A 72,089-nucleotide genomic window follows, 5' to 3' on the forward strand; every position below is an offset into this window, starting at 1 on the left:
TTGCTTTTGCAGTAGAAGCAGGCATCAGAAGCAGGAACATTTTCCAGAACCCATAATCCTCAGAATCCAGTTTTGAAACAGAACCTCATCTGGAAGCAATTGGCATTGCTGTTGATTTTAACTTCAAATGAATTTTGGGAAAGTGATTTAATTTAAAATCAGATGACACTTGACCCAACTCTGGATATAATCTGTAGAACAGGAAAATCATTCAAAATGGCTTAAATAGCCAAGGAAAAAAAATTGCAAGTTAATTTACTTAGACTCTTATAATTCACTAATTGTTCAGCCTTTCCAATGATCTTGCTAAAACATTTTCATTATTAAATGGAAAAACAATATGCAAATCACCTACTGATACATTTTGTAGAAGCAAGTAAAATGAAGCTAAATTTCACACTGTTGATATGGTTGCTTCTAGCCATTAAGTGTAATATAGCCACCATGAATATTTAGTCAGTCACTGTGAGATAACCATTTGGAAGTGCCTCTTTAAGTTTGTAAACTCTGATACAAAAATACAGTTTTAATTATATAGATTCAAAATCATCACCATAAAGTTAAGCATAAGTCAAAAACATAGACTTATGAAAAACACATTCTCAGGGAAAATATTTCTATGGTTCCAACAGTTCTGATCTGCTAAAACTTAAATGTAATACCCAGAATATTCACATTGCATTTCTAACTCAGAATGACACAAACTACATTTTTAGATTATTAATTCTAAAGGTCACCTGACAGTTCATCAACAAAATACTTGTTTCTGTTAAAGAAAACAGCTTTTTAATTATTTAAATAATTCCCATCCAATGGCAACAAATTAGTTGTGGAATGTTTCTCACCTGATGAAGACACTTAAATTGTACTAACAAAACTAGGGGTTACTTAGAAATTCATCTGGGTTTTAAATAATATGTTATTTGGTACAACTGATAATGCCTTCTCACATCTAAATTTCACAGTTATCCAGCTCATATGAAAAGCTCCTGTCAAATTTGCCCTGCAGTCATTTTGATTTCAACTTAACTTTTCGTTTGTTTGTTTGCAATGTTCATGTTCTTACTAAGAAGGAAACAAGGTGTAGAAACACAAGGCTGCCATCAAACTTTTGCACAGCAAGCTTTTTTACACTGATTGCTGATTGTTCCTGGCCTCCTGTATGCAAATCAGGCAATTACAGAATTATAATCTAAATGTAAATATGAACAATATGAGAACCTCTTTGACAACAATCAAAGGGGTCCTCTTCAATGTTAGAAATCATAAGATAATGAACTAACAAAACTCTCTTTCAATCTTCTACCTTTGTAAGTGAATTGAGGGTTTTTTCTGTGAAAAGAAGCACGTGTAAAACAAAAATCTAGGGAAATACTTGAGAGATCTTTCCTGAACATTGTGGGTGAAAAGACTTAGACTCACAGAGAGCTTTTCAGAACACTGCACGCTCTCATGAAGGAGGTCTCTGTGAGTAATATATTTCTTGGCCAAGTCTGTGTTCTTTTCTTTCCTGCCACATTCTCCCGAGATGAGAATATTACTTCAAAAAAAATCCCCAACTGCCAAGACACAGGGGGAATTCATATTATTTAAACAATTGGAGGGGCTGGAGAAGATTTGTAGTGAAACTCAAGCCTCAAGGAAGAATATCCCACAAATTTACCAAATGGCTAGACAGACTTCACAAGAATTTCAGCCCTCTTTCTCAAATGTGTCCTATTACCTTTTCCAGTAAGTAAACTGAATGTGGAAAGACACAGAAGAAACTTGTCCATATTGCATCTGCATCCATTGCTGCATCCAATCTTACCAGATTTGTGTCTGTATGTTTGGTAGTTAGATTATGACACTTGATCAAAGTGATTTCAGCTGTGTATTTGCTGTTTCTTATGAAACCCACCTCAGCAGCCCTTACAGCTTTTGAAATTAATACAGTGAAAGACTTCTGCTTTAAAATATATCCGGTTAATTTCTGACTTTACTCTTTGCAGGTGCTATCCTCTGCCACTAGAAGTAAACAAAAGTGGTGTAATCATAACTTACAATGATAGCTTGTGAATTGCCATACAGCATTCAAGCAGAATCCAAAATCATTAAGCTAATAGAGCAACAATACAAATTTATGCTATCCTGACATTTCTTTAGTTGCCCAGCTCTTGATCATTGATTAAATTTTTGTTTCACTAGGCTAAAAATAATAATGCAGAGATTTGACTTAGGAAACAAGAAGAAAAGGATAAGATTTATTATAGTTTTGGTCTGAAGGTTCTGTATTGGCCAAGCACTTTTCATACTGCCATTTTCAATGGATTGCTTTGACAGAAAAGGTCACAAAGTTTTATGCTGGAAAATAAAGAATAAAATAGAAAAGGAGAAATATAATTGTTTTGGTTGAAAAGTTCAGCAAGGTCTAGACACGTTGGACAGTTGGACACTGATTTTATTTTACTACAGGGTCAGACATTGCAGTGACAGCAAAGTCAATTTGGTATTGCAGCTGATTCAATTTCCTGTGTCTTGCATGGGGACCAAAGTATCTTTTTAAAAAGACAGTATATTTTCAATATTCTTTCAAATCATTTGTCTGTAACAACTGCTTAGAAGGCTGACATTGAAATCCATTTGCTTATCAAAATCTTTTCTTCTCCACAGTATGTAAAGCTTCATGCTGGTTATTGTAAACTTGCCATTGATTTTCCAAACAGTTGCAGAGAGCTGGGGTAAAAGGAAGGTCACATTTTGAAGAAAAATGGATAGCCGAAAGGTCAAATAAGTAAAATAGATGACAGAGAGTATTTTTGTAGATTGCAAACTACAAGGCATTTTCAAGGCATGTTGAACAGTGTTCATTGCACTTCATCACAGTCCACAATGATACCAAAAAAAAGTCTTTAATTCAAAATAAAGGAGAACTACAAGATTTGTCAGTCTTGGAAAGCTGGCCATTTATTTCAACAATTGCAGCACAAGATTTTCTTCCCCCCTTGAACGTAAGTGCTTTCACTGCTATTTTGGAAAAATAAAAAAAAAATAAACGATGGTGATGCTTATTTCAGAGTACGAAGGAGAATACTTTTTCCTTATATACTTATATTTTCATTCCAAATAGATGAAAGAAATATCCACCTATGGAAATTCAGCATGAGTTGACCTTGGAGATGAGAGCTAGATAACTATGTCCTCCAAAAGTCTTCAGCACATTAAAAAAGTTAACATTCTTGAAATGATCATGCAATAGAAGCCTTCAGAGTTGAACCAAAGAGGTAAAGCTTAAGTTCTAGAATAAATGATTTATTCTAGAGGAGCTAAGTTACCTGTAACTTTAAGTGAAAACATCAGTTGTCTTAACACATTTTATCTGTGAGCAGTGCAACATTCCCCACTGAAGCTTTATGCCTTTGGTGTCTGAATTGCATTTTAGTATGTTTTCCTTTCTTTGATTAATTTACATAGAAGAATGCTTGCTGTTCCTGCAGAAAAACAGGCACTTTGGAACTGCTAATGCATGCAGTTGAAATGACAGTTAATTCATCAAAGACCTTTTGCACTTATTTCCGTGGGATTCAGTTATGTCTGATACTATCGAAAAAAAGAAATTCATAATGTAAAAGGGCAACATTACCTATTCTTAGATCAATTAAATCAATTTATTTATCTAAATAAATCCAGGTATTCCTTACATTTACTGCATGTAATACACAATTTTCTCATCATTACAATATTTAGATTGAGTTTCAGTGGTTCTTGCATATAGAATAACAAACCTAAATTGTATTTTAGGACATAGTTTTAAAACATAGTAAATAAGAGGGAGTGCCTATATAAGCAATAAAGGCATGCGACTAATAACCCTAATTCACCAAGGAAACTAGGATAATTTGTCTACTTAATGAAATTACTACTACTTCATACTCATTTTAAAGAGTAAATTCTAACAAAGATGAAAAAACCCAAATTTATCAATACCTGAGTAGAACGCAAAATATATTAAAACATTTTCTTTTCCCATAAATAAAACCAAGACCATTTAACGAACACTGAAAATTGGTCTGATGAGGAAATGTCTCTATAGAAGTATCTATATCAGTTTACAGTTTGAAGTTAACCTCCAAAAATAAAAAATGCAAAAATAACAAAGCAAATTACTTGCTATGGATAGGCTGCATGTCAGATAAGACATCACTGAAGGGACTAAGAACTTTATTTTCCTAAAGAGCTTGCCAGAGTTTATGTTTGGGCATGCCAAAACTGAAGAGAGAATTTGTGAGGCAATTCACTAATCCACCTGAAAAAGAATGGAAAAATCAGGGCTTTCAAACTTCAAAGAAAATGCTTGAAAAGTGACCTCAGGTTGTTTTGTCAACGATATATAGATGTGACTAGACATCTCACCAGGGAATACATTTTGTGCCAGAGTCGGAAAACCAGAGAATAAATACTGGTGTTCTTGGGACGGCACAGCCACATGGCCTTCCTGACTGCACTCCTCATTGGGCTCTGCAATCTATTGCATTGATGCCCCTTCCAAGTATTGAAAAAACATATCCCTCCCTACCAAATGTTTCTACTGAGGGTCTGGGAAAACAGTGAAGACTAGTCAGCTTCAAAACACTTTCCCAATCACTATAACCCCTTTCCCAGCACTTGTGCAGTTTACTGCCTGTATTGCCTCTCTTAGCAGAAGGGGTCCAAGAGCAGAAGCAGATACCAGGCAGAAGTGGATGCCAGCATCAGAGCCACAGTTTTCCTCCTGACAGAAAGGAGTTTGCCTGGCCTCATCGCCCTAAGACTAGTGACTGGAAAAGATTTTCTGCCACTTAAGTAAACAAGCACAAGCTGTGCACAGAGCAGGGGCTGCTGCTGTGAAACCTAGAGGATTCTTCTTTTCCACTCACAGTAAGCCATGATTTCACCACTTTCATCAATGTGACACCCTAGGAGCTACTTTGCTTATGCCTGAAGTCAGCTTTGCTATTTGGACACAAATGTGTAAGGAATATCTAACATTGCTAATGCAGGAATAACCACACTGTTCTTTACCTTTAAATTCTAGAGGTTGTAACAGATGTTTAAAGTGGCGCACTTTATTAAAAATACAATAAATATACAGGAGTGTGGAGAAAGATCAATAACATAGTGGTTTAGTGAACTGGATTAATCTAGGGGTTCAAATCCAGGTGCCAATCACTTTGATTAACAGTGCAGGGAAGGCTACTCAGCATGAAGTTACTCGGCGGCAGCCCATTTTCTAGTGCTTTTGCCATAAAGTAAAAAGATTCCTTAACTTCCAGTCTGGAGACTGGAAACTGGCTGGTTAAAACACTGGGAATTGATTAGGCTATAAAACTGAAGTCATGCTTACTAGGTGATTTGAATCACTGACTAAGAAAGTCCCTTCCAGTCATCCGGTACAAGGGCTTGCCCACATTCTTTTCATTTCAGGGATTCCCATTTCTCTGAGGGAACTTTGTACTGAGGATAGTATAATTCTAGCAGTTATGCGATTCCCCAAAATGATAGAACTGTCTTGATGATACCACGCAGCTGTAAAACTTTCCTGTGAGTGTTTCTCACCGTGACATTTTCTCCATAGCTGCACAGAGCAAATTAATTGGTGATGAAAAATAGTTAAAGACTGAAGTGAAGTTCTTTGAGTAAAACAACCAGTTTGGTCATGAAACAAGGTACCAGATAAATCTGCAAACTCAATTACACGGAGAATATGAGCTTCTCCATACTCAGTAACAGCTATACTGTATTCAAGCAGACTATGTATATCATGAAACCCTGCAGAAATTAATACACAAATCCAAAAAGCAAAATTCCTATATGAGGTGGCATCATCATCATGCAACTGAACTGAAGGGATGTTCTTTTTTCCCCTCTTCCTTTACCTGTAAGAAATTTTTAATTGTCATCACCAACTACTGTAAAATTTTTGGGATTTTTTTTTTAAATTATTTTAAAAGTAATTCAAATGTTAAAAATACGCATTAAAATATTAATGTTGTTAATGCACCAATATATATAATTTTACCCATAGCATATTTTCGAGATAATTATTAAGTTTATACATACACACATACAGAGGACTTTTAAGCTCTTGTTGAAACTCAAAAAGAAATCACGATATTCAGTACTAAAGTTTCAAGAACATCCTTATATCACTTTAAGATGTTTTTTTAATGTTGTGATTGAGAGATTTCAGAATGCAGCGTAATTTGACAGATTTTATATGTTGCTACACTAGCTTTAACAGGCAAACTATTTCATTTCAAGACATACCAAAAAAATCCTTGCTGCAGTTGTCTTAAATTAGTGTTGATCTAGGGGACTTATTCCCATCCTTCCATTCAATCTTGCTTTTTCAACATAAGAGCACTGTATGTAGAAATGGAAAGAGGGAACAGATAGAAACAACTCTGTTCAATCAACTTTAAAAATCTGATTTATATTGACAATAGGAAGGCAATATCTTTTTTTGGTGATTCTATACATACTTATCTAGAGGACTAGGTGGCTTGCTGGATTAATACACCACTTTCCTGTTTCTCATTTGCTTTCTACCATATCTCCGGAGATTGGAGACAGAAGTTTCTCAAATAAAGAATGGTTTCTAAAGAAAATTACCTTGATATTGTCATCTAAGTTTCCCCTGAATGTTTTTTGGTATTTCTAGTCACACTGAATACACAGTTTTACAAAACTACAATTACAAAGCAATATATATATGTGTGTGTGTGTGTGCATATACATGTATAGTCCTTATATAATTATACACACACACACATATACATACAGATATCTATACAGTCCATATATATATATGTTTGCCTAGCAATTTTAATTACACATGCAGGTTGAAATAAACTATTAAAATTTACATTTTCCCTTCAACAGCAAACACTGGTGAAATAAATACCAGAGCCATTCTACATTTGGACCTAGCATATGCAGTATCTATTTCACTGATATCTAATCTCTTTCAGTTTTCATCTATAGTATTCTGATTTTTTTATAGTCTTTATATGCTTCCTACTTGAAAAATTCATTACTAGTACCATGAATTATTTTATTTCTAATTTCCTAATTCAATCTACAATGAAAGCGTTTAATTTATACACATTTACATATGAAAGTTCAGAAACTGTGCATAAATTTTTAATATAAGTTAAACAAAGAAAATACAAGATATGTTCACAGAATACTTTCAGTTTTCAAACTGGCATACATATGGAACACAGATCTGAAAAGCCAACTAAAGTTAATGAGAATCTGTATGTTGACTCAAAGACTTTGGCTCAGACTAAACATGACTGAGTTTATTGCTTATTTCCAGCTGCTTAACTACAGTGGCCAACAGCTAACTTTAGCTAGATACTTTGAATATATTTCTGTTATTATTTTTCCATGTAAGCAATCCTAACTTTTGCTACAGGGATACTAGGCTGTCATAAACTAAAGGGACAGATGGTCACTACAATGAAAAATAGCAGAATTAATAGTCTGTGCAAAGAAGGAAGAGGTTTGTCAAGCAGCTTTGTGATCTGAATGAAGAAATTATGGTAAGATGTATTTGATACACTGAAATATGTCATAAAGTAAGCAAACAAGCTGATTACAATGAAATTATATAGAACCATTTTGTGTTTTGCTCCTTTAAAAACTCATGATTAATTTTGCTTGGTGAAACTGAATAGTCATTTCAAAGACTGCTCATAAGGTTTCTAATTTTTGCAGGGCTCTGAAGCACAAATACATAGTAATTCATTAGACAGTCTAGTGTATCTATCCATGTATATGCTCTAAGCCTGAGCAAAATGGAGTCTAACTTAATGTATTTAAAGCCCCTTTCATGCTGATGTTACCTCACATTTGCTGTCTGGCAATTGACTTATGTTTCCTACACAGTACACGTGTGCCAGGAAAGAGCATGTATCTTTGTGAACAACAATTATTGCTAAACCTTTCTTCTTCCATTTGTTTTTATTAAAAACCTTGATATACCTGGTGTTTGCAGTAGCTGAGGAGCTCATCTTCATTTCTTCAAGAAGTAAGAGCGTATCTCTATGGTGAAGTCAAAGAATAACTACTGCAGGGTAACTAGGGTGGGGATTTTAAACACAGAAATTATTCTATGTTGCATAACAGTGTTACAGTATTGTTGGTGCTGTCATGGCTGAGGAAGCTTGAGTTGCCAAGAAAGGTGGTATCTGTTAACTAAGACCAGTTTTTGTTAAACAAATGACTGCTTCTAGAACACCCTAAAAGGGACCTGTATGAGGGGATGGGGGCCAAAGGTTGCTTTTCCTGCATGGGTTTTTTTTTTTTCCCTAATTGTATCACTTATTCTGATCAATTATTACCTCTCTCTGCAATCCTTGCACTTCTGAATTTATGTTGACCACACATGGGCATCCTTATTCCCCAATGGTAATGCCTCTGTGCACATCGGGTTAATCAAAGCGGATTAACCCAACAGTACAAAAGCACTGTTATACAGGTGGCATGGGAGATGCAACAAGGCCAGTCATTGTAAAAAAGCAACTGTTATAGACAGTTCAGCAATATCTATACTGCTCATTTTCTGTTAAGTAAGCAAGTCATAGCATCTACCTATTCTGGTCACAGAGGAATGACTGAAAGCATAGGCTCAACTTAACTGATGGATTCAAAATTCAGAAGGACTTGCTTAGTTTCTTGGTTTGTAAGCCACCCTGGTATTTTGCAGAATAAGCTAGTAAAATGTTACACTGCTGGTCTCATAATACAGTCTTAATTTCAATAGAGAAGACTGGAATAATGAATTTTTAAATAGAAACTTATAAACTGGTGTTCATAAATACAGATTTTACTCTACATAATGTGATGATTGTCATGTTACAAACAGAACTGCTTGCATTTAATACTGAACGAAGGAAAAACATGTTCTCTCAAATACCAAAATAAACCTTCGCTCTCATACTGCTCATTTAAAGCTTCTATCAAAATCTTCTCTTCTGACTAGCTTTCTACTATAAAATTAAAGAAATTAAAGCATGTGCATCTTCACAGTTAGGGAATATTACTTTGCTAAACTCTGCCAAGAGACACAGGTGTGACTGAAGAGTCTTTGCCTCCAAGATAGAAAAACTGCAGTAAAGTTATTTTAAAAATGCTACTGCTGGAACACTGAATGAAAGAAAAACTCATTTGTTAGATGTTTGATCATCACAAGTCTTTAAGCATGGTATCAAGATGGTGCAGCTTATATGTCAGCTTTCCTCTTGGACAAAATAACTTCACCTTTTGAGCCAAACTGAACTCTTATCACCTCTGGAACTGTATTATAGAAAGGAAAGAGGGAGATATTTTTCTTTAAAATCTAATTAATGTGATCTGGACCACAGGCATTTACTTGTTTTTCTTCTAACTGGACGAATATTGTTATTGTATATCACTGGGGTCTAATGATGCAATTGTTTGGGTGCTCCAATTCCACAATTTAAGATATATGGGATCATTACAAGTGTAATACCAGCTCCAGGTGTCGTGAGATTGTACATAAATGCCATTACCAGTATTCTTACCTTAAATCATTGCACTTCTCTTGTTGTAGATTTTTGTCTGCAAAATGTACTAAAACAAAGAATATTTCTTTTCTTCATTGCTTACATGATAGTGTTTTGTTAATTTTTGTTACTTAGAGGTAAGTCATAGTAATTTTGTTACTCAGAGATTTTATATCAAATCAGACTGAGTAGATGATCCAGTCAATTGGGCTGTTTTATTAGTTTCAGTATGTAAGTAAAGTCAAACATGTGGACAATGGCCTTTATCAAAGGCATTTTCATGCATATTAATTCCTTGACACTTATGTCACTTCATCCAAGTGGGGCTCAGAGAAGGAAACTTGGTTGTTTTTTGGGTGTCATCCCTTCCCCCCCTCTTCCAAAAAAATGGAATAACTATTAATCTTGTACAGTAAAGAATTTCCATTAAAAGAAAATACCTTCTATTCCAAAGGAGACATGTGCATATATGGTAATTTTACATCCATATGGAGTTTGAAATTCATATCTTGGCAGCTACCTGCATGGAATTTCTACTGATGATTTTCTTCTGTTGGAAATACTTCTTTCTTTTAAAATTTGTTTTACTCCTTTTGGAAAGAATTATATTACTGAAAAAAGAAATTATTTGGAAGCAATGAGGCAATGAAAAAAAAAGAAGAAGAGTTAGAAATATACAAATGGTGAGAATGAGAAACATTTAAAAGGAAAGTTAAAGAGAAAATGTGACAGTACAATTAAAACCAAAAATTCATTTTGATTATAAATTTCAAAGAGAAAGAATATTTCCTCATTTCAACCTTGTTAGTGTTGATGCACTGAAAGGTCTTTCGGGAAAAAGAAAATATCTTGCTAAAGTTTTTTGAGTTACACTTGCAAAAGGCTAAATATATAATAATTTTTTCAAATGTCTATTTTAAATATTTTAATCAATTCTGAAAATGCAAGTGTAATTTATTAATATTTATGCAATCTACTAGTTTGCATTGAAAAGCATGGGCAAAAGCTTATTTTTGTTTACTGGAGCCATAGCTAAACACCGTCTGTAAGAGAAAACCTCAGACTAGAAGACGTATTTATCTGAGACAGACAGTGCAATACAGAATGAATTATTTTTTATAGTTCCATCTCTGCAAAGTGGGAAATCAAGCCGTATTCTTCTTCCTTTTTTTTTTTTTTTTTAAAGTGTGTGTGTGTGTCTCTGTGTTTATTTTCCCCTATAATTCACAGTGCTTTTCAAGGATGGCCACTTCTTTCATACATTTATAGTACACTGCCAAGAATACTAAAGCTATACTGAAAAAGCTGCCAGATCCCTTTTCTTTGATCTGCCTCAGTCACCTCTTAATTGCAGTAATGTGAGGAAGGTCAGGCTCTTATCCCTTCTAGAGAGTATTTCCAATGAAGCAAGCTGGAATGCAGGGAAGAAAGCAGACACTGCCTGCTTTAAAATGTCCCCTTTTATAGCCTTTGAGGACTGAGACCTCAGAGTACTCTGCATGGCACTGTCATACAAAAGTTTAAAGACAGCTGTCTGAGTTTCTCCTGCTGCTGTTGCTAACAGTTATATTGAAGCAGAAAATGTGAAGGTACATAGAGGGAGTTTCAGCTGTTATGATTTAAATACACTGGGTTTTTCACTGATAAGAATGTTGAAAGCGTGCATTGGACACACATCAAATTTGCTTGGGCTTTTCCTTTGAATGCTATGTTAATGCTAAAATGAACATTGGTGAGTTATGTTTCTTTTTTCTCTTCCTTTAGCAGGTTCAAGAAGGAACTTTAATACCTGCTGCTGGATGGGCAATACAGTGGGATGCAAGCAATCCCATGGATTTCTGGAATGCAGTGGCCACGATTTTTTTGGCACAGATACTGGACAGAACAACTAGGAGAGGCACTCTGCTGCACACATAAATAAGGAAGACCTAATCACGGATGTGACAGTCATTGCCAACCCTGACTGGACTGAGCATGAAGCAGTACAGTTTACAATCCTGAGAAGAGTGAGGAAAAACAATAGCACAATGGAGTCCCTATGCTCCAGAAAAATGCACTTTGGCTTGTTCAGGGAAATGGTAAGCAGTGCGAAAGAAGTGAGGCAAAGATTGAGGAACTTTATGCCTCCTACCCCTTGGTCTGGCAAGGTCTGCTCTCAGGCATCCCAGAAGAAGCAAGAGTTTGGCTAGGTAGCTTCAAGAGGTCCCCTCCAGCCTAATTTATTCTACGTGTCTATGGCTGGTTAGCATGGGATGGCAGCCAACCTCATCTTCTTGTGTGACGTCAGAGAACTAGAATTTGTAGAGGGAAAAATGTGATTAAGATGTAACACTTTTTCTTTTTTTTTTTCTTTTTTTTTTCTTTTTTTTTGGTTAAAATCAGAATGATGCTTTGCTCTCTGTACAATTCTTTCAATTATTTTTTTTTGCCTACAGAAAGATAAAGTTAAAAGGACCATTTCAAATAGACAGACAAAAAGCCAAAGCTTTCATTTCCTTTCTGTCGAAAGAAACGGATCCTTAGGAAGGTTTAAAAAGTGATTTAGCTAAGAATACTTTTTTCTCTGGACGTTGGGATAAAAACAAAAGTCAAATGAGCTTTCTCCTCCCTCCTCCCCCTGATGAATTTGTATTTTTCATTCAGCTTCAATAATAATTAAATTTAAAAATGGGGAATTAAACCCTAAAAATAGTCCAAAAAAACCCCAAGACAATAACTAAAGAAAGAATTGGGCAAAAGACTTGGGCGAAATGTCGGTAGTTTAATCAACAGAGAAGTTTTACATCAGTGATTGCTTTTTGAGCATAACAGAGCTAAGCGCATAAGGCTTAAGCTTAAGTTTAAAGGACAAAACGCCATGCTATAGGTAGTATCACTACAAGTCAACTTAAATTCTTAGTAGGAAGAATGAGCTTAATTTACTGCTGTTTCTGTATGTTTGTATTGCATGAGTAGAAATTGACTGAAAGTCATCCATTTTGTGGATGCTGGGAAAGATGGAATAAAGCTAGGGATAGTATTATTGATAAATATCTACTGATGAAAAATTACACTGATAGTGACTCTTTAAAAAAATCCCAAACCCAATTTTGAAGATGCTCATAACATCAGACATTGAAATGGTGAGAAAACTTCCCCTGTATTTTGCATTATCTCATACAAGAGAAATTGGTTTATTAATTGCTTTGTCTTTAAAACAGAAAACAATTTTCAAAAAGGTGAATAGGTGATCTTGAGTCAAACACAATCCTATTGGAACAAAAGGCAGGTTTTTTTATTCATGTGTAACAGCTAATAATCTGATTGATAAAATAGTATCTAATCAAATAATAAAAATAAAAATGTTGTTTTACAATGAGCTGTTACATATTTTCCCAGGACAATGTCTGAAAGGCTCTTAGCTTTGCCTTTATAAACTGGACTGTGTGAAGGAGTAGAAAACACATCCTAAAGGAAGATGTGCACTGGGTATAAGCTGGATTGAATGGACAGACAGAACTTTCTCATCTCTTGCTCCAGCTCAGAGGTTTTACGTCCTGCAACTTTGGGAATGGGTTGGCATAGTGCCCCCACTACCGAGCTCCTGAACATGCAGAGACCATATGGGATCTTGACAAAAGCAGCATGACATCAGTTCAATTTCCTTTTTCTTCTAAAGCTTGGAGTATTCATATATACAGAACAATGTTTACCTATCCAACTGAAAGTTAATTCTTTTAATATAAGGGAAGAAGGTGAAATGATTTGTGGCATATGAGTCTGTATAAAATATGGCTTGATGTGAAGTTTGTACATTGAAGAAATTATAAAGAATTACTTAGAATGTTACAGAGTCGTGGATAACTGTCTGTGATTACTCTGGCTAACCTTATAGTTACAAATTAGGAAACAAGGAAACATTTTCAACAAGAGTGTGGGAGAATTTCCTTTTTAATATACATTTTGGAAACAAACACCTTAGTTTTAAAACAAGCTTAATAGCATGTAATTTCTGTTTTGTATTTTTAGAATGCTTTGAAGGTTTGACACACCTTATGAATTATCATGTGGGCCTGTAACAGCTGTAATTTTATCAGTTATCCTTTTCATCAAAAGGCTTTTCACTTAAAAAATACTCCTACAATGAAGGAACAGATAGACTGTGATGTACAAAGCAAACACCTTTATGTTGTCCCTTGCTAGGTTTTTTAAAACAAATTTTGCCAGTCCTTCTGATAAAATAAAGCCATTTTTTCAATGCAATTGAACTTTTCTGTCTTCTCACAATATGGTCTTTTAATGATCTTATTATTGCATATTATGCCTCTAGTTTAAAAATATAAAGTAAAAAAAAAAATTAACTACAATGTTGGTCATAATGTCTTTCATTTATTTTATTTGCCCTAACATAAAACAATTTAAACTTCAGGACAGAGGACATCATATTTTTTAAACACACTTTAACTCCTTATTATAGAGGCAATTTCCCAGTGACCAGTGTAAGAAAATGGAATGAACTCCCATAGGAAGTAAGGATCATCACAGACATCTGGTTCCAAGGGCAAGGCACAACCTCTGTAATTTTCTCTAATATAAAGATTTACCAAATTACTACAAAATATGAGTAAGTAATTAAATATTACCAAACAAATGACAAATTTCACTCTTTCGTGGTGTGGAAAATGAATCAAATACATTTGACATATGCTGTCTATGTTGCTTCTGGAAATTGTTCAGCTATTTTAAAGGTAAAGTCAGTATAGAAATCTATGTATTATTGATCTTTACCAACTTCTTCAAAGATAATATGAATTGTCTTTGTAAATGATGCAGTTTTAACACTTACACTTGAAATCTTCTACCCAGTGATTTTAACAGAATTTTGTACAACCTATGCTCCAACTCCGTTTGAACTTTAATCATAAGCCAGATACTGTATATTATATCTGTATATTCATCCAGAAGAGCTCTTTTTTTGGGTGAAGTAGTTAACTACACAATTTTTTTTCAAATGAATTATAAAAAAAGTATTTAAAGACTGTCACAAAGTATATTTACAAAAGACTTTCCTAGCTTCCAGATGCGTAAGCACAGAATGATAGTTTTGTATCACCTCTAGTGACACAAAGCTCCTAACAGCTTTGCATGGAGCCCTGTAGATTTTAAAGTATTGTCATATTTTGTTGTTCTTTTCTGTGATGATAATGGAGGACTTGTTAACTGGAGCTGAATGTAACCTTAAAATTTGCAATCATAATAACAATTCATTTTTCCTGCAGCGTACAAGATTGGTACTGTCTATCTGATACCCCTCACACCATCAAACGAGATTCAATATCTTGTTAAAACTATTTGATAAAAGTGTTTCCCACACAAAATTTTTAATTCATAATTAGAGAGTATTTTTAATCCTGAAAAAAAATTTCTCTATCAATTTCAGATACAGATGAAGACAACTGCTGAAAAGAACATGGAGGTAATATACTTCAGGCAAAAATAATCACTTTAAAAACATTCAGATAATTTTAAGTGGATTTTGTAATTTTTACATTACAAATTCAGGAAGTTCCTGAATGTTATCTTATGAGACTGTAAACCCATATATAGTATATATATATAAATATATAAATAATATATAAATATATATATATATAATATATATATATATAAAAATAATATATAAATATATATATATAAAAAAATATATAAATAATATATAAAATTAAAAGCATAAAAAGACTAAAAAGTGAATTTAATAAATCTCATTTTACTGATTCCATTCATTTAAATATAAACACAAAACTTGCTAGTATATATATGTACAAAATTTCCATTTTTCTTTAATAACTTTTTACTGAAAAATTATATTTTGTTTTCTTAGAAGCTTTAACCAATTAGTTTTTACAAGGCATAACTCTAGACATTTTTCCTTATGTGTTGAAATATTCTGGTGTTTCTTAGAAGTGTATAAAAGGTAACAAAAGGACCAGAAAACAAGGTGAACTTTTCATGTATGCATACATTTTAGAGTACGCATCTGCCAGTTAATCCAGTGACAGTCATCAGTATGAGAGAGAGAGAGAAAAAAAAAAGAAGACGTTTTGGTGGACTCGATAAAATAATCAATCATTACCTCTTACAGGACAAAAATATTAGTAGGCTAGTTAAAATTCACTATATACTTTGATAATAAGTATTTTTTCCATTAAAAGACATAAGCATTAATATTTCCATCCATAGAGACCGTAAATAAAAGCATTTGGTTATGTGACAGCTGTGCCTGCTAGATAAGAGAAGTATTGTGAAACAGTGAAGAAGTAATTTTCCTGAGACTTATTTATATTCATCACTGCTATAAAAATGGAGGGGGAGAGAAATATCAATCCCAGCATTTTGGGGAAAAAGCTCAATAATTATTTTGTGAACATTGTGAATTGGTACGGTGATACCTTTATTCTGGTTCATTTCCCACACTTTTAAGATACTAATCAACCCAGTGAAGAACTTTCAAGTAGCTCTGAAATGTATTTCTTTCTTAGATTTCAAATGTTGTAGGGCAGCTGTAGAGTTGCTAAAAGCTGTTCTGTGTCTGTTATGTCTGATGACATACAGAGGCCAAAAAGTTTTTATGACATAGAACTTGATTGAACTTCACAAAGATCTAATAACACCCTGGTCCCTCGAGAGGGGATCATTAGTTCCCTTTAAGAAATAAAAAAGACTTATTTCTAGTGATATAGCATGACGCACTGTCTCCCACTTCTGAAGCTTCCCCTGGGTTGTACATCAGGAGATAGCTCTGCAAAAAAATACTGCATATTTCAGGTATGGAAATATCAAATTGTGGATTCATTGGAAGTTAGAGTTTCACAAAAACTCTTCCCCTTCCCAAATCCTACAGAGAACAGTTACAAAAGAGAAAGAAGGTCTTCATTTCAATAGCAATGCAGTGATGAAATCTAAAATAAAATGATCTTCTGAAAGAGCATAGGCTTAATCTCTTAGGAATACCTTTTGCTGAATTCCTTATGTCTGAAGAGACAATATACAATTTGCTTTTAATGGTACGAAATGACTTCTCTCAGAATTAAACTTTGCAAATAGGTTGGCTATAAGTTATCATTATCTCCATGTGTACACTCCAGTGATCTTTACAAGTGTTTTATATCCTGATAAATCCATGGACACGTTCTGGCTTTGGAAGAATGATTGTGTGTTCTAAAAACAGCAGATGGTCAAAAATTCACTATGGAGAAAAGTAAATTCTAGTGCTATCGGTGGAAATGAGCTTTACTAACCGACCAGCTAATGTGGTCTAAAGTCTTCTTTTTACCTGTGCAATACCCAACTTAAAAATTACTTTAAAGTCCAAGACCTGGGTCAAGGAACAGGAGGAACATGCCTCAAATTGCACTTTTCCTGAGGGAGCCTAATGTCCTGGTTTCAGCTGGGATAGGGTTAAATTTCTTCCTAGTGCTTTGGATTTAGTATGAGGAGAATGTTGATAACACACTGATGTTTTCAGTTGTTGCTAAGTACCCTGCTAGTCAAGGACATTCAGCTCAAGAAAACAAAACAAGCACTGGGAGGGAGCGCAGCCAGGACAGCTAGCCCAGCTGGCCAACGGGGTATTCCATACCATGTGACGTCATGCTCAGTATATGAATGGTAGGCATGATCCAGGAAGTAGCGATCGCTACTTGGTTATTGGTCAGCGCGGATGGTGAGCAATTGCATTGTGCATCACTCATTTTTGTATATTCTATCATTATTATTATTATTTTCCCTTTACTGTTTTATTAAACTGTCTTTATCTCAGCCCACGAGTTTTTCTCACTCTTACCCTACCTATTCTCTCCCTGTCCCACTGCAGTGGGGGGGGGAGTGAGCGAGGGAGTGGCTGCACGGTTTTTGGCTGCTTGTCAGATTAAACTGCGACACCTAACAACTTTGATTTTCCTGAAAATCCAAATCATCATAGAACATTGGTTTCTGACTCCCAGGGAAGCAGTTCATTGCTCTTTCAACTGGGAAGAGGCAAGGGACTATCTGAGGCTCTCAATATAAAAGCAGGAAATTAAAAGAAAAGAAAAAGAGTAATAGAAAGCAAAAAAGAAGTGGATGGAGCAGAAAATGTTTTTATGGGACTTCAAATAACACTGTAGAAAGACGCTACTCAAATATATTTTCCTCTGCATGCCCAAATAGAGCTGATCATTTCAGAATAATTTCCTTGAGGGCAAAACCTCTCTTTAAATCACTATATGCCCTGACACAATTATTTGCAAAGATTTATATGCAATATAATTAATTATATAACCACATATTTTGAATCACACCCCAAGTGTGTGTTTTGTGATTGCCACATGGTCTATACCATAATCCAGATATTTCCTTCCCTGCACCCTCTTCTCTCTTTTTTCCTACTTCTTTCCCACTGGCTGGTATTCAGGAGATCTTCCTGTTGCCTGGTCATAGCAGGGCACTCTGTCATGAAGTCCCTGTGCTCAGCTCCCATCCATAATCCTGCACCTGGCACTCTTCATTTGATAATGCCCAAATGAACACTTTTATCAGACTACCGTTCTTAGAGTGACAGTCCAGTCTCTCAACTGTGTTTATGGTGCAGCAAGTCCTATGGCTTATCTAATCTGCTACCCATATGCTAGCCTATAGTCTGGGAGGGCAGGCTCTGAAGAGTTCTGCTCCCCAGTCTTGCAAATACACATATATCTATGTGGGTCTGCATACACGTGTGCGTGTGCGTACACACATACAGAAAGAGGAAACAGAAGATCTGTATTAGCACTTTCTTCTGAGATAAACAATTCTCCAAAACAACAAATACTGAATTCTTTCCACCCCCACAAGTTTCCACTACTGATAAGTCTAAGAGTAGCATTGAACAAACAAGTAAGGGTTGCGTACATAATTTCCTGTTATTGATGGCAGGCTTTGGATGTGGCATAAGTTGACAGATGTGTGCATAGAACAAAACAAGATGTGCCACATAGCTTTAGTCCACCAAAGTTCAGTGTTTTTTCTTTTTTTCTCCGTTGCTGAGAAATGCTATTTTGAGACGCAAAAGAGAGAGCATATGTTTATGGGTGTTTTGTTTAGAAAATCTGACATGCCATAAGAATATGTTTGTCAATTCTGTCATGGTTTTCTCCCACATGCTGTAGCTGAAGCAAAGTTCCAATCATGGTTTCTAAAATTGATACTCTGAGGACATATGGAGACAGTGGAAAAGTCAGTATGTCCATTTTGGTAAGCATTTCTCCAACAGTAGGTTTATCAACATTTTCACCAGTGTATTTAAAGGCTGGGTTTGTTTCCACCCCTCACCTTTCTCCAACTGAAGGTCGTTTGCTCTTAAATGTGTATGTAAACCCACCTTTTGAACAAAATGTATCTGCAAGCAGACAGCCTGCAGCAAGAGAAGTAAACAAATAAACATGGTCTCAGATGTCTTCACCATATAACACTTAGAGTATAATAATCTTAGAGAGAATTGTTTAGATGAGATTAGAGTCATTCCACATTTCCATAAACCTGAAATCATTTCGCAGACCAGCGCTGTACGGTGTGCCTCTGATAAGCCCAATAAGAACAAGGCAGCAAATTGATAGGTCAATAGATGGATTCTGAAACTCTTTTACTGCTATATGGATGCTTCCTAGTTTCTCCAGAAGGCAGAGCTTTCAGACATGACATAACAGTACTGACTAATCAGTGTTTCCATATGGTGCAGAATTTTAAGAGAGAAAATAACGTAGATAGGAAAAGTAATTTGAACTGTATATATATACATATATATGAATACATATGAAATGGAAAAAAGAATCTGGAAATTCTGGAAAGGATCTACATGTAGCATCTCATCAGATAGAAGTTTGCCACATGAATTGGCAGCAAAATGAACGTCATCACAAGTTAGAATAAAGAAGCAATACTTTCTCAAACTTTCTCTTTCAGCTGCATCTGGAACATATTATTCAGGTTAGGATGCATGGACAACAAGAAGAATAGTCAAATTGCTTGGAATTCAGGAAGAGTAAGAGTAAAAATAAGTTGGTAAGTAAATAAAAAAATAGCTGAACCTTTTACATGACAGCTCTGGGGTGACGTGTAATATAAAACTGTGCTTTTAACCCCTTGTGTGAAGGTGAGTCCTCCTTGAGAAAAGTTCTATTAACAAAAATGCTCAATTTTACCTTCCTAATGATCATCTTGTTATAATAGATGTTTTTCACTGCCTATATCAAGCTGAAGAATATTATTTCATAAATATTTGAGAAATAACTAGCAGAAGAAATCAAAATCAATATTAAATCCTTCTACAAATACAATAGGAGCAAGAAGCTTTTCCGACAGTCTTTAGACAAACTGATGATCATAGTTCCTTTGAAAAACATATTTGCAAACAAGCAGAAAAGACCAAAAAAAATCCATTCAAATCTCTTTTGGAGAAGAGAAATCCATTGTGGATTACTAAATACATACAAATCACATATGGTTCAGGCCATGCCTCAGCTGAAAGGTCTGGGGGCTGTGAGACAGATAATGTGAGGAATAAATGTGGAGTAAGACATGTGTTTTTCCAGTTTTTTACTTGTATCTTACTGATTCTTTTAGAGACGCAAGAGGGTGTTTAACTCAAATTACAACAAAGTGGTTCCTGCATAAAATTTTTCTAAATGCTTTCAGATTCACATCGTGTCAAAAGTAATATCATTATTTCAGTTTTCTTTGTTATTGCAGTTTCCGGAAGGACACTGAGAACACTTCATCTGTGAGGAAGTAAATGTCAGATAAACCCAAAAACACATCACCTTATTTTTAATGCTAGCACTAAACTGAAGATATATCAAGACATACAACAAGAAAAATCTGTTCAGAACAAGTGCCTTTGTATTATTCTTGGTCCCATTAAACTAAAACAAATCATACAATCTAATTCAATATAAATGTTTGGTTAATGATTTAACAATATTAAAAAAAGTAGTAGAAAATTATTAGGCAGTCATCAAAGCCTTTTTTTCAAATTACAAGGATAAACGTGAGACAATGCATAAGTAAAAATTACTGATAGGTAAAAATTACTGATAGGTAAAAATTTTAAATTCCAGTTATCTTGTCTGAGCATCAAGCTAATTCAAATTAAGCTAGCAGTTAATGACAGCTAACTTTCCAGAAATTAAAGTCTTCTCATGCTGTTGCCACTAATTAAAAGTTGACAAGATAAAACTACATGAAGGTATAGTAGGGACTCTTTAAGTGTAATGAACTGGGATTGTTGCACTGCATAAATAGCTTTGAAAATAAGTTGGTATTATGACTACCTTGTCTGCTCATCAGAGTTTAATTAAATCATATGATTTGAAGAAACTGGAGAACTAATTGGCTGACATTTAACGTACTATATGCTGGACAGAACAGACTGAGAGGTAAATCCTGTTAAAAATTGTAGTGGATACCAGTCACCATATTACGTGACACTATACCATAGTTTGGAGAATACTTTGTTAAATGAGGAATGTCGATATATCTATAGATTCATTATAGCTGAAATCAGCATGCAGGCACACTATTGTGTCAAGTCATTCTTACCCAAAACACCACCAAAAGCAAGTTTTGATTGTCCTGTCTCACAGTTGAGCAATTCAGCCACAACAGTTATAAAAGGCATGGCTGCCACAGCCATAGATACATCTAGTAAGAGCTGTACACCTAAGTTAATTACAAACTGCCGGCCAGAAACAAGGAATTATTGTAGCAGGCTATAAGGCTACTATATGCTAGGGCAATTCTTTATTTTGGTATTTATGTGCATTTGTGTACATTTATGTATTCATATTTATGTACATTACTTTGATTCACCTCTGCGAAGGGACCAAATGTGACTTTCTTTTTGCACATAGTGCAAAAGGATGGGCAATAACCTGTGTTTATTTTCCCTGAGATTACACTAAAGAAAACAAAAGAGAAAACAAACAATGGAAGGAATTTTCTTCTGTGCTTGCAAGTGTGAAGCTTTGTGTATCTGAATGCTGATGGCCACATGTGTAAAATTGAGTGGTGGTAAGTAAAACAGAGCATTTGACCTTCAGCTCCTACACTTCACTATGATGTATGTTTGATTTTTATTAGGAGAGAAGGTGAACTTTGTGGGGAAAATAACTCTTTGTATCTTACCAGCAAAAAACATGCAAAACTCTGTTGGCAATGCATACATTTAAAGAAAAGTGAAATCTGTAACTTTTGTTTCATGTTAAGAACTCTCTCTAAGCTGTAGCTGAATTCAGATTGCTCATTATCTTGCCACATTACAAAGCTAAGTAATAATACGTTCTTTTGTGTAGCCATCTGATGAGCTTACTTTGATGACTTTTTCCAATAAACCAGCATAATCTCCATGAAGAAAGAGAAGTCACATGTAAATCTCATTGTACTCTTAAAAAAGGCATACACGTCCCTACCTCCACCCACTGCGTAGTTGGTAAGATTCAGCTCTCATTGAAGCACAGAATTATCTTTCTGTTGACTTCTGTTGAATTCCTTATGTGCATGAGGCACATAAAACCTCTGGCCTGGCTTACAATTGTATTTCAACTGTTATTCTGATTTTCAGTCTTGCTTTGAATTATTTTTCCTATCTTGGCAGAGATTCGTCTAACTTCCTGTCTGCTCCTCAATCTTGGTTTTGGAATTATATTAAAAGTATAACCTTTGAAAAATGGATTGAGATTAACTAGTGCTGCAGGTATTTAACAAATGTTCTTTCAGTGTCATAAAGCATTGGGTTTTTTCAAGCTGTCAGCCAGAGAGACAGTTATTACAATGAATAATAGATAGAGTTTTGAGATAATTTATATTAAAAAAAAATCCTGTATCTGTAAGACATTGTTCTTGCAGAGAAGAATGTCAAAGACAAATTAACTTGGTAGCATTCTGGACTTGACAATTAGAGCTGTTTGAAGAATATTTGTTAGATGATTTACTCGACACATTCTCTAATTTTTTTCCCTGGTAAAAAGCTTGAAAAAAACAGTATTTATATCTCTGGCTAAGTTCTAAAAACACTAAAGTTTCCTCAGTGTTAGAGACGCCTAGGTGTATTTAAATGTTTGGAGCAATCAACATAGATATGGTTTTTGTGCTACAGAGCAAGTTTAAAGCTGTTTACAGATACTCAAATATGTAAATAAAATCTTAAGGTTTAGTTAATGAACATTTCATTTGACACAAAAAGAAACCATAATAGGTAATGGGGTGACAATAAGAAGTTTTGAGTTACGTTCACATTGCATGCATTATCTGCCTGCTTAAAAAGAAGGGATCACAACCTTAGCATCTTTTGACTTCAGTGAGGCTATTACCATTTATCCCATCTGAGGTCTCATCCTTCAAATTTCTTTTTGTTATATGGTTCTTTTGGACATGGAAGTTAGTATTAATCACTTTTGAGGAGAAAGTAGATTTGATGGAGAGTCTTAAGGATCTTTCCTTAAGGAAAGACTTTCCTTCAAGAAATCTGTTTCTTAAGAAAAATCTTCCCAGACAAAGGGAATAATGAGAAATAGTTGAAAAGCTTTTTGTGGAAAATGGATGCAAGATCTTCGTAAACAATCTACATGAGGAATGCAAAATCATGTGAATATGTTATACCACTTATGACAAGCTACGAGTTGTTACAGAGCATTTAATGACTGAAGAGATAGAATGTGAAAGAATAAGAGAGTCCAAATGTGCAAAGGAAAGACGTGGCAAATAAAGGTAATTGTTGAAGAGATGGAATATAACCTGCAAAGAAACAAACACAAGATAACATTGAGAAGACATGAAAACCAGGAAATAGTACAGGAAACTGAAGGCTGCGGACAACACAAAATACTTCACAGGAGATAATTCTGCTTTATATACTCAGAACCGAGTATATCCATGTAATCAATTTTCAGTACCTCAGTATGGAAGGTTTCAAAAAACTGGCAGTCATTCATAAGAATGACCAACTAAGGCTCCTTTCTAACATATATTTTGATATATTCTTAAGTCAAAACCAGTTAATCTGTCTTCTGGCTTTTTGTAGTAAGTAGAAACAAGCTACATGTTATATAAAGTCCAAGAACTGCAGAAGACTTTATGGAACGGAGATCTACCTGAGTATATGAAAATAAGCTTGAAAAACTATATACAATCTCCAGAAGACTGTGCTAGAGGTCTCATCAACTGATTTCTCAAAATAATACTGAGCAGTAAGAAACAAGATTTTATCAGGAAGCCAAAAAATAAAGTAATGAAATAAGATGTAATAACTTGTGAATATCTTTACACTGTAATTTTGAAATGAGTAGCATATGTAGAATTAATAGCAAAAAATGTATATATATATGTATTTATGTATAAGTATATGTAAGTATATATATACATGCATGCATACTCCTGAGTTTCTTGTATTTAGGTTCTATCTGAAGATTCAAAATAAATACAATGACTTGAATCAAATGTTTATCCCTCTAGGTAACGTCAACAAAACAGTTTCAATACAATTGTATGTATGACTAATTTCTACTTCTAAATGGAAAGATGACAATAAAATACTATTCTAGAAATGTAGGTCTGTTGTGATTGTACATTTGATGTCTCATGAAAGGTGAAAAATGCCATAAGCATATATATTTTAAACAAATATTATACTATCTTGGGGGCAACATTATGTCTTTTGATACACTGTAACCTTCTTCTCAAAGGATCCCCTCCAGAACACAAAGATTAACAAATAATAAAAGGTATTTGGTTGCTAAGAATCCACTTACTGACACACAAAAGTAATTACTAAAAGCATTGCATAACATGCTCTTATATTTTGGGATTTCATATTAGGTCAGAACAGCAAGTTTAGATGGAATTTTTTTTTCAATACATACAATGGATGGTTTATACTCACATCACTAGACAGAAGCAAGAGACCTCTCAAGATATTAAAGTGAGATTTTAAAACAAAATTATTTGAATGAGTTGTTTTTCTGTTTTTTCATTAAGTAGTGTCGCTTCTGGCATTTCTAGTAGCAAAGACTTTGGTTTTTGGTTGCACATCCTTTTCTTCTTTTTATAAAATTAATGCAGTTAGTAAATTTTTGAATAGTTAAAATAATAGTCATCCCATCTCAAAAACATTTTTACATTTTGCAAGCTTGTTTGGATTCCATTGTTGAAAACAAAACTTGTATTTTTGCTGAAGCACAAGTTGCATTAACAAACAATTAAAGAGAACCCCTCAGTTCAAAGGCCTTCAAGAACCCTTAATTTAAATATGATTTCCCATCTTCCTCATTGTGTCTCAGAATCTTATCTCTCATGATATATAGCACTGTAGTTTTGCAAAGCCCTTGTGTAGCTGTTAGTCACGGTGCTTGGAAGACACTGACTAAAGAAATAAAGTAAAAAAAAGTGCATGAGGGAAAATGAGATGAAATCTGTAACACAGTTTTATTACTATCAATAAACTCTCCTATCTCCAGTACACACACTTGTTAAAACTACATGGAACAAATTACCATCAGGACAGACAATTAAGCTGGAAAAACAGTAGAGTGGTGTCATAAAATGAAAAAAAAAAACCTGAGAAATACAAATTCACATTTAACACTTCTTCATTCCATTCCTACACAAAGCATCTTTACTTAAATGGCAGTTAGATCTGTGCACCTTTTGACTTCTCTGTTGACAAACTGTCCCCAAATGATAGCACCTGCAATTAATCTAAATTCTTCAACAGAGCTGTAGTAGTCTGTATTTATGTTTGGCATAACTGCTTGCTACAGAAAGTTGCTTTTTAAGCATACTATTTACCAGAGAATAAAAAATGTCTGTTTCAAAACCACTCACAACTCCTGCATAATCACACAAGGAAAACTGAACAGAACAATAGGGATGTAACCAAGTCAAAGCTGGCAACAGAACAGATCTTATAAATACTGTAAGATTGTTTAGATAAATCCTTATTCAAGCATACAAGGGGTTCTTTTGGAAAAATATATTTATAAATAAAAATACTGATTACACTAGCAAAAATCCCATCCAAAACCAGATGTTCAGAGTCATTCCTAAAGAAAAAGGTATCTTCTTTTGAAAGAACATTGGAGGATTAAGTTTGGTGCAAGCAAGAGGAATTACAAACTTTTGGATTAGACTCCTAACATATTTTCTCCTTTGAATCTGCAGAGAGTTGAGGAAAAAAAGGAAAAGGGAGACTTGGATTCACACTCATATCTGTATTCCAGCAGTGTAAAAAATTAGGATTCCAAGGTGCAGCATGTTGTTCCATCGGTGGAAACAACACATATCTCACTGAAATGTCAGTATGGTGTCTGGAACCAGACTTTATATCTCTTTCTTGAGATTTAACCAAAACAAACCGCCTCCTTCAGGGCATGCCTGAAGTAGTTAGGTAATTCCATCACTGACCACTGAACTCCCCTGTGCTGGCAGTACAGCAAACTGCCCAAGCACATTTCTGCATGCCCAGAATAGTCTCAACCAAGTGCAAGAGAGATTAGAAAAATAGGCACATATGTCCCCTTTGAGGTCTAATGCAGTAGGCATGCTCCGAAGATGTTTAATGCATACGGACAAGATAAGAAATGTAGAAAAAATAATTCAAAGTTACTTTCTAGATACAGAATCCAGGATGCCTCACTCCCTACTGAGAACACCCACCTGGATGGATGTAGCCAATCGCTTGTTCAATAAACATATGTTAACCAAATGACTCTTATTTGTTTAACCACATTTGTGCAATACTATTTACATGCTAATAAAATGAGGAGGACCTTCTTCCTTTCTATATAGTAGTTTAGTTGTCAGAACAGTGATTCTCAGCTTTTGTAACTAATGAGTTAGATTTTTGGGAGGGAAAAAAATTCCCAAGATAATTTTGTATTGCTACAACATTTTTCATTTTGTGACCAAAGTAGGATGAAATTTTAAGTGGTCTCTTACTGCTTACCCCAATTTTGTTTGCTTGCTTGTTTTGGAATGCCTGCATTTTTATTTCTCTTTTTAAGACTTTATTTATATGTTTACAGTGGTTTTGCATTCCAGTCTCTGATATCTTATATCTTTTACCAGAATTAAAAAAAACATGTGTTAGAATACTTGGGAGTAACAAACCTGGGTTCCTTGTCTTTTTCTTTTTGAACAGATTCAAGCTCATCTCCTAAAGAACACAGTTAATAGCACTACGTCATATGGGATGGACAACTCCATTAGGTTGCTTATATATTTTACATTGAAGAATCATTTGTTAAAAGAATTCAAAGATCATGATTCAAGGCTGCTCACTCCCTGCTAAGCAGCTTAAGCCCCTGCCCTGCATTAACCTGGATATATGTACAATGATGAGTATAGACGAATATCTGTCCAGTACAGTCTTGCCAGATGGTTGTGAACCTGCTCTTCTCTGCATAGCATGCTGGCATACCTAATGAGACAAATATTATTCAAAGGATGAGCTTTTGCTCAAGTTTTTTGTTTGTTTGTTTGTTTCAGAGAATACTTCTTGTCACAGTCCTAAGAAGATTCCATGTAGGTGGACATACCTACTTTCAATCCTGTGTCAGGTTGACTAAGTTTTCAGTGAAACATCGGTGCTTACTGTGTCGTACTATTTTCCCTGTGCAACTTATTTCTCATATATTTTTTCTTTTATTTATCTGTCTAGGCCACTTTTCTCTTGATATGCATGGATTGCATGGTATACAATCCCATATCTCACTTCCTGTTTTGAAACATTCATTTCTACAACCCTTTTCGGATTCAGCCGATGAACTAAACAGCAAACAGCAGGATCACAGAAATCCATGGTAAAAAAAAAAAAAAGAAGAGGTTGATTAATTGATTAAGACTTTGCAACCACATTGTTGAATTGCTTGTCAAATGCCAAAGATTATACCTCAAATAACGCAACTAACATCAAACCACATACTCAAATGAGCTGTTAAATGAAATTATTAAGATTCTGTAAGAAAGAGCACATCTTGTTCAAATGAATGCTGTTTTCCATTTTGAAGGGAGATGGAAAAAGAGGCATTAATTAAGACAAATTTATATTATTTTCAGCAGGTTGAATCTTAAGGGAAAATTCCTAATACCATTGCTCCTCACTGTTCAACCAACAGGTTATCATGGATTGTCATCAGTGAATGAAATTTCAGAGTAGACTAAATAGACATATCATTCTTCAGTACTTATCTGAGAAAGGCACCTATATCCTGGGACAAGAAGATACCGGACAGCTCTGTTTCCCATAGTGTATCAGCCTCTACAAAACTTCAGAACTGGTCAGGGCCCCATATTTATTACTCTCCTAAAGACACTATAAGAATTTCTGAAGTGCTGCAGGAGCCAGCAGTAAACATCAGTGGAGGTTAACACTGCCAGGACTATCATACAAAACCAGCCAGCCAGACTCTGATCTCAGTTTCTTTGGAAGAAATCCAGTAGAAGACAATAGAGTTATGTTGGATGCATAGTGCTATAACTGAGATCTGAATCTCTCCTACAGAATTTAAGGGTGTCTGTTTAAATGACATTTGGGACCATTCTATAGGACTGACTATACATCTGCAAACACAAAATGGTATTTACTACTCCAAGTGTTCATATTTACTTCAGAATCTGATAGATACTTGAAACTTTGGCACACAACTGCATTTATTCGATGACAGCCTGTATTTTTCAGGGTACCTTAATTAGTTATGGACATGTATAATCTGTACTTGAGCCTCTGATGTAATGATGCTATTAAAAAAAACATTGTTGGAATGTTCTTTAATGTGAGTCTGCCAGAACAAATTTCTGTCCTGGAAATTTTTCTATAAATAAATTAAAGGGTAAAATGAATTAAAAGTCATATTTTGTAAATTAAAATAATTAAATGTGCACGGAAATGGAAAAATTGAATCTGATATTCAAATTCATTTTTCAACCATGCTTATTTTTTCTTTGATAATATCCAGTAGGACTAATTCCAATTATGCACTTTCTGTTCTACAAAACCTCTACTCCTTTTAAACAAAGCCATACATGGGTTGGAGGCAGATCTATTTGTCACATATATAAAACAGAAAATGTTCATACTCTTTGCTGAAATGTGTCATTATATAGAGTTACCGAAACATAATAGTGAACAGCTTGAAGGTCATGTACTTCTGTCTTTTAAAAGCAAGCTGAAAATTAAGTCGGCATGGTTTGTCAACAATGTTATCTATGCATTTGAAATTAATTAGATAACAGTGAACAAATTCTAGCAGTTTAAATCAGCGGAATATACAAATGGGTAAAATAAGCTTATTAATTCAATGTATTATGGCAAGCCTGTTGTTTTCATTCTTGCTCCAGATGAAATTCGAAGTTGCAATTAGCAGTCATCACAGGAGTTTTTGCACTTCAGGACCACAAAAATCCTCAGCAATTTGAGATCAAAATAATACTTGGGCAAGGCAATAGTTACAATTAGGATTATGTAGTTCACGATATAAGAAGGGAGCAAAATTATCTTTGGAAAACATTTGGCATAATTTGGCTGGTACTTCTGAGCACTAACAAAAGCTACAATAAAACTTAATTTGAACTGAATTGAGAGACAAAACATGAAAAGATAATAATGTAGAATGTACTTTGATTTATGCTTGTGGGTTCTTTCAAAACTATGCCAGCTTTCATGGATACCCAAGTTTAAGAAAAGCCTATTGCAAATGTGCTCTAAAAGCAAAGGCTGTAGGGTCTCAAGAGTGAATAATGTGGCCCATCCAGTCATGTGAATGCCTAATGTTTCTGTTTCTAATTTTTTGTATTTTTGTTCTCAACAAAATTTGTTTGAAGCTCTTCTCTGTATAAATGTTTGTTTGGATTCCCCTTTCTATGCAGTGGTTGTAGCATGTGACTCTGAATTATATTTCTGCCTTTTCAGCTTTATGTATTCTTAGATACAAAGATCCCTTTCTATGTCCATTGTTCTTCTGTGAAGTGGGAAGGAAAGCTTTAACCTATATTCTGGTGTCAGGATATGAGAGAATAACTGATGTTGAAATAAAAGAAATATTTCTCATTTAGACTGTTTCCTTCTTTTCCTGCCTCATTGCTTTAGTCTAGTTTTTAGCTTTAAATTTTGTTCTGTGTGAGGTGAATACAAATTCAATATTTTCAGCAAGTCCATTTTCACAACTTAGCTGTAGTTCTAAATATCACATTTTAAGATGTAGTCAATATAGTTCCAGCAACTAGAAATAATACCATCCCCATTTTCACTTTCCAGTTGAAATGTTGGAGTGAGTTAAAGAACTAAAGCATCTGCTTGTAAAAGATGTTTCTGCTAAATGATAACAAGGTAAAGTTTGGCCTGTCCATTATGGATACTTCTTCCCTCCTGTAAGAAATTGTCAGACAGACCACAGGTCCTAATTAGGAGTAAGAAACTTGGGTAGCAATAGTAAGTTTGAAACAGAGTATTGTTATTTGTGATGGGAAAAAGTAGGCAAGCCTATTTTCCTCCAAAATCCTGACAAGGCTCCAAAGTTTATTGATTTTTCTTGCCTGGAGACTAGAATCACAAAGGAAATAGATCTTAACTATTAGCACAGTTAAACTATCCTTAAGCTCTGCTGTAAACCATCTGCAAAATAAATCTCCCTCTCAATTACATATATATCTAAGAAAAGTCTTAAAAGGTTCACTACCCAAGCGTATGTACACTGAACAAACAGATGGAGAACACTGCTAGGCCACAAAATACATGATACACTGTAAAAAGATTATCCCCTGAGAGCCTGCCAACCTTATTAATTTCCTATATACATTTCCCTGTCCCTTACTTCCCATCCAACAGCTCAGGGGACATGCTAGACTTTTCTGCATTCGTACCCTTCAGGTTGGGAAAGCTATTATAAACACAGTTGAAACCTTGGTCTCGCTCAGCACTAATGAAGTGGCATATTAGCCTTACGCTAACTTAGTTAAAAAGTGCAATAATTAGACCTATTTTTAATCACTCCGTAAGTAACACTACTAAAATTATTCAGAATGAATAATTGTGAGGGGTTTTATAGCCTTTTCCTTGACCTACGTATTCCCTTTTTTTTCCTTTCATGTAAAACACTTAGGAAACAGGAAACCTACACTGACAATCATTTAATCTGGAAAATTTGTTTCATGCCCCTAGTCTCTCCAATAATAAATTAAATTAAGATATTTTACTCTGGCCTTCTTAGAGTGACATTTGCCTCTTTAGATTTCACTTAGATCTTCCATTTCCCATATATTGTCCTACTTGGTCCGAACCCTTCAAACTCTGCCAATCTTAAATGCTTTTGGTCAACAGAAACAGTGTTTTTATTTTGGTCTGTATTCAATTTCTGCTTAACTCAAAATCATGTACTGTTTAATCATAATATTTCCATATCAGTCATGTAACTGAATTTTAAGTGTGGCAAAAATATTTTTCAAACATTTAAGAAGCAACTAGCATATTTTTGTTCTTGCTGTATTTATAAATTTTTAGCTTTTAATAATTCTGCCCAGAATATTCTGTCTCAACCCCAATTCCCATTTCAGAAAGTTGTAATACTAACAACATAATTTTGCTGCTGTTTATTGATCCAGGTTTCAGCTCTTTGAGCCCAGCTGATTTTTCTGTTTGGCTTAAATTGATTAACACAGAAATGACATTCCAGCTGAGCATTTGATGGTCAATAGGATCCTGCATTTTATTATGTTAGTATTTGAACCGTCTGAAATATTAACTTCACTTTCGACAAAGTCAGGCAATGAGTCAGTCATGGATCCTGAGTTAAAACCAAGAATACTTCTGGCAACTACCTCCCTCATAGGTTCCTATCACTTCCTGTAGAATAAAAAAATCTTGGAATACATGTGAAACAAACGTGAACCATGAAATGCTATTACCAGTTTGAGATTGCTGCAAAGTAAATTCCGTTACTTTGGGAAAAATCAAACATTCACAGATATAAATATGAAATTATCCGAACTTTCATATTCATGTAGTTGCTCTACTGAGATGTTAAATGAGCAGTCTCTTAAAAGGTTTCATTTCTATTGTTTCATGCTCTGACCATAAAAGCTCTATAAGATAATTTAGTGTTTCCTAAAAAGACCAATATTAATTTCCTTCCTGTTCTGTTGATATGTTACCACAACTTTGTGTATGTTGCCACACCAGGGGGTTAAATGAGTGATATGCCCTCGTTATTAGTCATTTCACATTTTATTAAACTTTCTGTTACCCTGTGCTTTAGCTAAATAAAACTTACAAATACAGTGAAATAACTAAAACTTTCACTCTGTGTGACTTTTTCAGACTGAACCAGAGCTTCTTGGACAATTGTTATCCTGAAAACTACCCAAGTCAGGCAGACATCCGACAGAGAATATGTTGTATTCTAATTACCACAGAAATGCTTGCAATTTAAATATAAGAAATGGCTTATTATACTGAGCATGTCAAATGTAGTGGTGTCCAAAATAAAATCCATATTCGGAGTCAGTTTGTCTGGTACAAATATGATTTTAACTTTCTAACAGTGATGGCTTCCATATGATTCTGGAGATGATCAGACTAAGAGGGATGGGGAAATAATTGGCTGGAACAGACCTTTTCCTTTCTTCTTGATAGAAAATGTTTTAGCAGATGCCTATTCAGAGGGAACTCTTCCAGCACTCTGGAAATGAAGCACATGACGATCACTACTTTAACTGTCAGCGAAAGACATTATAAGAGAAAAAGGCTTTATTTTGACTAGTATTAAGGGACATATCTTTAAAACCCCACTGCAAGTTACTTGCCTTAAAGTTAAGAGTATATCTAGAGGAATAAGTCATAATATTTTAGCTATTATTTGACAGCCCTAAAGTGAAACTTCTCTGCACTGTAGAAATTTGGTTTGTTCTTGGGCTGAATCATTTCTAGAGTGGGGAAAACTCAGAAATCCTCCTTTGTGAAATGGAAAGCATAGTTCTTCAATGGAACATGGGAATCAGATTGAACTTGATAGTTTCCTTGGCTTGATGCCACAGCTACTACCATTGAGCCAGGAGAAGACTGTAGCCAGTGGAAAATGGAAAAGAAATTTTTCTCATCAAGTTGTACAGGAGTAATGCACTTTTTAAGTGTGCTTGTGTAAGGAGTAATGCACAGCTATAACTGAACAATATTTTTTAGGAAATTTTATGGTTTAGCATCATTAGAGAGTAATTTAACTCACTGGTGTGTCAAAGACGGAAAAGTATTCTGGGGACAGTACAAGATGACTTTTTTCAGACCTTGTTACTTCCTGCCTGAAGTAAGTTTAATTATGTTGGCAGATTGTATCTTACAGTAGAACTGGAAGAAGAAACAGTGGTCAGTGTTTCAGCTAAAGGTTGCTTTAAAATTAACTATTTTGATTACAAGTAAGAATTCTTAAGAATGGTTTTTGTCAGAATAACAGAATAAGTGCTTCTAATAAAGTGACAATCTCATGAGGATTCTGTATTAAATGAATGATCTCAGGTAAGTAAACTATGTTGAATAATGCTGAGAAAAGGTCTATTTCAAAATAGATAACTTTATTTTATTGAAGACAAGTACTCGTAAAGAATCAAGATTAAAGACGGCTGACATAGCTTTCCTGACTGTCTTGGCAAAAGAGATCCAGTGCTTCCTAGGATCTTCAACAGACCTCTTCCAGTGCAGGCAAAGTTTATCAAACCCAAATTGTTTCATACAAAGCACTTCAGGTTCAGTGAAATTGGCATTTTTAAATGAAACTTTGCTTTGTCAGAGAAAAAAAAAAAAAGGGTCATTGTTAGTATTTGAGATATAAATAGTACATAAAGCAAACTGTACTGCTCCATCTTTTTTTCCTGACAGTGAGAGATAAACACTTAAATCATATAAAATAGTCTCACTAGTTTTTCAAAATGTTGAATTTATTGCAGTCACCATTTTTAAAGTAAAATGCACAACTGGGAGCAAGTATGAAAGCTTTCTAAATCTCCATTGCAGGCTTATGTTTAAGTTTAAACATAATCCCTTAGGGAGCCGTGATAAAGGAACTAAGCTCAGACCAGAGAATTCAGTTCAAATAATCACAACCTTAATGGTAAAATTCATGGTGTCAGAGATTGCAAGATGAGCAGCAGCCAGAGCACACTGTAGGTGCATATTTCTTTTGAGGGCAGCCTGAACTCTGCCTTTACAGGGAAAGGCATAAGCAACCTTCATTTCTGACAGTCACATGCAACCAGTCAACCATCTCCTATAAATGACATCTTTTCTAACATAACAAACAGTTGACTTTCCAAGTGTAAACCTTGACTTTCTCTGAAATGGAACTTTACCAAATTATGATTTTTGTATGGTTGACTTTGAGAAAATGAGTCAAAACTTCTTCCCATAATACTTCATTCTTCCTGTGCATACAAGGAAAGGCAACTACATCTTCTATTACATAAGGTTCAGAAATGTTAAAATAAACATGAAGTGGCATGAGTGACTAAAGCAGTAATATTCAGTGCAGAGCAGCTCATTTTTTGCAGAGCAGATTATATACATCTGGATGCTTGACATTCTCCTTGGTTGACTTTGAAAACTGAACAGTGTTAAGAAAACTAAATGGTCTTTTGATATATTTTTGTGGATGATACAGCTAAAATTAATATAAGTCAAAAATGGGGAATCAAGTCAGGGGGTGACAAATATTTCTAAATACAGAGATCTCACAGGAAGTCCTTCACCTGCTAGTCCCAGGAAGCTGAAAAAGTATTCAGAAGCATCTTTTATTTTCAAAAATTGGTCTAAGCTACGTTGAACTACATGTTAAAGGATTAGAAACCCATGTTCTGTTCAGCTGAACACAAATGTACATGTAATATGGAGTAAGCTTGATTGATAGATTTTTAAAGTTTTAGTATGTAACTAATGACATATTCCCAACATGCTGTATACGTACATAACTAATTACACGCTAACTCTGTAGCTTTGTTTTGTTACTACTTCATATATGGCAAGGGTTTCATGTTAAAGATGGTGAAGTACTGATCTCCACCAGCTGCAGTTCTGTCCAATGCCGTGGGAACTCTTACATTCCACTCCATCGTAGACTGACCTACCTTATCACTATTATTATGCTCTTTGGCCATGATCGAAAACTTACTGAGACTAATAAAATATACATTATTTATGAGTGGGGTTTGTTATTTAAACAAACGTGAATAAGATTCGAAGGGGGACGGGGATAAAACCAGGCTCTCTAGAGAAGAGCCTAGGGACCGCACGCCAATGCCGGGGGAGAAATCGGCAGCCCAGCTGAAGTGCATCTATACCAATGCACGCAGCATGGGCGGCAAACAGGAGGAGCTGGAAGCCATTGTGCAGCGGGGTAGCTATGACTTAGTCGCCATCACGGAAACATGGTGGGATGAGTCTCACGATTGGAGTGCTGCAATGGACGGCTATAAGCTTTTCAGAAGGGACAGGCGAGGAAGGAGAGGCGGTGGAGTAGCCCTGTATGTTAGGGAATGCTTCGACTGTCTAGAGCTCGATGGTAGTGATGACGAGGTCGAGTGCTTGTGGGTAAGGATGAGGGGGAAGGCCAACAAGGCAGATATCCTGCTGGGGGTCTGTTATAGACCACCTAGCCAGGAAGAGGAGGCAGACAAAATATTCTACCAGAGGCTGGCAGAAGTCTCCCAGTTGCTAGCCCTTGTTCTCGTGGGGGACTTCAACTTTCCGGATGTCTGCTGGAAATACCACACGGCAGAGAGGAAACAGTCGAGGAGGTTCCTGGAGTGTGTGGAGGATAACTTCCTGACGCAGCTGGTAAGCGAGCCCACCAGGGGAGATGCCTCGCTTGACCTGCTGTTCACAAACAGAGAAGGGCTGGTGGGAGATGTGGTGGTCGGAGGCCGGCTTGGGCTTAGCGACCATGAAATGGTAAAATTTTCGATACTTGGTGAAGTAAAGAGGGGGACCAGCAAAACCGCTACCATGGACTTCCGGCGGGCGGACTTTGGCCTGCTCAGGACACTGGTCGAGAGGGTCCCTTGGGAGACGGTCCTGAAGGGCAAAGGGGTCCAGGAAGGCTGGATGTTCTTCAAGAAGGAAGTCTTAAAGGCGCAGGAGCGGGCTGTCCCCATGTGTCGAAAGAAGAACGGGCGGGGAAGGCGACCGGCCTGGCTGAACGGGGAGCTCTGGCTGGGACTCAGGGAAAAAAGGAGAGTTTATCACTTGTGGAGGAAGGGTCAGGCAACTCAGGAAGAGTACAGGGATCTCGTTAGGTCGTGCAGAGAGGAAATTAGAAAGGCAAAAGCCCGGCTAGAACTCAACCTGGCCACTGTCGTGAGAGACAACAAAAAATGCTTTTATAAGTATGTTAATGACAAAAGGAGAGCCAAGGAGAATCTCCATCCTCTATTGGATGCGGGGGGGAACGTTGCCACCAAGGACGAGGAAAAGGCTGAGATACTCAACGCCTTCTTTGCCTCAGTCTCTAGTAGTCAGAGTGGTTATCCTCAGGGTACTCAGCCCCCTGAGCTGGAAGACAGGGACGACGAGCAGGATAAACCCCCCATAATTCAAGAGGATGAAGTTCATGACCTGCTATGCCACCTGGACGTTCACAAGTCTATGGGGCCGGATGGGATCCACCCGAGGGTACTGAGGGAGCTGGCGGAGGAGCTTGCCGAGCCGCTCTCCATCATTTACCAGCAGTCCTGGTTAACTGGGGAGGTCCCGGACGACTGGAGGCTCGCCAATGTGACTCCCATCTACAAGAAGGGCCGGAGGGAGGATCCGGGGAACTACAGACCGGTCAGCCTGACCTCGGTGCCGGGGAAGATCATGGAGCGGTTGGTTTTGAGGGCGCTCATGAGCCATGTCCGGGACAACCAGGGGATCAGGCCCAGCCAGCACAGCTTCATGGAAGGCAGGTCCTGCTTGACCAACCTGATCTCCTTCTATGACCAGGTGACCCGCCTAGTGGATGAGGGAAAGGCTGTGGATGTGGTCTACCTGGACTTCAGTAAGGCCTTTGACACTGTCTCCCACAGCATTCTCCTAGAGAAGCTGGCGGCTCACGGCCTAGACAGGTGCACCCTTTGCTGGGTAAAAAACTGGTTGGACGGCCGAGCCCAGAGAGTTGTGGTGAACGGAGTTAAATCCAGTTGGCGGTCGGTCACGAGCGGTGTTCCCCAGGGCTCAGTACTGGGGCCGGTCCTGTTCAATATCTTCATCAATGATCTGGACGAGGGGATCGAGTGCTCCCTCAGTAAGTTTGCAGATGACACCAAGCTGGGCGGGAGTGTTGATCTGCTGGAGGGTAGGAAGGCTCTGCAGAGGGACCTGGACAGGCTGGATCGATGGGCCAAGGCCAACTGTATGAGATTCAACAAGGCCAAGTGCCGGGTCCTGCACTTCGGCCACAACAACCCCAGGCAACGCTACAGGCTTGGGGAAGAGTGGCTGGAAAGCTGCCCAGAGGAAAAGGACCTGGGGGTACTGGTTGACAGCCGGCTGAACATGAGCCGGCAGTGTGCTCAGGTGGCCAAGAAGGCCAACGGCATCCTGGCCTGTATCAGAAATAGTGTGGCCAGCAGGAGCAGGGAGGTGATCGTGCCCCTGTACTCGGCACTGGTGAGGCCGCACCTCGAATACTGTGTTCAGTTTTGGGCCCCTCACTACAAGAAGGACATGGAGGTGCTGGAGCGTGTCCAGAGGAAGGCAACGAAGCTGGTGAAGGGCCTGGAGCACAAGTCTTATGAGGAGCGGCTGAGGGAACTGGGGTTGTTTAGTCTGGAGAAGAGGAGGCTGAGGAGAGACCTCATCGCGCTCTACAACTACCTGAAAGGAGGTTGTAGTGAGGTGGGCGTTGGTCTCTTCTGCCAAGTAACTAGCGATAGGACAAGAGGAAATGGCCTCAAGTTGCGCCAAGGGAGGTTTAGATTGAACATTAGGAAAAATTTCTTTACTGAAAGAGTGGTCAGGCCTTGGAACAGGCTGCCCAGGGAAGTGGTTGAGTCACCATCCCTGGAGGTATTTAAAAGACGTGTAGATGAGGCCCTTAGGGACATGGTGTAGTGGGCATGGTGGTGTTGGGTTGACGGTTGGACACGATGATCTTAGAGGTCTTTCCAACCTGTATGATTCTATGATTCTATAAAAGCATAAAATTAATTTCATTGTCATCTTGGCAATGAGCATACATCACTAAAAGCAAAAACAAAAAGAAAAAAGAAAAAAACCCAAAACCCTAACTCACTAATAATTGTAAGTTTTATTTAACAGCTCTACAGTTCTTAAGAAATTAGTACGTGCATCACAGTTAGGAAGATATTCAGACTCCAGAGCTTATAGTCATATAAAGGTATCCTAAAGAAAAAAAATTTGCAAAGGTATATTAGTTCACTGATGTTTCCTCATTATAGCATGACATAACTAAAACAAAAGTACCAATGGGAAGGTAACTGTCTTAAAACATCTCTCAACAGAAGACTGAACTATATTGCAAAATAAGGCAGAAATAAAGTCACTAATTATATGTTAAGATGTTTGAGGGGTTTTTTAAATGGTTTCTTTATCAAATAGATACATCAAATGCAGTAAATTACTACGTTTGAATCAATAGAATACCTTGAAATTGGATGATGAAATAAGTACTACATTACTGTCATGGTTTAACCCTAGCCAGCAACTAAACACCAGACAGCCACTCACTCATTCCCCCCACCTCAGGTGGGATGGGGGAGAGAATCGGGATAGTAAAAATAAGAAAACGCATGGGTTTAGATTGGAACAGTTTAATAATTGAAACAAAATAAAGTTTGGTGGTGGTGGTAGTAGTAGTAGTAGCAGTAGTAGTAGTAGTAGTAGTAGTAGTAATAATAATAATAATAATAATAAAAATAATAACACACAAAGCAAATGATGCACGATGCAATCACCTGCCGACCAATGCCCAGCCAGTCCCCGAGCAGCTATCGCTGCCCCCCGGCCAACTCTCCCCAGCTTATATACTGAGCATGATGTCATATGGTATAGAATACCCCTTTGGCCAGTTTGGTTTATCTGTCCTGGCTACGCTCCCTCCCAGCTTCTTGTGCACCTCCTCGTTTGCAGAGCATGGGAAGCTGAAAAGACTTTGATTAGATAAGCACTACTTAGCAACAACTAAAACATCAGTGTGTTATCAACATTCTTCTTATACTGAATCCAAAACACAACACTATACCAGCTACTAGGAAGAAAACTAACTCTATCCCAGCTGAAACCAGGACAATTACCATAGCTGAATTCCTAGAACAGGAAGGATGACACTTCAGAAACTAAATTACAAATTTAACTTACGCAGTGTTGATGACTGGGACCTGGCATTGGGCTGAGGAAAATAGCTTTATATCTTCTAATGGGGCTCCACTGGAGCTGTTGAACTCCATTAAAATTCTGTAGGTTTGAATAAAATAAAAACATAAAAAAAAAAAAAATCAAAACCCAAAAAACCCACAGCTTCCAGAACCGGGGTATCTGCAGTGAACTCAAAAGTCAATAATATCATATCTAAAGAAAGTTCTAATGAAGGGATAACAAAAATTCTCCGACCTGTAAGCTGCAAGCACCTTTTCGGGGAAAAAGACCATTGAAGACATATCTTAGAAAGCTGGTGTGAAGCAGAACTCTCAAACTGGTTCACTGATGGTAATGTCTCTTGGGGGTTATCAATTTAGTAGCAAACAGAGCTGAGTTCATCATGCCAATGGGAATGGCTGCAAGAGTTTTGAGTAGGGACAGCCATTCCTACTGTATTGATTATGTCATTGTTGAGCAGTGTGTGAGGCTTACACAGTTCAACTGAAGCTCCCATAGCAGCTCTTACCACCTGGTAAGAGCAACGGACACTTGTTACTTGTTGCATTCCACAGCTTGAGATTTAGACTAATTAGCAATCGCCAAATTGGAGCAGTCTTACTACTTGTTCTGGGTGGTGTTCTTTTTGGTCAGCTTAGGAGAACAAGGAACAATTCCTGTTTATATTTTCCTTTTCCATTCTTTTTATCTTCTAAACTTTAATCTTACATTTTACCTCCTTCTTCTGATCTTGGCAATACGTATAATTAAATGGATTAAATAAAAATGATATAAAAACCCTATGATTTTTGTCAGAATTTGAAATGTTTACATTTCATGAAACTTTCAAAGTTTGAAAGTATTTCATTTCTTAAAATAGGTGGATGCCTACAGACATTAGTTGACAACATCCTGTATATTTGTACTTCAAAAAAATTTATAGATGATGAATAAAAATGCTGAAATAGTTTTACTTGAATTTTCAGAAAAAAATTCCAAATATAAGCCGACAGTTAAATTAACTACAAGGAATTGGAGTACACTGCCAGGATGAGGAATGTAATCTAGAGAAGGGAAAAAAGTAATTTAGGTGATCTGAAAATCGAATAAACATGCTGTGTTGAATTTCCCTACAGAATTTAAGAAACTGGTCAAAGCAATTTCAAAAGCATTAGTGATTATCTTTGAGAACTCAATGACAGGTGAAATCCTAATAGAGCAGAAAAAGAGCAAATGCTCTACCTATTTAAAAAAAAAAAAAACTAATCTGGGGAATTATAGACTAGTCAGCATGACTTTGAAACTAAAATATTCTTTAAAAAAGAAAAAGGAAGATCTAATTAGATAGGAGATGAGGTGACAAATACATCACATGAATTCACCAAAAATCATGGAATCTATCTATCTCATTTCCAGCTTTTAGAGAATCAAGGAAATATAAAGGAATAAAGGTAAGGCAAAAAGACATCAACATTTTATCTTCACATTTGTCATATATTTGATACTGCCTCATATGGCATTCCTAAAAAAAAAGAAAAATGAAACCCCCAAACCTCAGCAAATGGGGCCTGAACAAACTACATCTCTATGAAAAAAACATTTTCAAGGAAAAATAGTGGTTTCTAATCACAGCTAAATACGTTCTCAGTAGTAGGACTCTATTTTATGTCTCAGTAGTGACTTCAAAGATAAAGTAGTGAGCTTCCTTATAAAACTTTTAGGCTACAGCAAGTGAGAAGGGTGCAGTAACTCAAGAGAACAGGATTAAAATGCCAGATGTTCTCAATAAATTTGAGAGCTGGTCTGGAATCAGCATGGTATATTTCAATATATGTAGGGGCACAATATTACTCTTTGTGATCAAATTAAGAAAGCCAAATAATTGCTAGCCAGCAAATGTGCAACAGATTATAATTACTAAGAAATTACAACATAGAATTTAATAATTTCTGCAAATATGTCTATTTCTATTATTAATTATTTCCATTCTCTTTCTCCCTATACAGTCTCCTGTTTACATTATGGAAACAAGCTCTCTGAGGCAGGAGCAGTACATCTGTGGACTGCTTTATATAACTGTGGTCTTATTTTCTTCAGAGAAAATGCAGTAAAAATGATCACATTATTTAGTGGCAGCATGTAGGAACTTGCTAAAACTGCAAGAGTACTGAAAGATCACAGGGTAATGTATGTTGCTAAGAAATTTCATCAATCTTTTTGGAAGAATTCAGAAACAAAGAACAGAAACTAGTTTAAGCATGAAGAACATATAAATTATACTAAAATTATTTACCTGACTTTTTTGCATGTTTTGCTTATTATAGCTATTGCAGAGATTCAGCAAAATGCCTATTACATTTGCTTTAATTCCAAAGAAGTGCAGCCTGGTGTAACTAGAGTACGAAAACTAGTAAACGCAACAGATTTCAATACAGTTTGAATATTAACTGGTCAACACAGTTTTTCTTCTTAAGAGAGACAATATTCAAATTGTTGCGGTGAGCATAGCAAGCAGGGAGTATAAACATACTTTATTTTCATCAACATATAGGTTATCATTACAGAGAGGGGACAAGGAAAACTGAAAGATGATCTCCATAAGTTTCATAAAAAAGGGAACAAAAACCTTATGGAGAGGAAGATCTGAGAGTTATGTTAGAAATCCCATGACAGTTAAAGGAAAACTGTCAATTTGAGTGCTATTTTATGAGACTTTTCAGTCTACCCTGGCTGTAAAAAACTCTTCAATTCTTCTGTCATTCCCCACCAGCTTTACAGGTGGAGTGGAAAGGAAAGAAGACATTTTTTCCAAGTTGCTATTTATAAACTTAGTTACAAATTCATATTTAAGACAACTTTTCTTGCAACGTGGGAAAATTTGGAGATTTTTGTCATTGTGAATTCCTACAATTGAGGATGATAGCACCATAATAGAGGTGAGTCAAACTTTGTGGGCGCTCCGTTGACTGTACAGGTCTATGTACATAACTCATACAAAACAACTCACAGTGCTATTCTGATCATGAATCATTTTGTTGTTCCTGTTACAGCCTGTGAATGACTGTACTCAAAAAGGCCTTTGTCTTCCTTTATCTTGGTCCTTCAGAGAGACCTATTTGTGAATAAGACTTCAGGTAAAAGTGACTAGCGAGTTGTGCTGAGGTAAGTATACTTCTCTGGCACATTAGAAATGCAGATGTAAGAAAACATGACTTTTGCACAACCCACTTCCTTGCCTAGGCTTTGAGGTATCGTATATCATCTTCTGATGTTGTGAAAACCACAGAAATGTTAGGATATTTTCATTTTACCAAATGGTGAGCTGAAAGATGGTAAAAGGAATATGTATACTCTCTGTCAACCCACCCTGTTCTGTGGGTAATTAATCTGTGAGATGTGGTGCAGAAAGGTAATTTTTCCCTCGAAAGAAAAATGCGAAAATTTGCAGTTTTCTAAGTATTTTCAAATTTTCATAAAAGAATAGCTGCTGAAAAGTCATGCTTTTTGCTCACTTTAAAGTTTGCCTGAAAAGGAACCAACTTTCAAACACACAAATATATTCTGCCCGTATACCTTTGATCTTTCTGCATCAGCATTCTGCACAAACAAACTGCTATTTGTTTAGGTCTCCCATGTAGAACATTATGATTTCATAAAAGTCAAATATAGTGTTCCTCAATGAACCTTCCCAAAGAAAGCAAGAATGTGATAAACTATTATCTTTTGGACAAGCAAACACAACTTAAACAATGGAATCTAAACATGTTTAGAATCATTTCATAATGTAAGACTTTTTCCCCAATGACTTTAATACTCTGGTAGTTGTAAAGTCACAGAAGGCTTGTGCAAGGCAATTAATCTCATTTTTTATTTCTTTTCTTTTGAACACATTTTCCATGACAATGGTAAGCATATGCTTCAAAGGTACATTTTTTATGGTCCAAACAGGTCATCTAATTCATCTGGGACTGTACCTGCTCATCAACTAACCATACTCTTAATCTTGAACACTGATTATTAGAGTCCCAGAAAGCTTCTTGTTACAGTCTTAAGGCATTAGGACTGAAAAAACCAACACTTTAAATCCCTGCAAGGCTATTTTTACTATTGTTCGCAGAAGCTTATAATCTCATTCTGAGCTATAGAAACCTGTTATTGACAAGGTGAAACAATGTCACTAACACAGCCTTGATATAACTTATTATTCTGCTGTCTTTTCATAGGATATTGACACAGAAACACATCATGACTACTATTCTGTGCAGAATAATATAAGACAAATAAAATCAATGTTATTTAGCAAGTAAAGATAAGAAATGTCACAAACGTAGCCTTTCACAAATGATTATATATTCAGCTCAAGGGATTCACAGTAAGCTGTAAAACCTGAAACATATGTTATAATTTTGAAAAGATTAGTACAGATGTCATTACTGGAGTGGGGAAAAACAGTGACTGCAAGGAAGTAGTGTAAAAATACATAATACTCACCTTAAAGGGCAAATTGAAAAGCGTGTTTACAGTTCAAGCTAATTAATAAACTACTTAACATTGCAAAGCAGCAGTAGAATCTATATGTAAACAGTCAAAAGAAACACAAAATAAAGTAGGTTGTTTACTCAATAAGTCAGAGATATTCTGTAGCACGAACAAAAACAGTAGGCAAATTTTAAACGGAAACTGAGCGTTGAAAAGTCTAACTTTCAGGTAACCTGTCACATTAACAAACCTGTGTAGGCTCCAAATAAAATACATGGGGACTGTTACTGTCTGTCTAAGCTAGAGAATAGGAAATGCTAGGAAAGAAGCTTAGGCTGGACTGGTCAGAGGCAATCACTTCCAACTGAGAGAATTACAAAATATCCGATATATATAACAATGTGCCTGACCCTGAATTCAAGTGGTTAAAACTGTAAGACACTGGTGTGAACATCTTGGCTTGAAGTAAATAAATAAAATTCTAGAGAGGATTGAAACTTAGATCAGTTGTTCTAATTTACATCAATTAATTAATTACTAATTAGGCCAGAAAATGTTATTTTACATATCAGTGGTGTGGCACTGCCCTAGGAAGAGAGACCTTGAATGACTGTATCGCAACTCAAATTCCAGCTAAGTTCTTGAATACCTGAGCAAATCTAGACCGTAATGACAATTTAAGGGGATGTGCGTTAGAGATGAAAGGTTCTGAAAGATAGCAGTAGCCTGTGAGCTGCCAGGTCATTTTTCAGAGGAAAGTTTTATTACAGAGGAGAGTTTTCACCCTCTTTCCCTCTCCCTCCTTGCTGGCAGGATCAGCAACAGAAGAAACTCAAACTTTAAATGAAGGGGTCTTGCTGCCACAGGTCTGCTTGTTCCTGAAGCATCCATCTTTCTTCCAATAAAAGCAGTAGCAAATAAGAGAACAAACTGTCTTTTTTTTCCTGGCATTTGAAATATAGTTGATTTGTATGCAAGTTTTATGCAGTCTGAGCTCCTAGCCCTGTATGTTTTTATGAAAAAGGTAAAACACTGCAAATAGCACAATTTTACATGTCTCATAACTCTGTACCCACCATATTAAGAATATATCTGTGAATCATATGTATGTGAGTGAAATGCCCAGGCAATGACAGAAGGATGGACATCGGAGCCTGCAGATTGAACATATTGTAATAGCTACTACCAATTAAGTTGTATGTCTCCTACAACTCCAGTGTAATTAATTTCCAAATAGAAACAAGTTCCTGTATAGAGTGGTGATTCAGTATCCCTCTTTTTTTAACAATTTTTTTATGGTCCAACAGTGCTTGATGAGAAGAGTTAAAACAAATAAAAATAAATATTAATTTGTATTTCAAATGACTGAAGATAATTTTGAGAGACAATGCCCTGGTGAGTGAAGGGGTGTGATGAGTACCTTCTAGGAGGATAGCCACACACAGTAAAGTGGCAAATGGAGGTACTGTGGTGGTAAATACACCTACCTCTTACCCGTTGTTGCTACCTCTGCTACTGCTCAGAAGGAGGGACTTTGGTTTTCTGGAGGGGCTGAAAGGAGAGAAAAAACATCCGTACAGGAGGGAAATGCACAGGGGAAAAGAATTCCTACGTAATCAATCACATATCTGACATTATGTGTAGTTTTTCTCCAATGGACTAAGCTGAAGCTTTGTCATAGACCTCAATGCCAACAGCACCAGTCTTCAAAATGCAGTAAATTCATTCAGAAGTGTCATCGAGAAAGGTCAGGAACATGCTGATGTTGTAGGAAAGCCTGGATTATTTGCTTCTGTGCTTGAAGAGATGTAAATAGAAAAAGCTACAGCAAAGACATTCTATAATTAGGTTTCATGCTGGTTTTGGAAGTTGCTTGTTACAGATCTTTTAATAGTAGATAAAGCCACAGTTTGAAACTGTTCATTTGGATTTTCCGCTGCTTTAATGAAAAAATTACTATTTTTCAAGTTCTGTGGGTTTTGTCATGTCGTCATTTTTGTGTCAGACAACTGGAACACCTCTTTAGACTGAATTTTTGTAATACTGAGGCTGTTCTTAAAGATTTTTGTTTACAACACAAATATCTTTATACTGTCTGACTTGAGAATTTCTATCCAAACTGTGGGGCGATTCTAATAGTTAGGAATCTGACCCTATCACCTTTTAACAGCTGGTAACCAAAAGTGCTGGATTTTTCTTTCAAACTAGCTTGGACTGCTAGTTTAGTAAACTAGTGAACTAGCAATTTAGCAAGCTATTCAAGCCAACTATCAAAAAGACTGACTAAGGATTTTTGCTTACTAAAAAACATTGAGACAATGGCGTTACTGCCTGAAATATAAAGCCATATCTTCAGGCCTAAGAACGTATATAGATTATCAGCTGTCTCGGGCTCCCAGTATGCAGGATACTAGTTTGCAGCCTGTGCATCTACTGGCCAGCAAGAATCTTGAGCCTGAGAGGAATACACACAGTATGCAAGAGAAGCGCATTTGAGATTTCCAGGAAGAACAATGTTGTCTGCTTTTTGTTCCTGTGATGTTCAAGGACTTTGAGAACAATTCTAAAATCCAAAATGATTACATCATATCTCATTCTGGAAGGACTGAGGTGTTGGAACAGGAGGGATGCACAGTTTTGAAATACGCCGTGACATAGAAATTGTGCTAGATTGCACTGAGGTTTACCAAATTCACTTAATTAATTTTCTCATTTCTATGTAACAATGTGGGAAGATCAAATATAATCCAAACAGAAGATTAGGGAAAAGGTAAAATGAGTTCCAGATTGTGTACCTCTTCATTCACAAAGACATAAAATGTTCAAAATTTTTTTTTTTCCTCTCCTTCCTGCTTACTTGTAGGGAGTACATGCAGTGAAACCACGTTCCTCAACCTCTTCCCATTACACCCCTCACTCACATACACTTTCTGCAGCCTCATCCAAGGGGACGACTTGTCCCAGGCAGGAACAAAGAAAAAGGGAAAAGTCTCATCAGGTAAAATTGCATGTAGATATTGTCAGGTCAATTCCTACACTTTCTGCCACTTGGTGGTTGGCTCCAGCACCACCCTCCACCTGCTTTCCCTACTTTGGTCAAATCATGCAATAAATGTAATTTAAAAACCATGTCCATGGTTTGGTTTTAGATTTTTTGTCATAAATGATGCCATTCCCTGACTAGTTCTTGTTCCTGCATTGCAGCCTTCCTTCCTTTCCTTCTCACAACTTTTCCATTCATTTCAGTCATTTCCCATAACAGACAGAGATAGTCTGTAATTTAAACCATGGAAAAATATGTATGTTGATTACCCATAAGTTAATTCAGTCCCTTATATAATTTTCCTTTCCACACTTAATTTGCCTCATATTTTATTTGAAAATGTTTTGGGATAGTCTTGACTCTGCACAGTGTCTACTGAGTAGCATTCACATACTGTTCAGGTAACTGGCACCCTATTCTTTTCACAAGCAGAAGAAATTATTTGAGTGTATACTTTCTTGGTGTGCTGAAGAGCTGAGAGCAGGTTTTTTCATCTGAAAAACTTTGTTAATAAAGTGCCTGTTTGGTTCTCTGTAGGACACAGATTCTTGGTAGCTGTCAGAAGCAGGGTAATATAGGTTGGAGATAAGGACTCTTACACCTCCAATCATTATGACAATAAGAATCATATATCTTCTGCCTTACAAAGTGTAAATCTGACATATATTGACATTTCAAGCTTAATGTCTTGTATTGTTCAAAGCCAAATCTCTACCAACACTCTGAGGGGACCAGATCCATAGCTTGTAGTATGTAGGGAATGCTTAAAACTTTCTTGAAAGTCCTTTTGCTAACAAATATAATTTATTATGTTAGAGGCATAGATCTGACTGACTCACAGACACCCATCTAGTTGCATTATATATTTCTTATCCCTGTCATATTGAAATCCGTTTTGAAGTGAAAGCTGTTTATTCATCTTAAACGTTGCTGAGGTTGTCGTAAGCATGGATAAGATGACAAGTGCTATATTTTAGCCCAAAGTTAGCAAAAGCCCATGACTCAGAGGCAGCTTGGGTTGCGGTTTTAATCCAGCTTTCCCTTTTTCGCTTTTATTTGATTATATGTTGTTACTGCATTAGATGCACCAGCACTGAAGTACACGAGTAATTCTCTGCACTGATGTGCTGCTAGCTACCTATTTGACTACATTAGGGATTAATTTAGGATGACAGCCCAGATTCAGGTAAAACAAATTTGTTTTCACTCATCATGTGCTTGAGCTAGCTACTCCTTCGTTACCCTTGAGACTTTCAAAAGGCCATCTAACTTTAAAAAATTTTATTTACCTTGTACATACCTGGGAAAGGTCCTGAGTTAGAGTCAGGGTCCCTATGGGCCACAAATGCTAGTTTCAGAAGAACTTACAGACCCTTTATTCACTAACACAGCTTACGGAAGAAGGGACCACTGAAGGACTCTGTGTCAGTTCCTGGACTCCTGCAGTTTGTAACCCAATGTTAAGGTAAAAAGGATATTGATTTCAATTCATGCTAATATACTGGAGTATAGGCAAAAGAAGTTCAGAAATGGTTATGTATGAAGTCAGCCATTCCTGTTAAGGGAGCAGCAACCTCCAGCACAGAAACAGATAAACAGATAACTTCTCCATAATGTGAGAAGCCTAATATATATATAACCCTCCAGAAATGATGTCATGGCAGATAGTTACATATAAGGAACAGATGAACTATATATGTTTTAATTAGTAAAGTGGACAGATGTCTCTAACCAGTCCAGGAAGTATTATTGTGCCACCTAAGTTGCTGAGCTGTAACTAATTCTCTTCTAGATGGTGTCTTAATGCAAATACACTTGAACAATTCCAAGGGCTTGTGTAGGCATATGGGGAAAATGGAAAATCAAGAATATAAATAAAAAAAGAAACATATTTTGGAATCCATGAGAAATACCATGCTTGAAATACCTCCTAATGGCTATATCTTTTATTGCAAAGTCAAAACGCTGAAGCACATGATGTATTTGAACATATTTTTAATGAGTTATACATGAAAATGTTCTGTGAGACAAGCAGTGTACACAGGATCTCCAAGAGAAACTCATCTGTTAATGCCAAGACACCATACAAGAATGTGTGAGAAATAAAACTTCAGTGTCTGGGGAACTTCATTCTGTAAAATCCACCAAATGTGAATCTTTGCTTAGACCTCTAGGCAATATTTGTTGTAAAAGGCATACTGTGCTGTAGTCTTTGATATAATAATATAAAAAAAAAAGTTGCATTTGTGATCAGAAGTGCACACCTTTGGTTCTAAAGCGCTCTTCAGGAAATTTCACTTTTTAAGAAGATTCTTCTGTTATTTGAGTTATATATGCCAGACTCATTAAAAAAGGAGAAATAAAACTAACACTCGACTTTATGGAAAAACATGATATGGTTTTGTGACTCTATTTTAGTCTTTTTTTTAGAAGAAGCAAGCATAAGTAATCACTCAGCATGAATCGTACTCTATGATACAGATAATGGCTTTCTTCTTTTTTCTATAGTATTTTATTTTAAAGTTTTTTTTAACAAATCTAATGCTCAGTGCTAGAACCACTGAGCCATTCTCTTTCCTTCCTGCATTTTTTGCATATACAGAGTTTGTGTGTCTGTGTGTGCATATAGGTGTCTATGTATATCCATCATATAAAATGTAGAACAGTTTGTTTCTTCACCACTGCAGAGCCAGTATAGGTATACTCACTCGGAGGTGATAACTAACCTGTGTGGGTCTGCAAGAAAAATGTATGACTTATTTTAATAAATCTTCATCAAAATAGTCATTATGAACAACCCCTTTTATGATCTCCAGGTCACTCTGCATTAGCACAATACAAGAGACCGTTTTTGGGTTACCATTGTGTGCACACCACTGAAATTAGAAGTATAATAGATTTATCCTCTGATCTGCTTAGGTTTATCTCACACTGAAGTAGCTGAATCCTCAGTAGAAAAATTGTACCTTGAAGAAGATCTTGAAAGACACTTTTCTAGCAGTTTGTTATATCATGCAGCAGCTTATACTATAAAGTGCTACTCACTGAGAATTCAATAAAGCAGACTGCTTGATTCAGGATGATTAATCAAACTTGTTACCCAGAATAGAATTATGCAAACATACTTTGTATAATAAGATAAAAAAACAATAATCCACATCTGGTGCGTAGGCATGCTCACAGTGGGCCCAGAGGCACTCCTTGGGGCTGCAGGGGGCTGCCAGATCCAGTGCAATGACAGTGGTGAAGCAGAACAGGACACAGTCCTCTCATCTTGTTGTGAGCCAAGGGAAACACACTGTAGCTATGGATCTAAGAATTTATTGCTAGTCCAATTTATGTTTTAACAACTTAGAAGTCCAAATTGTGTCATACTAACACTCATAGTTCAAATTAACATAGAAAAGCTTTGTTAATAATACAGGTAAATTTGTTACACAAAACCACTGTTCTACTAAAAACTGACAGTTGGAACCTAAGGATGAAAATTTAGTTTTCCAAGAAAGGACAATGTGTGTGTGTGGAGGGGGGTGTCATTGGCATCCCGAGGTCTTTGGAGGGAGGTATATGATGTTTACGAAGAGAAAGTTTCTTCCTCTCCCTTCCCAGGAGGAGCATGAGGTCAATGATGTATTTCTCCTCAAACTTCAGTGCAATTGTGATTATTTTCCCACATTTTCTTGAAATGCATTGCTTTCTTTTCATTGCTTCCCAGCTGAAGTTTGAAAGATGCCCTTCAGCATCCCCCAGTCCCTGTTACCCCCAGGGGCTGTTGTTTGTTGCACACTGCTTTCCTGGGGCTGTCAGGCCTTTACCACATACAGTTTCCCCTTGCTCAAGCTAAAACAGGTCAGGCAGCAGTCACTGACCATTGCACAACTGTTAAACCAAGCTACAACCAGCTCGGAAAGGCAAGTGCAGACCGGTGCTAAGACTCTGCACTGCCAGGTCAGCGCCTAATGCCTTTTCCCAGTAATGGCACAAATCTCATTTACTGTCCAGCCCACAGACCATTCTCTTTTGCTGCTCATTCATTTCAACACCAACATTATTGACCAGTGAGGTCCTGAGCAGATCAAGGGTGATTACAGGGCTCTGGGGATTAGGACAGGGGGCACAGGGGCTCAGACTGCTCTCCCCAATTCTGCCAGTGACTGGGAAAGGCATAGATGGCAATGGGCACATCCTGCAAGTTAACACCTAGCTGCATAGCTCCTGTTGCAGGCAGAGCTTTGTCTTATAGGACTACATGACCCTCCAAAAAAAAAAGACAATGGAAAAAGATTTAGACAACCAATGTTCTCTTTACATTGGTCTTGACTAGCAAGTTCTGCCCTCACTCCTCTCAGACCTCTAGTGACAGTGTGTGGGGAATGAAGTACTACCAGCAGCAGAGGAAGATCAAAGGTAGTGACCACTTAAGCCAATTGGATATACTGAAGTCAATGACACTGGATGGGATGCACTTGTGACTGCTAAGGAAGGTGACCAGTGTCAACGAGAGGCCACTTCCTATTATCTTACATCAGGTCACAATGATCAGGGAGGTTCCTGATTCCTGGGGAAAAAAACCAAATGTCATGTCCATCATGAAGAACACTAGAGGGAAGATCCAGCAAACTACAAGCCAAACATCAGAAAATGCAAATTTTCTTGGGTACATGCAGCATGAGAAAAGAAGGACCCTCATGGCTTTACCAAGAGAAAAAAAGAATCCTTCGCTTTTGTAAGGATCAAAAATAATTAAATATGAGAAAGGAGGGCATGTTTCATAATGGGACAGGGTCTACAATGGGAGGGGTTTTTGGTGAGTCCAATGACCAACACACTGAGAATTTGGAGATTGATACAGAGAAATGTTCGATACGCTTATCTGCTTGATGCCCTTAGAAAAACAGAGCACACAGCTGCACACATTCAGTCTCCCTTTTAAAAGATAGTTTGCCTAGATAGTGATTTGCATGATGTGTAGCACACCTGATTTTTGACAGTAATGCTGCTGTCATGTGGTTGTTACTGGTAGAAACATAGGCAATATTTCTAAATCCCAAATAAGCCTAGTCTTTGAGTTGTCAGTCTCACTTAAGGAAGTCTCAGATGGGCAGCAGCATGGCAGGCTTAGATGTCCTGGGACACAGCCAAGTTGCAATGACTCAAACCCTTGCCGCATCCCAGTGTTGGTGTCACAGTCTATGGAACAAAGGAATCCTAAAGAGTTTCAACCCTAGTTCATTCAACAGCAGATTATAATTTCCTATTTATTTTGTCTCATTAGGAAAGAAAGGGTAGAGAAAATAAAACTGACGTTAGCCACATTGACTGAGCTTTTCAGTTCCTGTTTCTTCACAGAAGGAACTCTGTGGATCCTGGTGAACGGAAGTGCAGAGGAGGATTGATGGCAGTTTACGATGGATATGGTTGTCTGAGGGGAACATATCTAATTGTGTGTCCCCACCTCCCTGCTGATGATGTTGCCTCCCTTTTTCTATGAATGTTTAAACTTAAAGGTGGCAGAAAGGCTCCTCTCATCATGTCATTAGTGAAGTCAGACCAAGTCTGTGTTCTTACGACTCCCAGTCCTGTGCTTTAAACAAACTTAGATCTATAGTATCACTTTATAATCTAATTTATAAACATTTTTATGGCTCTGAAAATGCCTAGCTCTAAGAATAATTTTTAAAAAGGCAAATTGTATAATGATAGGGCAGGCATATATATTTTGTCCCTTGTTTAAATTTCACAAAACACATACATTAAAGCAAGTTCTGGCAGGTACCCTAAGGCTTTGAAGTATCTGAATTGTTTTAGTGTGGTTCTTTTTATAAGGAACACTTATTTCCCAGATGACTGGAGAACATGCTATAGAAAAAAACGTGAAGTATTTTACTTGGTAAGTTTAAAATAGACCCAATCAGTGAGCTATTTGTTACTTCAAATATTTTCTAGAAGGAAAAAGAATAAGGCTAAAACTTATTACTGCAACTACCAGAATTTAAAATAAATTATGGTGTAAGGAGACCCTGTTACGATTCATGCTTTTGAAGGCATCTAAGTAGGCATTCCTCTGTTCTTTCATTAAGCCTGGATTTTAATCAAACTAAGCCTGTGGTTGTCTTTATATAATGTATATACAAATACATATAAATGTCTTTTAGCAGATCATTATGTACATGGATTTAATTTTCTATTTGTGTCCAATTTTAACCACTTTGCAAATAGTCTTTCAGACTGTAAGATTCTGGGCACAGTGTGGACATTGCATTTGGAGAAAACTACAGAATACCAATTAGCAAATTGCAGTGTTTTGCTCTGTATCGTCCCTGTTCCTTGTGTAAGATTTCAATGGCAAATAATTAAAGTGCCTTGTACTAAAAGAGGCCAGTATTGTTATTATTATTATTATTTAAACATTAACCATTGGCATAGCCAAAAAATTTTAATCCCATGCACACTTTTGAATGTTTATAGGATAGAAAATAACTACATTACTTATTCAGACAGAAAATGTAATTTTACTCAATGATAATTAAAAAGAAATGTATATGTCAAGTTCTTTTTTAAAATAATTTTCTGAAAGTAGCTAATCCACACCTACATCAGCTATTTCTTTTGTGTATGTTTTTGTTATCAGTGCAACTGAACCATATAAAGCTATTTATACAATAGTAAAGCATGTGGAGGTCTAGCTGGGATATTATATATCAAGTGCAAAATTACTTTTTTCAGCTAACTTACTCTGGTCATACCATGAAGTGCAAGTGGCTGGGAATTATCTGCTGTAGATAGATAATACTAAGTTTGAAGCCATAAGGGAGAGAAAAGTAAAGGAATGCAAGCTTGTACCACCAGCTTGGAATAGTATTATAGCAAACATGAAATGAGACGGCAAATGGCTGTATCACGAATTGAGATTTCTGACTTTATTTCTTTGTTCTCTGCAAAGAGAAACCAGTATCAACACCAAAAATTTTTCAGAAAAATCATGGGGTTTGTTCTCTATGAATACTGAAAGACCTCATTTCAAACCTTTTCACAGTTCTTGGAAATGAAAACATCTTTCTTCACATTTTACCAAGCAGTTAAGAGATTTTGCCTGTAGAAGTTCACGGACTATAATATTAATGTACAATGCACCTGCTTTAGGTGAGCTATTCTATCATAGTATTAATTTATAGGTAAGTACTATAAAATAAAAGTACATACTCATTGAAACTTCATATATTTACACAAGTAGAAGTTTTATGTGTTCTACAATTAAGATTCTTGTTCCAAAATTGAAAGGTAATTTCCATAATTAAATTCCAGTAATATTTTCAACAATTTTTAAAGACTTTGAAAATTATGAATTTTCTATGAAAGAACACTAATACTCTGAGCTTACCACTTATGCTTTTAACAAGAAAAAAAGACATTGTTTTCACTCCCACAAAGCACAAAGAAGCAAGACAACCATTTCTTTGCACTATTTTTCTTCCAGAAACTGGGCAATGAGTAAGAAGAGCAAGTTGCTTAGCTTCATTTTTTCATAGTATGCATAACATTTCTTTTATTTTCCTGTATTGTGCCTTTTTATTTTGCTGTATTTATTCATGATTTAGTGCTTATTTATTTTTCTTTATCATGCAGCAGGCAACTGTTGGGCTATAATATATTTCTTAAACTAATATTGGCTTTACTCACTGGGTTTACCTCCTCCTCCTGCAATAACCAAACCCATAGCTGACGATAAAGCAGTGAAATGTCCCATGTCTTATGAATTCAAACCTCTCTGTCCAGCCTTCCAAACTGAGAACTTGGTACCAGGGCTACCCTGGAAACAGCTTCCTTTCATTTAAATATGGCATCTTAACTTGGGCAGTCTGTGTTTTGTGAATTATATCATACCACACACACAAGAAATTTGTAAGGTAACGAGGAGCCAAATGATGACCAGAGTGTATATTTTCTATTCAGAAGCATTTCACACTGTTCTTATTGCTCATGTACAGGATATTGGCTATCACCTATCAAAAGAGACCAACAATTTCATGAGGTTGATGACAGAATCAGCATTCCCCATGTCTGTCCTTGTGAGAACATGTGAAATAGACAACTTAACTGTAGAAAATCCTCACAACTTTGTGAGAACATGCCTGACTGGGTTGCCATGCAGTCGATTCACTGCCTATGCAGGAACAAAGAATAAAATCTGTAACTCACATACTATTCACCTAGTCTAAAATAAGTCAGGCAAATTGTATGCTGAAGTGTCTTCTCCTTTCAGTTGATTATAAGGAAGTTTGAAGTGACTAGCTCAGATTTTGTAGACATCTATGACTATGTAAGGTGAATCTCCTAATCAGATTTTATTATTTACATAATAAAGTCTCGGTTAGCTTGGAAAACCTGCCACTAAATCTCTATCCACTGCTGATTCACCCAGGAAGAGTCTGTCAAGTTGACCTCTCTTGCCATGTGGTCCCAGCCAGCTCTCTGTATCCAGCCCAGGACCTACAAGGTGAGTGGGAGTCACAGGCTTTTAACTCCTGCCCTTCTCCCAGCTAGGGCAGCCCCATCTCTTGATTTGGTTCAGGCCTACGCTGTCTGATTATCAGGATTTGGTGCTGTAAATCCCAACCTTGGTGGACTATTCCAAGTAATAAACAAAGCAGTGCATATGTCTAGCCTTTTGGAAGGCATTAAATGCTAATGTAAAGGAGCTGAATTTGTGCTTAACATGGCTCATGATATGCAGGTCTCTGTCTGTCACACATTTAGAAAGAGTGACTGCATAAGGAATGTGACAAATCAGCCACATACAGTGGTTTTATCTGTGCAGACAGAGAAGAGAGGTTTTCAAAGTGTTTCTGCTGCATTAAATTTCTTAAGGAATGCACATACTGTTATGTCTTTTACAGCATTCAAAATCGTACTTACATGGAGCCTAGAGGCATGCTTACTAGCTCAGTTAAACTTCAGGTCTTTCCAAACATGCAGGGAATGGACCACCCTGCAGGTAGCCCTCGTATATTTGTTCTGAAACCAGCTGTGAAAAGCTTCGGATGCTGAACGTATGTTTATCCTGACAGCTGTCCTAGGGTGTTCAAGTGCATAGATATACTCTAATTTCTGTTTGTTACAGTGCATCATGTGGTAAGTAGTAGTCAGCAAGTCCTTCTCCTCCTTAGTCCAGATCTGGGTGGTTGTAATTTACTTACAGTTTAAACTGTTACATATTCTGATTGTAATATACACCAGATGAATCTATTTTCTTTGACATAAACCAAACACATAAAAGTCTCATGTCATAACATTCACTCAGCCTCAGCAAAGGAAATATCCGGAACATAAAAGTCTGGAGCTTTAATTTTTTTGATCTAAAAAGGGGGACCACTTCTTAGAGACAGATATTTATTGGGGCTTTTTGAGCATCTCAAAATTTCTGTTAGGACAATTAGTTTTTAACACTGTTTTTAATTTTTCACTGGTAGGAAAAAGCTCACATTCCTTTCTGCAAATCTCTGTGTGCTTCCAAGATGACACTTTTGTTTACCCAGCAATCATACTCTATGGGAAACTCCTGACTGGAATTAATACGATCCAAAATTGTGAAATATCTATTGGCCACTTGCTCCCATATGCTCTTTCTGGTAACAGTAAGCAGAGTAAACCTACTGAACCTCTCCTTTGGAGCGAAGACAAAATGTAAGGGAACAGACAGGGGAACTAAAGAGCAAGGAAAATAGCATAAGGGCAAGCTGAAGAGCTAGAAGGTGACAAAACTTGACTTCATTTTTCAGTGTTTCAAAGGAAAGGGCAAGCCTGCTGGACCACTTGCATGTGTAAACTCAGTGATTTTGGATAGCATTGAATGTTTTCCCATTCTATGATAAAAGGACATATATTGACTGTGCTCCTAGGAAGTACACTTCTAATGCAGAACATTAAGGTTCTTGGCTGCTATACATTTTTCTTATTAATTTGACAGAGAAAGAAAAGAAAAATGAACCATTCAAGTGCACTGCAGCAACTACTTCTAGATATTTGGGAGCTGTCTCTAGTGTAGCTGCCCTTATATTTACAACTGTAATTTGCTCCATTTATATTAACAAGAAGTAGACCGCTTAACATTTAACTTAATCAAACTTATGTACCGAATCGCTAGTGAATGCCACTAAGCTTTTTAATGCATAACTAATAATGCTTTATATAAAATAGCAATGGGAGGCTAAATTTAGAGAAATGTTCCGCAGGTCCCTTTCTCTGATCGCTATTTAAAATATTATTAGTCAACTAATACTTAGGGGTTGTTAGTGGTTGGGGTTTGTTCACTATAATTTAAGTCAGTGTTGTTTGATATAGCATATATGTATGGGGAAAATGATGTATCTTGGTGTTTCAGGCCTTTATCTTGATGGCAACAAAAATTCCCAAGAATAGGACAAATTCCCTATTAAAAAACTGCTGGCAAAGAATGGATTAACATCACAAGCAAACAAGCTAATGGCAATATTACAAGACGAGGAATGATCTAAGAGATGTATTCTTGAGATTTAAATCTTCCTGTGAGCATTTTTCTTTTTTCTTTTTCAACAGAACTGAAGAAATTGGATGACTAGGAAAGATAATTAGTTTTATTTAAGTAGAACAGGAATCATATGTGGATTAAAAAAGGGAAAAAAGACTTAAAAATAGACTAGAGTTAAAATACTATTTTTTACTTTGTCATGAGCTTTCATTCAGTTAACTTCTAGAATTTTATGGTGATCTTTCTCATAGTGCTCTAGAAAGGTCTAATTAGGGTCCTGGGTAAACTTTTATTACACACTAGTATGCTTAATAAACATGGTAATCTTAGTGAGTCACCATGATCTCCTGATATTAAAGAAGCAAAGGCCACATGGGCCAGAACCTCTGAAGTAACAGGTGCAGATGCAGAGGGTTATTTCTTCACTGCTAAGGAGAAACTCAGGAAAAAACCCATGGACTTTCTTTCATTTTCATCCTCTCTATCCTGCTCTTTCCTTGGGAAATGAGTGAGGTGATATGGACTTTAAAATGTTTCCTAAATATTTGTAGTAAACAAATTTGATGCCACTGGTTCATATAATATCCACTTTTCTGCCGTTGGCTCCCAAAAGCATTCAGATGCTTGGGTACACTTAAGTAAGCATGAGATCAGTAAAATTAGGAAACACTTTTGAGAAATTATTAGGAAAACTACACTTTTGTGAAGAGAGCAAGAGAAAGACAGTGTCTAATTTGCATTAGATGTATTTCTCTACAAATTTTTATGGAGGTATAACACAAACATCATTTCTTTTCACACTTTCCATTTTAATTTAAAGACCTTCAGACACTTGAGCTGAAATCCAGTTCTGGAACATAAGCTCTTTAAATACCACTTCTAATAAGGTTAGTTCAGAGGAGGAAGTTACTGAAGTTGATATCTGTCCAAATCCAACTTGTCATCAAGAAGTGACCCAAAAAGAAGTAGATTATTGCCTGTCTCCAAGGAATAAAAAAAAAAGTTGATTCCTTCAAGAGAAAAGAAAAAGAGGGAGTTGAATTAAATATATCAAAACTATATCAGGTAGGAAATTATACTTGACATTTCCACTACTGTCATGATATTTGATATTGATTGTAGTGGTTACACATCAGGTCTCACAACAGCTCAGAAGAAAACTTTTGGACACAAAGCATAACATTTATCCCAGGAAAAAAAAACGTTCATATTAAATTGGTTTATTTATCCATCACAATAAACACTTGTTGCCAATAAAAAGTGCATCTTGATGTCTCTTATTGATCTCTCTGAAAAGCATCTCAAGAGGAAGAAATGTGGCTTTTCTGTGGAGAAGGAACAAACATTTGAATAGGATTAAGGGTTTCAAAGCTGCATAGAAAGAAAGGAAAAGCAAACTGCAGATTACTAAGGTGATAGAAAACACATTTCAAATTGTAACCATTTTCCTTTAGCCTTTAAAGAAGTTGGTTATCATTGAGGAATGAGGTCTTTTTGCATTCAGCTCAGTGATTCCAAGACAGTTGGAGGAAATACTTGATCTAGGAGCAGTTTTTTATATGATCTGTTCATCCAACTCTCTTATCTTTCTCCCTGGTAAAATAAAACACATTATTTTTGTTCCCTGTTGTTTTGCAAGCAATATGTCACCTCTAGTCAGAGGTTTAAATCTATCCTGCCAGTATTAAACTGAAAAGCATTCAGTTCATTCCTTAATTCCCCCTTTAATTGAGATGATAAGACGCATTCTTTGGAGAGAGAGAAAGAAAATAATTTATTACCTGAAAAAGGAAATATTTTTTGAAACTCTTAGTGCCAGAGTAGAAATAAAATGCGGCTAATTTATAGAGTGCAGGGAGATACTTTTGGTTTTATATTTCATTATTTAAGATTGTGGGGGAGACCCAAAAAGGATTTAAATAATCTGTTCTTTGAGTCACATTCAGAAACATAAATTATACATTTAAGTTCTTTGTAATGCTAACATGAAAAGTTACTTTTCTGAGAAATGGATTTGTGTCACCTTTCATGATATGATACCTAAAGCAATAAGAAAAAAAAAAGAAAAACAAAGGAGGAAAAAAAGGTGATTTTCAAAATCTTGTATTTTTCTTCTGTTATAATTACCTGTGTCACTGAGTCAGGTACATCTTTGAGGCTGGGATTCAGAGACAGAGGCCTCATCCTAGACTGACATCCTTAAATCATCCATTTGGAAGGATGGGAATCTCATTATAATTTCCAGATACACCTTGCAGCCATGGTGAGGCTTGCAATGTACCCGTGAAGTCATAGATTAGTATGGGTGGGAGGTACTCTGGAAAATACCACTGTGAACTCATCAGGCTGAAGTACACCCCATGTCCTGAGGAATTCCGAGTCCATCATCATAAAACATGAGGATTTGGCAGTGTGTTTTTGAATGCAAGTGATTGTGTTGCTCTTCCTTGGGGATAACTCAGGCGCTCTCACTGTGTATTAGGCATAATTTGAGTACACCTACTAGAGCTGGACCCTGAGAGGAGGTAGGCATAAGGTTGCTTAACCTGTGAATCCTAAAATGTTTTGGAGAACAAGATTCTTCAGTTCAGACAAAAAGATAGGAATTCTCAACATACAAAAAAGAAACTAATAGAACTAACTCCTTTGATAAATATGTAGCTGCCTGTTGAATTTTTGTTGCCTGGATGATGACACAGAACATCTGTGAATCACTGTCTTGAGACTGGCTATGCTACCAAATTAAAATGTCTTCAGCTGAAATAATTCTCTGCATAACTGCCGCTATAACTGTTCACATATGTGCTTTTAGCCCATGGCATGTTCTCAGTAACACAAAATTGGTGTTACCTCCTTTCTTTGTAGGTTAAGTTGAATTGTATTACTTTGCCCTTACAGATGGCTGACAGTTTTCTTCTAGAAAGTTATCATGACTCAGATGATACATGACAATTTGCTAGGCTAATTTCATTTTTACTCCTATACCTGTGGAATTAGGCACCAAATTGCTGTCTCAGTTCCACAGAAGGTGAATATGTATTCTTTTAGTTGGCCATTTGCCACACTTTCCCATTTTATAAAAGAAGATTACAGTTTCTCCTTCCCACCCAATTCTGTAAGAATAAAATCTGCTAACCATTAAGACAGAGGATTCAGTCATTGACTGATGAAGACCTTAGGAATATAATGTTAAATTTAATGCACTTTTGTCAAGTTTTATGGCCATTTCTGATTACTTTAGTTACGCGTATATATGTATCTATGCAGGTATATTCGTATGTATAAATAAAATTATGGGCTATTTCTGCTTATATCATCATATTTATTGTAAGAGAAAGTATCATTAGTAAATAGACATTTGTCATGATAATATGCAAACCACATGTCAGAAGCTGGCCTGATAGGAAATTTAAACACCTGTTTTGTAAGAAGTTTATTGCTTGCTTTTAAATGGTCCAAGATAAATAAAGCAATTATATTTCTGTAGTTTGCACTGAAAAGTGCAAGTTTTAAAATAAGTTTTTCAAAGTAGTGTCTTGTTTAGAGCTTTCCTAGGGATTTTCTTACTGCTCAGAGCCCAGAATGGTGGGACCTGGTGACACACTGTGTGACCTGGCTGCTTAGCGAGACAGGGACAAATCACCTAGCAGGCTTGTAAGAAAAATGGACCCTGGAAACTTGGTTAAATATAGGCAGTCTTAATACAGGCAACTTGAAATCTCCTGGTCTGTCTTGGGAGGTTTGTCCAGGTTGTGTGCACAATGCTTGAAGGGGAGGAGGAGAGGTGAGCACAAGATCACTACATAAGAAGATATGGTTACATGGCTGCATAATCACTCTCTCCACCACTTCTGCAGTATATCTATCTCAAATGTGTTACGGTGCGATGTAATCAGCTTGGAAAGTCTCAACATTCCACCTGCCAAGCAAGCAAAAGGCTAAAAGACAGGGTTAGTGGACTAGACAATACTAAATAGCAAATAGTTTTCTGTCAGAATTTTAGCAAATGGACATGCTCTCTCAAAAGAAATAGAGCAGACAGTATTTTCTGTCTGAAAGAATCATTCCATTGAACAATTTCTGACCAGTTTCACTGGCACCTTAAGTCTGTAACTTATCTCAGAGATAGAGTGTATGACCCTCAGCATTCAATATAGTACATTCAAATAATTAAAATATAACACTGTATGAAATGGATATTCAAACATAACATTCAGCTATTTCACCATATGAGTTAATTCTATTTTACAACCCCTTATCAGAAAGAATTTCTAATTAAAAACATCTCATTTATGTTTCATTTACAAAGACGAAAGTTTTTTACCACTGTAAAATAAACTTCATATTGCTTTCCTGTTAACATGATCTGGGTACTGCCTGATAAGAAAAAAAGATACAGAATATGGAAACAGCAATATTAAAACTGTAAAGAAAGAATCTCATCCTAAATTGACAGCACTTTTATTTTACCTTGACTACCTTTTGGCTTGTGGAGAAAAATACGGGACTATATGTAAAGCTACAAATTCAAAATGTTTTTTTTGTTTCTTCCACTTCTTTTGCAATGACAAGAAGATGAAAGAACATGGATCACTGTATCGGAAGAATTCAAATTACACAGGATTAGACTGTCACTTTCATTCTAGACTTAAATAAGGGGTAGCATATACCTCCACTCCCTCAGGAGCAGTCTAAGTAATAGAAGTGATCTTTTATTGCCTAGTTCCAGAAGAAGATTACTCCACTTAAGTGCCCACTCATATCAATGCAGAGATGTACAATACTCTGTATTTTTCAACTCTTCTCAATTTACTTCTTGCACATCTATATGGGAAAAGCAGTAATTTTCAACAAAGGGTATTAACATGCGGGTGTCTTACATTTCCTCTGTAATCTGCATTGTTTATGTTGAGAACTAGGAAGGGGATAAAAACCCTGACTAGTTTATTTGTGGACACTCATCCATATCTGAAGCAGAAAATGAACATGAGTCAGAAAACTTAAATTCTGTATATTTTACTTCTATTTTCACTGATGATACATTTTGCAAACTCTTGCTTTCTGTCTGGTATGAATTTCAGTCTTATAAATTGCTTTCAACTACATGGTAAGGTCCCACTATTAGATACAGTGTATGGAATAGAATATATCCTCCTCTGCTTCTGACACAGAACAGAATTATACTTCATTTTGTGTTTCATTTTAATGAATTCTTCATGAATTTTTGGTTATTTCATCTTCAGTACAGTATAATATTTTCTCTTGAATTTCATTAGGTTCTTTTAAATAATTTATTAATATATGTATAAGTAGATATAGTTCTGTTGAGGCTTACTGAAGTCACTAAGAATACTGGCCCATTTTCATCATGTCCTTTTTTTTTTCTTCTCACTTCTTTCATTTCTGCTTTGCAGCCATAGGGCAACGCTTTATAATATGGAATTTCTTCTTTCATTTAATTTCTTCTTCATTCTGTCTTATTCTCTCACATGCTATAATTGCTTGCTTTTAAGAATGAACCAATTTCACTATAGGATTTATTTTCTCCGTCACGAAAGACAAGCATATAGTACAGTGATGGTCTTGGACTACACGTATAAAACAGTGCATAATAACACCCTTTCCTTAAAATCTTATTTAATTATCCTAGAAGAAATAAAATATCAATTTAATGCTATCAAGTTCTGTAAAAAAATAGAAAAGCCGTCAACTACTTCATTTTCTAGTTCCTTAAAAATAATTTTATAATTTGATCTTCCAATTATTAAAACTGAAAGACTTTCCTATGCCATTTGTGTTAAAAACAAGTTCAACCTCGGGTAATTTTTAACTGATACAAGAAGGACATGATATTCCTTTTTACCTTTACAGAAACATATAAAAAAATCTCCCTAGCCCAAACAATCTACATGTTTACCAGGACTATCCTAAACCATAATAGCAATAGGACATTATTTAACAGTGTTAAATGATTTCTATAAATTGTCATAAGTGTATGAGACAAAGATTTCTTCACTTTGACAATGGGAATATGATAATAAAACATGAATGTTATTCCTGGAAAAATATGCTGAAAGAAAAGTCAGACACTATTCTGTCTAACTAATAACATGGGACATAGATAAGCCCAGTCAAGTCAAAGTGCATCTCTCATGTACATGTAGCAGAAATTATGACAGAAAAGAAGGAAGAGGAATATCTCTGATATGTTGTGTTTATGTTGTGAAAGTCACAAGCATCTTATCTTTCTGCATTTCTTAAGGAATTAATGACCAGTTGGTATTAACGGGCCTCATATTCACCTCGTATCATTAGTTCTTTCCATCATTTATTATTCTTCAGGAAATGCACTGAATTGTGAGCATTACTGCTTAATTGATATAATATCTGACATTATTAAAAGCTCTTATACATACAGCTCTAAACTCACACAGAATTCTCCAAATCTCTTCTCTCTTCTGCGATTTACTCGATAATCAGAGATCTGCTAGTCAGTATAATGAAGCAGTTGCTTTGCTGAGCCCTTGGAATACCTTAGCAAGTTTCAGGAATATTGCTGGTGTGAAAGTTACTGTATTTTGAGACAATCATATTGTCTATTCGTTAGGTGTATTCAGCCTTTTTGTTCTAGTTAAGTGTGTGACTAGATTGTTATCCGCACTATAGCTGCAAATATAAAATCATTCAGCAGTCAGAGATTCAAAACGGTTAAAATAGAATGTGAAACATTGCATTTAGTAATAAAAATCCCTGTGTTATTTTGTAAAACATCAAAACAATTAGATATTCATATGTCTTTCTGAACAATAGTTACAATTAAATAGAATGGGAAAGGTTATGTATTACTTTGCAGCTTCACTAGAAAAATAAGAATAAAATAAAATAAAAAAATAAAATAATAAAAATATAAAATTACAGAAATACTATATAGTAGAAATGCTGGTAGTACTAGAAAAATGTGTTGGAGAAATTTATGTTTATCCATTTGCACAAGTCATTTTAGACAGCCCTCACAGAAATAACTTACAAATTTAAAAGAAACTACCAATCTATACAAATAGAATATGATCCTATAAAAATCAGTCAAAAAATAACGGCATTTACTAAAAGAATTATTTCTTTTCTATTATGATTTTAATTGTCCCATAGAATTCTACAACTAGAATATAATTCCTATTAAAATCTAGAGGCTGGTTCAGACAAAGGTTATTTAGTACAGCAGGAATCTTCCATAAATATAGTACTAATACTTTTTCTGCAAAGGTAGTTCTTGTTGCTCCAACATTCAGTTTCAGGTTCTAAGCGCAATCGGAAAACACTTGCATTTTATTATGTACTTCCATAGCAGCAAAATCAAGTCATAAATCTGGAAGTTAGTTGATAGCTGCTCTGTAACTGATGCAGAGGTGTTCACCTTCTTTTCTTCGTTGATGCTTCCCACCTTTCAGGGAAAAAAAAAAATCAGAAATATCTTTGCCATGTTCCCAGAGACTTTATAAGAACCGTATTACAAACTGTCTTAAAATTAATGCTGCTTGAAGGAGAAAAATTGAAAGACATGATGAAGCTTGATGGCCCAGGATTTTTAAGCAGTTTGTACTTTGGGCATAACATAAGAAATTTTACTTAAGGAACAGTCCCACACTGTCACAAGAATAGCAACTGAATCGTTTCGATAGATCCCTCATCTGTATCACTGAGTTGTTTGATTCCAGCCTGTTCTTCCCAGCTGACATGGAAGAAAAACTATTTCTCTGGAGGTGTCAGCAGAGCTGCCCGTGCTGCAGCACCAACTGCAGCCAGAGCCAGCTGGAAGCTGAATCCTGGGTCCACAATCCATGTTCCCTCCCCTGTACAGTTCACTCCTCTCAGGTCTTTTCTGCCTGGCTGCATCAGACTGAAGGTAGAAGTTAGGCACACCCGGCTAGGACACCACCCAAAAAGACCTCATTTGGCCTACCTTTGTGCCCTGAGAGGAAGGGGGTGATGGGGAGGAACCTTTTCCAGTTTTCACCTCCTATTGTTCTGAGAACCAGAAGTTTTTCTTTGATTCCTTAGTAGAAGAATATGGCACTTCCCCTAACACAGCTTTGTGGCACGAGTCTTAATTCTAGTATAAGGGGTGATCTCAGAGGCTAGTGTTGAACTATAATTTCATATTATCTAAGGATCATTCCTCTGTACCGTACCTTAACAAGTGTCATTGTGGTCTTAATTCTGTGCTTTCTGGAGAAAGTCCAAAACACTCATTGTAAAACATTATGTTGTATTGTTCTAAAGCATTGGACAGTTAAGCGTAAATGGATATTCTAGTGAACGCTTTAAGTGAGAATGTGTATGTGGCAGTAACAGCATCTCACAAGAATACGAAATGCTTAACTAAGCTTCTTAATGCTATAAAACTTAAGAAAATAGCATGAGGATGGGCAACTTCATTAAAAATTTTGCTGCGATATTTCAAGTTATATGTCAATTCTATCATAAAAATTACAGTTTCAAGTATAGCAATCCTACAGAAATCATTATTTTTTAAAAATAATTATTGAGATAAAATTAATATGTGTTTTAAAAAGCAATAAAACTAAAACCTGAGCTAAACCAGGGTTTCCAAAATTTTGCTATGGAATCTACTTCAAAGTAGTACAAAAAACTTGCAAATCATTTGAGGGTATCTTTCTAAGGCTGTATTCAGGCAAGAATCTACTGCCACTAACTGAAGTCTAGCATAGGGGAACTCCTGATTTAAACTATACATACAATTATTTTTTGTGGGCAGGCACCTACGATAAAGAACAGACATGTAGTTTGCAACAAAAATGGAGGAAATGATCAAAGTAGCTTTTAAAAATATATCACATATAGGGGTTACCTGCTGATCCATTAAAAATGGCTTTAAAAGTCTTGCAAAAATAGGCTAGGTTATTAGTGTAGTTCAGGCTAACAGCAGATTAATCAACTGTTACAATTTTATAATAATATTTCATCTTTAATTTTAGATGTTGGGCCACATATTGCAATCATTTGCCTTTACACTGTGAGGATACAGTATCTAAAGTGTATTATGTGCAGACCTCCCTGAAGAATTCTTAAGTGGTCATGTCAAATGGTAATACATTAAATGCTAAAGTAGAACCTCCATGGCTGTTGGTTGTTATATCATCTTAGCTCTTTGATGAGTTTCTCTGGTGAATGTCCAAAACTTACTCTGCATAGATACAGGGAAATGTCACTAGGCAAGGTATTTTGATTATTTTGAGGTCTGTTAAACTCTGGATACTGTACTTTCATGCTTCTCCAATTTTAAAAACATTCTTTTTATGGGTCTTCCTATTCTTTTGGTGTCACAGCATTTACATAACTCTCAAAATCAAGCTTTGTTTAATTCCCTGAAAGAGGAAACTTTTCCATAAGAAGTACTGAAAATTACTTTTCTTTCTAAAACCAAGACAAGTTTGAGGTTTGAATGACTGTAACAGCCTCCTCTTCTTTTTTCATCATCTCTTTCATGCTTTTCATTGTTTGTTTGGGTTTTTTTATATATGTGGGAACTGTATTGAGAAAATCCATATTCAAGATTGCTTGTAGGGGAAAAGAACATAATTTTTTTTTTCAAAAGCTTTATCAAAGCCTGAACCATTTCTAGTTTCCCAGCTTGATAAACTAGAGAAATTTATACACTCATTCCCCATTCAGACTTAATGTAGATAAGCTTATCAATCAAAGCTGAACAAGAACCTTAGTATCCCTTCTGTGACTGATACAGGCTCTTCCAACTTGTCTTGTCCATCCTCCTCTGAGAATAATTTTGGAATGCAAACACGAGGAGATGAAGTATTGCAGCTTCTTCCCCTCTTTCATCATTTCAAATTGAGTTTTAAGACTTGACCCTTCCTCTGGTTGATATACTCCTTCCACATTACAAAGTCCCCATGATGGCCCTGTATCTTAATTTTAGTTTTCCTCCACCTTTTCTAAAAAAAACCAACCAACCAAACAAACAAACAACGTACAAAAGACCAAGCTAATTAAACTGCTGAGTTCTAAGGATAAGCTTGTGCTTTCATAAATTTGTAAGGTCAATATTTAAAAAACAGCTCTTAAAAGTAGTGTAAGTTTGTTGGTTTTTTTTCAGTTGTTTGTACCTGCAACTTTCTAAGCACAATTAGTCCTGGATACAAACAATATAGCCTAACAACTAGACTTGAAACTCAGGAGGCTTGCTGAGACCTGTTTGAAACACTGGCACAAATAGCTTCTCCTTTCATAATTGTTGCTTTGTTACAAGTAGTTAACTCATTACTTTGTAAAGCACTTCAAGGTACTTAGAATATGAGAGGTGCCCTACAAAAATAAATTGCAATGTATTCTCTTCTGATCTTTCCTCTTTCTTTTCTATTCTGCATTAGTCTATCCACTTGATAATGATCTGTCTGAGATGATCTTCATAATTTCAAATCATTTTGAGTTTTGCACCACATTCTGCAAAAACGTGGAATCTCTGTGGAAGCTGTAGTGCCATAACTCAGTAAGAAGTCATTGTGGAAGTGTATTAGATCTTTATATTAATTTTTTTCTTTGGCTGATACTTTATTTTCTATCACATTAGATGTTTTAAAAATTCTCTCTGGGTGGGGAACAAATTAATCCCTTGTACTTCAAATGCATGCAGCTCTGTTATACTGACATAAGACAAGATGAACTGATGCTTCTGCCAAAACAAATATTTGAGTCATAAATGCTTCAGGTTATGCTCAGTTGCTTTTCCTTGAAAGGAAGACATGAATTTTATCAAATATAAATTTTCCTCTATTATCATTCTTTTCTACTTCAAGAAAATCTGTTGTTTCCCTTCCATGTATGATTCACTTTCAAAAGCTTTAATGCATACTTTTATCAAGTGTGTATATGATGATGGAAAGCAAAACAGACTGCAAAAAGAATGGGTTTGTGTATTAAAGTTCCAGAATATGAAAATGAGAATTGCCTTCATTTAAAGGCAAACAGTTTGTGTTCTGCCTCCCAGTCTTACAACTTATCCATGCCTTTCAAATATAAATGATACACTCGTAGTCAGAAACAAGTTATTCAACATTCTGCAGAAGCGAAAATTCTGTGTGAAATTCTGTTCTTTCCTGAAATATAGCAGGTCAAGCTAAAGGACTGTGACTTCTTTCTGGTCTTAAACATCTGGGGGGTATGTATATATATATATAGCCATATATATATTTGTTTATATGTATATCTCATATATTTCTTCCTCAGCAAGCTAAGAATTTTGGAAGATAAACTCTACTAATTTATGTATCTGTATTTCCCTGAAGTGGGCAGGAAAAAGTAAAGTAGTTTCAAGAGGACAATGTAGCAAAACATCTGCTTCTTCCCACTGTCCTTGGACCTACTCCACCTTTCTAAATTGCTCATTGTTCCAACAGTAGGAATTTGGGGATATGTGTATTCATTGTTAGGAATAAATGTCCAAGCACGCAATTGAGTTTATGTTTTAGTTCCTGACTGGCTCACATTACAGCTATGCTGTTTATTGATGAGAGTACAGTCTAGAGAATTTTGGCTCCACAGTAATTACTAGTTTATAAGTATTCATGGAAGGTGGTTTTGTTTAAAATGAATTATTTTTTTAGAAGTAAAGAAAGAAACAATACAAAGCTCCTTCTCCCCTTTTGTCTTGGCTTTTCGAAATAAAGTTTTAAGCTCCATTAGTAGAACAATCACCTTTTCTGTAGAGAAGGTTCAGGTCACACTCACATGTGTATTTCTGTAACTGAGGAATACATATGTAGTTTGTGTTCACAGATACTTCTATGGCAACTTCAGATATTTATATAAAAAAGAAAAAATGAGAGATGTATAAAAGTTAAATTTCTTTTTTAAAATAACTTTCATGTTCACTTATATGTAGTAACCCGCAAGAATATTTTGCTTACTACATGTCTACCAAAAAGAAGTGGAAAATTCAATGATACATACTCTGTGAGTTCTTTTGCATATTAATTGTGTGGAAAAGTCTGGAAATTAGTCATCTTCCACTCTCTAAGATTTAAATTAATAATAGATTTAATAGTTTCATTGAATAATTGGTGATTTGTACCTACAAATATACTGTTCATAATGTAATGTTCTTTGCATTCTGGACACATTATTTCAGCTTTAGCACAGAAATAGATAAATAGAATTAAACATTTTCTAACTATTTTGGTCAGTATTAAAGCATACATATCAGGTTTTTTTCTTGAACTATAATAATAGGTTTAGTATTTTTACACAATTACCTTTGCTTCTGTCTTTTTTAATATTGGCCAAATAAATACTTAATGTGAGTATGATAAGACAAATTTTTCAAGCTAATGAATTCATTCTTATTTCTTTCAGCCCTCACATCTCATTATCTATATTCTGCCAGAGAATACAGAAAAATATTGAGCATGTTACAAAAATCCAACAAGAAACATTCTGAAAAATGAAAATGTAAAAACTATCCCTTTGTCAATCCAAGATGGTATTAGCTAATAAAAGCATGCAACCATTTTAACTGGTCACGAAAGATCTTAAATTTTATTATGAAGAAAACAAGTGCTTATGAACTTCATTTTAAAAATTGAAAGACACAACTGACATATACCAATAATTGGAAGAACTTGAAGAGAATATTTTATATTTCTGTTATATTGTACAGGTTGAAAGTAACGAAGACATCAATCCTGCAAAGGTGACTGTGTTTCTCAAGGCCACTGTTACTAGCATTAGCCAAAACTTATTACGGCACTCGCTGGTATGTCAGTTACTCCTTTTTTCAGCCTGAGGTTTTCCCTTTTAAGGGAAAGATGCTGATCTGCAGAAATCAAGACAAGCATTATTTTATGCAATCAAAGCCACAGGATTACTCCACAGTGTCTTGTGGTGAAGAGTACTTTTTAATAAGTCAATTATTTTATATGGAAATGAACACTGCAAGTGGAACCCACACAAGGAACTTAAACATTCTGTTTCAGTGAATTCATTAGAAGGTGGGATGATAGTGAGTATACATTTAGCTAGGAGTTTTCTCTTGCCTATTAATTTTCAAGATAATAGTAGTGAAACACAGACATGCTCTAGAGCCTCACACCAAATCAAATCACTCTAAATCAAAGTACCATTATTTTCTTTGCCTCAAAAGACCGTAGCCTGAGAATAATGAGTGACTCTGTAGATGCCTCTATACCTGTCTCTACTTTGAGCTTTTAAAGAATTGGAAAGAAGTAAGATTCATATATTAGGAATTCAGCAATCACAATCAGACAAATATTCCAATTGCAATAGGAGCTATAAAAGATGACCTTTGTTAAAAAAAATCATAATTCAATAAAACTGCAGCAAAAATACTGCAAAAAAGCAGTATAAGAAAGGAAAGGAAGTCAAGTTAACAGCAATAATCTCATGAAATTGTTTACACTTTCAGTTTAGAAAATTTAGGATTTGTCAGCTGAGGTTGAATATGGGACCTTGAATACCAGATCACAAGCTGCTACCATATGACCTGAAGGAGTGGTATTTTCAGTTTTTACAGCTTGGATATTACCATTCTTTCTCTGTAGCCAGTAGGAGTGATTATAATCTACTGATTATAAATAACCTTGTTAAAATTACACCTGAAGGAACAAAAGAATAGTTGCTTGATTGTCAAAAAGATAAAATCATTAGTAAAATATCCAAAGGAATAAAAGAGAATAGAGTAATAAGTCAGAAGCGATGTATCTGTCTCTTGATCTCTGTACATGGATTCCTTCCACCTAGTCTTCCAGTTGTTTCATACAAGCCTTGAGAAAAGAGGTCAAACTTCTATATATATTACTAATACTGTCCACCTAGCATTTTATCATATTGATATACTTTTAGATCTCTTTCTCAATAGATTGTTTGAGTTATTATTTAGAAGCTATATACTAGAGATTCAGTTAATCACTTTTATGCCTTGCACATGCAATACGTATTTTTTCCTTGCATGCAGAGAAAGTGGACAGAAATTCCCTTAGGCATTAAAATCAAAGAGAAAATCCATTCTGCTCCTCAGGTAATTAGCCTGAAGAAAATCTCCAGAGTATGGTTAACTGATCTGAAGGCTCTTTTTAGGTTAAATCATACTGCTGTCATGCAAATGATTCACTCACTCAGCAAAAAATTAAGTAGGCATTGGAGAAAGAGAGCCAACCAAGAGAACTGGTGTTGTTTCTGATTGTCATGTATCTAAACTACAACATAGGAAAGTTAATTATTATGTTTGAAAAGTAAAGTCATTTAAGCAAAGACTACATACTATGAAAAAGCACCATGTTCCAAGAAAAACAATTAATGTCTATGCCTATGGTCAACGGGTCTGGCCTACAAAACATTGGATAGAACAGAAAATTAGCAATGAAGTATATAGTTGTTAATCTTTACAGTCCTCAAGAAACAGCTGAGGGGACAGTTGAAATATGCTGCTGAGTGTTGACTTGCTCTTCCAACTAGCTGTGGTTTGAAAAACTGACTTAGACCAGTAGTTCGTTCGAAAACGCTTCGTTTTCAAAAGCATCCCAGCCTGAAGAGGTGAACCATATCTCAGAATTTTATTGTTATGTTCTCCTTCCCCATCATGTTTATCACTAGTGTTATCTCTCTGGAATCATTTAGCTAGGTAGTGTTAGAGGCATGAATGTTATTCCAGATGGAAAGGGGAACTGATGGTGGGTTTAGATCATCCTTTTCATTTACCGAAAATGTACAAAGTCTTGTTTTTTGGATATAGGGTTATAGAAACATGAAGGATAGTCCTTCTGCTTACAGTTCCATCTGCCCTCAGCTTCAAATTTGTGTTATTAGAGTCCTTGTTAGGGCCATGCTCCCAGTGCTTTTTCAGGCTGCAGCTTGTGATTGTTTGCCATCTTGTCTCAGTTTCTCTGCTCTTTCCTGCTTCTTTCACATAGCCAAATCTTTACACAAAAATAACTAAAAGCAGTCATTGCCCGATCTGCTTTTGTGTTTTGGGGGGGGGAACTTATGCTTGGCATTGAGTAAAAGAACACTATAATTTCTGGAAAGAGTAACCATTTCCTACAAATTCTTTAAAGGAACTGTGGTGTTTATACCTTCTAGGTT

Source organism: Calonectris borealis, chromosome 4 (genome assembly GCF_964195595.1).
Source record: "Calonectris borealis chromosome 4, bCalBor7.hap1.2, whole genome shotgun sequence".
NCBI classification, from domain to species: Eukaryota; Metazoa; Chordata; class Aves; order Procellariiformes; family Procellariidae; genus Calonectris; species Calonectris borealis.